Source organism: Curcuma longa, chromosome 11, assembly GCF_044706935.1.
Source record: "Curcuma longa cultivar G26 ecotype Majalengka, Jawa Barat chromosome 11, ITB_CL_G26_1.1, whole genome shotgun sequence".
Taxonomy (NCBI): Eukaryota; Viridiplantae; Streptophyta; class Magnoliopsida; order Zingiberales; family Zingiberaceae; genus Curcuma; species Curcuma longa.
This window is the reverse complement of record NC_133871.1, coordinates 7,277,396-7,349,484: the sequence shown is the minus strand read 5'-3', so window position 1 is coordinate 7,349,484 and position 72,089 is coordinate 7,277,396. Positions and strand designations below refer to the sequence as shown.

General features: G+C 34.5%; 4 protein-coding genes across 4 annotated transcripts in view; 1 reads left to right on the top strand and 3 right to left on the bottom strand.

Annotated features, from left to right (window-relative positions):
- LOC141838479 (sodium/hydrogen exchanger 8-like) overlaps window positions 1-15,461 on the bottom strand; it is a 52,506-nt gene extending 37,045 nt beyond the window's left edge. Inside the window, exons 1-6 of the mRNA XM_074725971.1 lie at window positions 15,226-15,461; window positions 12,303-12,353; window positions 12,136-12,227; window positions 3,687-3,764; window positions 3,425-3,582; window positions 74-175 (exon numbers count right to left, since the gene is read on the bottom strand). Coding sequence (XP_074582072.1) covers window positions 74-175; window positions 3,425-3,582; window positions 3,687-3,764; window positions 12,136-12,227; window positions 12,303-12,353; window positions 15,226-15,424 — 680 coding nt within the window. The 5' untranslated portion in view covers window positions 15,425-15,461. The remainder of the gene's footprint in view (window positions 1-73; window positions 176-3,424; window positions 3,583-3,686; window positions 3,765-12,135; window positions 12,228-12,302; window positions 12,354-15,225) is intronic.
- Window positions 15,462-19,899: 4,438 nt separating this feature from the next.
- On the bottom strand, window positions 19,900-25,567 carry LOC141842268 (RNA demethylase ALKBH10B-like). Its single transcript, XM_074730480.1, has 8 exons — window positions 24,596-25,567; window positions 24,111-24,236; window positions 23,838-23,956; window positions 23,608-23,725; window positions 22,639-22,755; window positions 22,438-22,553; window positions 22,211-22,365; window positions 19,900-20,699 (listed from the first exon to the last, which is right to left on the bottom strand). The coding sequence occupies exons 1-8, from the start codon at window positions 25,173-25,175 to the stop codon at window positions 20,120-20,122; spliced, it is 1,911 nt and encodes a 636-aa protein (XP_074586581.1). The 5' UTR covers window positions 25,176-25,567; the 3' UTR covers window positions 19,900-20,119.
- A 3,941-nt stretch (window positions 25,568-29,508) lies between these two features.
- Window positions 29,509-31,035, top strand: LOC141841833 (U-box domain-containing protein 20-like). Its single transcript, XM_074730029.1, has one exon. The coding sequence runs from the start codon at window positions 29,568-29,570 to the stop codon at window positions 30,900-30,902; it is 1,335 nt and encodes a 444-aa protein (XP_074586130.1). The 5' UTR covers window positions 29,509-29,567; the 3' UTR covers window positions 30,903-31,035.
- A 3,219-nt stretch (window positions 31,036-34,254) lies between these two features.
- LOC141838851 (THO complex subunit 2) lies at window positions 34,255-71,626 on the bottom strand. Its single transcript, XM_074726449.1, has 33 exons — window positions 71,346-71,626; window positions 71,118-71,243; window positions 66,659-66,700; window positions 63,207-63,266; window positions 63,030-63,092; window positions 62,739-62,819; window positions 61,273-61,347; window positions 61,152-61,199; window positions 60,899-60,967; window positions 60,676-60,809; window positions 59,490-59,565; window positions 58,577-58,767; window positions 57,173-57,253; window positions 48,946-49,159; window positions 48,379-48,612; window positions 48,229-48,309; window positions 48,028-48,147; window positions 47,866-47,925; window positions 45,664-45,791; window positions 45,397-45,493; window positions 45,184-45,312; window positions 44,491-44,594; window positions 44,196-44,373; window positions 43,344-43,525; window positions 42,613-43,219; window positions 42,365-42,469; window positions 41,292-41,447; window positions 41,121-41,201; window positions 40,926-41,007; window positions 40,585-40,853; window positions 36,815-37,846; window positions 35,551-35,846; window positions 34,255-34,811 (listed from the first exon to the last, which is right to left on the bottom strand). Exons 1-33 carry the CDS (start codon window positions 71,469-71,471, stop codon window positions 34,745-34,747), a joined length of 5,394 nt encoding a protein of 1,797 aa, XP_074582550.1. The 5' UTR covers window positions 71,472-71,626; the 3' UTR covers window positions 34,255-34,744.
- Window positions 71,627-72,089: the final 463 nt, after the last annotated feature.

The following is a 72,089-nucleotide window of genomic DNA, read 5'->3' as shown; positions in this document are numbered from 1 at the left end:
AAAATTAGAAAATTCATAACCAACATTGCATATTAACTTAAATACACTAAGATGAATAAAGTATATGACTTACGCTCCAAGTGAAACTTTTGATAGAAATTCAATAATTTCACCCACATTGAAGCTCTGACCCATGACTATTTGGTAGAATAATTGGAATACAACAATTGCAGTCCTGAAAAAGAATAGCTTAGTAAATGGAGAAATTTCAGTCAATAAATGTGTTTATTTGAAAAATTGGTGAATAATTGTGTATCCAGATAACAGATTATCAATTGGGTATAGGTGTACTAACACATTCTGGTGCAGTTATCTATGTCAATCGCTTCATTGAGATGATGCATAACAACAGCCTATGCATATCACTCTTGAAGTGAGGGAAGATCCCTCACCTAAGTGACTTGACATTTTGAATTAGATTGGTCTGACACCTGAGCCCATGTTATAAGAGCAAGTTTGGTTGTGTTGGGCCTTAAACCTTAGTATGTTGTGATATGAGATTGTTGACTGGAGATACCCCCACATCGTCAGCATGTGTGTTTGTCTCTCCTAAGTGAGCAAAGGTCTGCATCCTAGGGAGACAGGATTGCGCTTTTTCCCAGGTCTGTTACATCAATTTTCAAGTCTCAAAAGAAATAGATGATCTTCTACTTATTATTTGGAGACAAATGGAATGTTCCAACATAGTATAATGTTTCATTCTCCATACCATATTGGGAGTAGGGCTTAAGTAGAAATGAAAATCTGGGACGAATATAGGACTACATGAATAGGAAAAAGATCACGTCACCATTCAGATTATAGGATAGTAGATGGGATCACACCTTATATTTATTCAATCGATATGTCTTGAATAATAAGGAAAATCATCAAACCATATGTAACCCCCTTTGCCTGCCTACATATGTAATACATTACACAATTACATATTACAACTTGCTCTTTTATACGTAGATATTATAGCAAAGTCCTCAACACTCCCTGCAGGATATTATAAAGTAAAATCCCAATTTGTTAAAAATATCTTCAATTCTAGTATCTCTAAAAGGATCAGTTAGCAAATCCATCAACTTATTATTGAAATTAACAAAAGACAAACTCCTTATATATACTCTTTCTCTACCAAAATTATACTTTTTCTCTATGTGTTTTGTACTCTTGAAAGGCTGGTGACTAGCTTGGAAGCAACATACATTATAGCTCTATTATCAGAATATACATTCATTAGTTCAATAAGAGCAATATGCAACCCAATTATTGTTGCTTGAGTCAAACAAACTCACATATAGAGAGGACTATAGTCTTCTCCAAAAGTACACAACTATCCAATGTAGAACAAGAATCTGTGTGGGAGCTTACCTAATTTCCATGGCTGCATCTTATAGCATGAAAGCAACCTTAATGAAGAGATTATTGGTTCCTCCCTTGTTGATTTCCCTCATGCAAATTGTTATTTATGATTCATCTTTTAAATTTGCTTGAAGTGGACAATTACATAATTTGATGACTTATCATATTAAATATCTTGAGACATGCTTGCTTTTATATATTTATATAACAGGCATGATTGTTAATTGCTATATCTTAGTAGTAGTGAATTCCTAATTACATGTATTTTGGCACATACTTGGCACAAACATGGCACACATTTAGAGCAAGGATCGCCAAGGGGATTGGAAAGCTCATTCAAGGTTTGATGCTTGCTGATTAAGGTTCTCTTGGTAACTTCTCATCTAAATCTAAGTTTTTATCTATCAAATAAGCTAGAAGTTGAACTTTCTCATCTTATACTTATTTCACATTTTAAGAGTGTGATTGCTTCTACATGGAACTAGAAGCAATAGTTATATCTTATATCCTTCACTAGTGAAGGTCTCTAACAACAAGGCCTTGCCTAGTATGACTTAAGAGGATCACAGGCCATTTAAGCAAGGATACTCGATGCCCTGACCGGCTAAGAGGGATCTAGGATGAGGGTATGTCCCGATAAACTAGGGAGAGTTGATAGAGGTTGGACTGTGTAGCTCAGCAGCTTGATCATTGTGAGGAGAATCTAGTGATGTATCTAACTCAATGTAATGGCATACTGCATCATCTCATTTAAAGGAGTATTTAGTGGATATATTTCAAGGAGTGATGTAATGGACGTGTTGTGGGCCATGGATGTAGGAGCAAGTCTCCAAACCATATTACATAATCTTGTAAGTATTTGTTAGTATGCCTATTGTGTATTTATTTTGATGATGTATAGTTCACACTTTGATATCTTAATTGTAAATGCACACATTGTCATCTAACGAACTAACTGAATTAAATTATATTTTACGAGAATTCAGGGCGTCTATTCCCACTACCTCCCTCTCCGATTGATTCCACGATCCTTAACACTATGTAACATTTATTTACCAAATAATTTTGATTCATTATTATTTTTTACACAAAAGAATTTGTGATATGTATGACCGATACAAAAAGAGCAAAGAATTATCAAAAAAAAAATCTAAAACCACATGTTGGTGAAAAATAGAGCACCAATATTCATTTAGGGATAAACGGGGCAAATTAGCTAATGTTAGTGTGTGGTAGTTATCTGATGAAAATTTATGATGGTCAAACCATATTTGTAAATCACCATCTTAAATTTATACTATATTTACAAAATTGCTAATTTGTATTGTTGCCTTGATTCCTTTATAGTAACTTTCTCGATTGCAACTTTCTGGTTTTAATGATCTTGCAAGTTCCTCATCGTTAATCAGCAATGTGATGGTTCTTACACCATGCACAGAGAGTTATTTCTTTCTCCACAAGTTGCCATGGCAACCAGCTTCACAAATTCATGCACAAAGATTTATTTCTCTCTCCACAGAGTTACCATGGCAACCAGACAACCATAGAGAATTGTTTGTAAATCCTTCACATGCAGAAGCATTAATGCCTTAATGGCCTTTCTAATCCTCTGCCTTAACTGAAGATTCAAAGACCAGCTGGGTTTGTGGAATTCTCTATTTTCTGTATCCAGTTTGGGTTTCCAAGGGGGAAAATTAGATATTGAAAAAAAAAAAAGCATAAAAAAATATCCGCTTTTTCACCCTTTCAAGTATTAAATTTTATTTCTTTTACAAATAAACTCTTCACTTTAACAAAAAAAAGAAAGAAAAATACACTAGATAAAATTCTATAAAATGAGGATTTAGAAATGAAAATAGAAAATTCCCATAAATAGAGTAGGGTGGTCTCCATGCCGACACCCTTACTGTATGTTAGTATGACTTGGTGTCATAGAGCATCAATCTGTATGGAATATTTGCCAGTTGGTGCCCAGTTTTAAGCACCATAAAATTGTATTGAAACCCATGTATGGATGTAATTTTTGTAAGAATGCAGCACAATATCTCAAATAAATGGCATGAAACGGTCATACCCATCGTTCATGAGGGATTCTCCTTCAATTATTGTATTCATCTTTTTACTTGCTCCAAGTTCTTTCAGTAATGCGACGACAGCAACAGGATCGGTAGCACTAAGTAGCCCTCCCAGAAGCAATGATGTCTTCCAATCCCAACCATAGGGAAAGGTAACCTGCAGCATTATTATCAAAGCTTGAAGCCCAAGAGAGGTTTATAATTGTAGCGATGATGGTCAAAGATGCCTCAAAGAATGGAGCATAATGGAAGTCAGCACACCTTCACAGCAGCCCCAAGGCAAAAGGTTGATATAAGAACACCTGGTCCAGCAAGCAGCAGCATTTGCATCATGCATTTCTGTACCAATAGAAGATTAGTGTTAATTTTGAGCAACTGCAAGCTAGCTCAAAGCACCATTTCTTTCCTAACAATGAAAGATAATTGTATGATACCATGGTTTAAAATTTCAAACTGTATTGGAGTTTTGGTTTATGACCGAAATGATACGATTTCGATTCTTTATTGTGCCATGCCGATATGATTTTCGTATTAAAATATAAAATATATTAATTAAAAATAATTTTTTATCCTTAATATTAAAAAAATTAAAAATACAAAATAAAATATTGTTTTAAAAAAATGTGGGATCGAGGCGCCCCCACCACCTTGAGTAGATCGCCGTAGGATCATGGCGCCCCTACTACCCTGTGACCCTGCGATCCTGCCAAGGTTGCTGTAGGATCGCGGTGGCCAGCGATGCCGTTGCCAAGAGGAACCGCGAATTCCACTTGTTTCGCACAACATGGTAGGAAATTTTAAACCATGTATGATATACATTATCATATAAATGGCAGCAAACTCATCAATCCTCCAATTGAAATGAGAATAAGATTGTTAATATCCTACCGTGTAAATGAAAGGAACAAGGAACCAAAAATAATACATGATAGGCTTTACAAAATGCATAGTGCATTTTGGTACTTCCAATATCGTGACTTGATCATAAGTGTCATGATTATGTATGAGTTTGGAGAATCAAAGGAACCATGTTATCATTTAATGAGCCTTTTCTTCCATACAAATGCTTGCTCTAAACACCAGGTCAACACTTTAACTAGTCACTTAGAATTAGCCATGAGTTTTTTTTTATGTGTGATTGCATTTCTCATGTAATGCATGTTCCCTAGTATTCTTAACCAATAATTTTTTCTTCTCAAATTCTCTTACTCATATTTAACATTTCAATCCTTTTCAAATGATTCTGGTCATGGCATTTGTTCAAAACAAAAAAAAAAAAGTTTCCCTATAATTATCCGCAAGGAACAATATTGGGCAAAAATCATAAGGATGCCCCTTTTTACCGAATCCTCAAAGGGATGCCCCATTTTAATTTATCATCAAAAGAGCACCCCACTTGTTTTTACCTGCCAAAAAATACTCCTCAATCTACCCACTCAATCCGTTGCACCCTCACCCGCCCACCCCTCCCCAAAAGTTAAAAACGAAAGCCAATTGGAAGACACCTTGCTTGAAATTGTTATATGTAGCCTTGTTCCCACACTTAACTTCCCTTTTCTTTTTAAGTTTTTCTCATCTATGCCTTGTCAATATTCACTGACTCTCTACAAAACTAACCTGCACAAGCTGCATGGAAGAGTTAACCGTGGCACAAAATGCTTAAAAGGTTTCATGGTTCCATATTTTAAGGTTCTATTTCGTCACAAGCAATTATGTTACATGAATGAATTAATATTAAAATTTTCATAAATTGTTGTAATAGAGATGTGAAGTAGCAATCCTAAAAGCATAATCAATTTGGAGGAGGTTAGCAATCCTAAAAGCATGGGTGAACTTCAAATGCCCCGGGGCATAGTTGAGTTGGTTACGACGGGACAGACTTGCTGAAGTGGGCAAGGGTCGAATCTCAGCGAAGCCGAGGCAATGCCCTCCTCCGTTGTGGCCAATTGTAATTTCCCGATTTACCTCCTCACAGATGGCCGTGGGACTGACCGTGTGAGGCCGCTAGGGTAGTGGATTCCATCTTTTGCTGAAATTGGTGAACTACAAAGGCTTCACGAATGCATCTATCCACTCCGGTTCAAAACTAGAGTGGATAATTTTCATATAACAAGTTCCCTGAATCCTTTGAATTTGTATAATATATTTCTTCTTCAATTTTGAACATTTTAGGTTTGGCCAAAACTGTACATGAACCCAAATTGATCTAATTTCACAAACAAACACTCCTCTTTATACCCTATACCTTTGAGTCATATATGCCCTCCTTATCAAATTTAGACCAATACAAGTCCATGTAGCGCAATTTTCGAACTCCTCTACTACAGAAATCTATCCAGGTTTAATTCCATAAACAAGCTCTTCTCTAAGTTCCATACCTTTGAAATCATTCTCTTTCTTTTTCGATTTAGACAAATATAAGTACATGTAGCAATTTTGGCAAATTTGCTATATGTGCTTAAAACGGTCAAATTGCACAAACAAACCTCCTTTTAGTTCCATGGACCTTCAAGACTCATCTGTCATTTCTTTTCAAATTTAGACAAGTATAGGTCCATATAGAGAAATATTTCCAAGATTGCTACATGGACCTAAAATGGTCAAATTTCACCACAATCACTTCTTTGTGTTCCATGGATCCTGTAGAGTTGTTCAATATCTTCTTTTCCAATTTATATCAAGATAAGTCCACATAGATTTTGGCAAAACTACCATATGGCCCTAAAGAAGTCACAAAAGAATAACCTAAGTGAGGGTCAAAAGCTTCAAGATCTACTTATTTAGAGATTTCCACAAGCTTTATAAACAAAAAAGTGTTTCCAAATGTACAACAAACAATAAACTCGAATACATGAAAGCAGAGAAATGAAGAACCATAGTGTAACTTAGGGAAGAAAAGAGAGGAATTCACCGACGGAAGGGAGACAAAGCAATGTGCAGAGAGAACAAGTGGCATTACAAGGATATGAAAAGCTACACTAGTTTGACAAAATTAAAAGGTTGCAATAATATTTAGGCAGGCGTCTTCCCATTTGGGTAGGATGTAGGCTAAAAGAAGACTAGTTCTTTTGGAGAGTGGGTGAGACTATAACTGTTTAGACGACTTCAAAGGGGTTTATTTGCTAGAAAGTACAAAGTGTTGTGTCCTTAGGGTGCCCTTGATGATAAATTACAATAGGGCACCACTCTGATGATTCAATAAAAGGGGTGCCCTTATGATTTTTGCCTAATAATATTAGTCTCTAATTGGACCGAGTATGTAAACCTAGTATAAGTTCAGCACATACAAAATCTTTATAGGCACAATGATTATGCTTAATAAGAATGTCAAAGTTCCAAATGGCTCTGATAGTGGTATTTAGATACCATCTGTTGAATCACATAAATTTAGTTGGCCTTTAGAAGGCATACATCTTTTCATCCCTATATTAATTTGATAGCCTTCCTATCTAAAGCTAACAAGCAAACAAGAATAAATGTCTATACAAAGGGGAAGATTTTGATTGACAAGGTCATCACTAAGTGGTCCCACACCACATATGCAACAAAGTAGATCGACTATCAGAGCATGGTGTCCATCATATAATGTTGTCATCCTAGCATAACACCTCAAACCATACGAAATTGCCAAAAAGTAGAGATGTAACCTTAAATAATAGAAGAAATGGGACTTGTATAGTTGTGATAATACATATTGATACTGCAAAATTCATAATTTAGGTTGTCATTTATAATGGTACAAACATCAAGAATGTTGATGAGATGCTAGAGGGTAATGTTGTTTACATTTAAATTCATAATTTATCATATTCACATAAAATTAAAAATGCATAATGTGGTATTTAGGTTATTATCCCAACTTGACACATCTCAAGGTAATATTTGTTAAGTATTAGAGTTTTATGGTTTATTGATAAGATGCACATTAAACGATAAAACAAAATAAAATATGTTTAAACATAGATGATGATATAGTAGGGGATAGAGCCCAATGCATAGAAGGATACATATAGCCGACCCCACCTAGTGGGATAAACCTTTGATTGTTATTGTTGTTGTTAGAGTTAATAATTTTATTAAGTGTAGTGGGTTTATTCCCTCATTAATATTTCTATGTTTAAGATTATCATGGCTCCTACATATGCATATACACCTAGTTATCTCATTAAGAATGCAATATCAATTTTTTTTTCTCCACATTCAACATGCTATCAAAGCATCGCTTTTAGGGTTAAGGTTTTTCAAAGTAGTATCCCATTAGGAGAGGTTGTTGGCATGCCCTCATCTACCTCTTCTCATCCCGTTCAAACATGATTCTTCTTCAAGTTGATGCTATAGCATGCACATGGATTAATGGCATGCCCTCATTCGCACAATCAATCTCAAAAAACCACAATGCCCATTGTGACACAACATCACCTATTTGTGCATGAACCCTCCACATGATGTTCTCCCCATGTGAGCCTTCCTGCATTGTACCACCTAAAGACCGTTAATGAGCCCTTCTGAATAAAACCATCTGCCTTTTATGGAGTTTAAGTTTTATTAGGAAGCTCCCCATGCAAAACCATATGGTATTATGTGCTCCTATAAGTGAGCAACTCCCTCCTAATGAGTTTGTTGTTGAATTTGAATGGCCCAGCTAGGGATTGAATAAATAATGTTTGGTTATCATTGGTTCTTGCAAACAACACAACTAAAATTCAACGTTAGATAAAAGTGTGCTTGTGTGATTGTTTAAAATGATCAAATTGCAACTGAAATAAATAAAAAAATAACATCATGCACTAGCATGCTTCACATACCTTGCTCTTGATGCATCACCCACAAAGAAATTTACTAATCCACCCATTCACAAGTGGCAATAGGGTAAGCCCTTACAATTCGAGGTTAACACCTCCAACCAATAAGATTTCACAAGCTCAACAATTGACATCCTAACCAAGATTTCACTCACAATATCTCATCTCTTCCTAATAGGGAAAAGATAAATTACTAAGAGCTTGAGGGTTAAAGTCTTTCAATTTTATTCAAGCTTTTAAATTCCTTTGGCCATTTGTTTTTGATAAGCACAACAAATTAGATATTTTACAATCAGTCTCAATGCCTAAAATCTCTCAATAGCTTCTATAGTTTAGGGTCTATTGTTCACTTATTGGACTCATCTAATCAACTAGAAGCAAGGTAAATCAACTATATGACCCAAATTTGAGTAGATTGCTCAACCTTAAGGGGGCGTTTGGTTGGGGGTTATCATTGATAACTTTGGTTATCTGTCCAAAGTTATTAACTATAACCTTGTTTGGTTCAGGTTATGATCGATTCCCAAGTAATACAATATCACCGTCACATCAGCAAACGGGTTAAAACCCGGGAATGTGATTACCTTGCCAGCCTAAGGTTTTCTACGATTCCTGAGGTTAACGAATTTTTTTCCATGATTACCCTTTGATTTTAAAACTCAATTAATTGAAATGTATTATCAAATCTAATTGAAACCGAGTTAATTAATTTAATAAATTTTAATTTAAAATTTTATAAAATTAAAAAAGATAATTTATTTTAAATTTTAAAAAATAAAATTAACTAATTATATTTATTAATTTAATAAATTATTTTATTAAAATAATTATTTTAATGAATTATATTATTAAAAAATATATAAATTTATGTTAAATTTTAAAAAATAAAATTAATAAATGATGTTTATTAATTTTATAAATTATTTTATTAAATAATTATTTTAATAAATTAATTTTATTAAAATAAAATTAATGAATTATATTTATTTTTATTTTAATAAATTATTTTATTAAAGTAATTTTTTAATGAATTATTTTTTAAATATAAATAAATTTATTTTAAATTTTAAAAAATAAAATTAATGAATTATATTTATTAATTTAATAAATTATTTTATTAAAATAATTATTTTAATAAATTATTTTTTAAAAATATATATAAATTTATGTTAAATTTTAAAAAATAAAATTTATAAATGATGTTTATTAATTTAATAAACTATTTTATTAAAATAAAATTAATGAATTATATTTATTAATTTAACAAATTATTTTATTAAAATAATTATTTTAATGAATTATTTTTTAAAATATATATAAATTTATTTTAAATTTAAAAAAATATTAATGAAATATATTTATTAATTTAATGAATTATTTTATTAAAATAATTATTTTAATAAATTATTTTATTAAAAATATATAAATTTATTTTAAATTTTAAAAAATTATAAATAAATTACATTTATTTTTTATATATTTTATTATCAATTTATTATCATTATTAATATTATTAATATTAATATTATTAATTTAATTTAATTTATTTGAATCAAGGATAAAATAGTAAATATTAAATTGGTTATGTTTTATTCCCTTCAAATAAATAAGTTGAACCAAACAATATTAGGTTATATTTTATACCCCATAACCTTGGTTATGTGATTACCAAGTAATCACATAACTAAGGTTATATAAGATAACTTGAACCAAACGCACCCTAAAGGCCACTAATCAACTAGATAGGTCTTCAATCAACTAGAGCTCAAAATATTTTGTTTACCTAAACTTTGTAATTAGGTGGCTGCCAACCTTCTGCGAATCAACTGACTATTTCAGTTGGTCGGTTGTATCAGTTGACTAGATTGGAAACCCTTATCTAATTGGTTGGCACACCAGAACAACCTCTTCTAGTTGGGTCAACAATTTAAGGTTTAACTAAATTACATGGACAAACTTATCTCTAGTTGAGCTTGATAAAACATTAAGCTTGGCTAAAGTTCAATAAGCTTTTTAATAAACAAGCTTGAACATTATTTTAATTTAATAAGATAAGCTTGAAAATAGCCATGCTAGGCTCAACTTGTTATAGCCCTAACAATAGACAATCAAAGATTCAAAGCAACATGCATAGGAAAAATTTTGCAATAACTACAATGACAATAGATAAGAACACAACATCCAATCCTTAGTAAAGGGAAAAATAGTGATTGAATCCGACTCAAGTGAGTGAAAAGCGTGGCAAGAGAGTGAGCTTTACTCGCAAATAATTTGCAAGGGAAGGGCCAATTCTTTAAGGTCAATACTTGGAGACTCACAAGCAACTTATAGATTGACTCTCTTAATGCTATGATGAGGAACTTGTTGGTGTTGGCATCCTCACACTCGCTTTGTCATTCGATAAGAAGTCCAAGATAATGATATAGGTTCAAGTTGATGATAGTAACATCAATTGTTTTGGAATCATAGTCAAAAGGGTGGTGGTCATGATGATGGGACCAATTTGAATGCAAATGAATCTAGAGTCGGGTGTTCTTTGTGATCGTAAAATACCTATAAAGCTTAAAGAAAAGTTCTACAAAATGACGATTAGACCTATTATGTTATATAGAGTTGAATATGTTATATAGATTATTAGAAGCGAGCACACGAGTAGAAAATAAGAGTCAAAAAAATAAGGATGTTAAGGTGGATGGCGAATATATGAGGATGGACAAGATAAAAAATGAGAACATTAGAAAGAAATTCGAAGTTGCATCTATTAAGGGAAAACTCCAAGAGACACATTTAAAATGATAAGACATGTTCTTAGGCCAACCAATAAATACCCTAATTAGGCAATGTGAGACTGTGACAAATACAGATATTAATCGAGGAAAAGGGAGACCAAAGAAGACTTAGTTAGCAACGATAAAACAGGATAAAATTCATTTAAATATAAAAGAAGATATAGTAAAGGATTGAGTCCAATGACGTAGGAGGATTCATATAGCCAACTCCACTTTGTAGGATAAAGGCTTGGTTGTTGTTGTTACGAAGCAGGTGTTCCCCAACCCTCCAATCATGAGTAGTGGAATAGGATTACATGCTTACTACTCATGATAATCACAACTTTAGACCAATTAAGGTCCATTGATAGTGGAGTCAGCAAAAAGAGAGGCAAATCAAACAAAGCTCCAGCCATGCAACCACAGTGTTTGCTTATTCATACAATGAATAAGTTCAATAATATTCTTACAATTTGAAACTTTGGTAAACAACATCATAACAATGTGAAAAAACCTTATAGTCTTACATTTGATCATCCAGCAGATGATACTGCAATAATCTTGTTCACACAAATCAAACTGACTTTTTGTCTAAGTGTCTACCTTAATGATAATACAGAACAACCAACGTTCACTTATCCATATATGGTAAGTTCGGTGATATTGGAAGTTTTAAACCATTTATGCAGTTATGAACTTATAATAGAAATAAGGAAAATTTCTCCAATAGTGTTTTTTTCTTTAAATTCTTTTTAATGGATTCATTGATGTAGAAAATAAGGCATGTGTTATGCACATGCCTTGCACTGTCATTGATGCAGACCTAGAAAAGGTATCTTCAGATTATAATTTCACGAGTATTAAGTCATTTCCTAGTTTCCATAAGGAAGCAATGTAACAGTAATATGTTCTAATTATATATCATTCCATCCACGCAAACAAGGAGAAACACATAAACCTTTGCTACCTTCCAAGAGTGTAGATTCCAAAACAAGAGTAAGTTATTAATCTTTCACACTTCACTAAAGGAAGATTCCAGTCCAAAAATAGAGCTTAAAATATTAATCGACATAATCAACTATATGAAAACATAGAGAACATAACCTTTTAATAATTTTCCATATGAAGATAGAATAATACCTTTATTTGGTGCACTTCCAATAAAAATGAACTCTCAAAAAGAAGAGCAGGAAGGAAAACAGCTAAGAGAAGATTAGGATCAATATTTGCCCCTGGAAACAACCCAGTAAGCCCTATCGCAGTCAGATATATCAATTAGCATTAACTGCCAGTGGGTTAATACTTACAAAGACGGATGCCAGCTCCTAATTTTCCTAAATCAATGTTTGTTCCATATTCTGAAAACAAAGTAATTTGGATAAGAATTGCACAGTGGAGGAAGCAACCATATAAGTTAAGATGGAAAATGAGCTGTATAATACCAAAGCCATTTAAGATTCCATCATAATATTGATTCAAGAATAACAGTCATACAGTGGACTACAGTGCTAAAATTGTCCACACGCACTGCTTCAGTCAATACTATCACTATAATAAAGAAAGTCATTTACATGCTCTAAACTATAAAACAGCTTGGAAGATTGTATGGAATACACAAAGATGACTTAATAAGCTAAGCTAGATTGCATGACGTGGCTAAAATCATTCACTGAAGTGAAAGGACTCATATGGAAGCATAGCCCCCCTTTAACTCCAAACATATGTTAATTCATTAAATGAATATCAGTTAAAAAATTATCCAGATGTTGCCATCATTATAATAGATTAAGTTGTCTACATGTCCTAAAACAACTGCCACATTGAATATACAAAGATGAAAAAATAGGATATGATAGATTGCATAATAGTCACTTGAATCATTAAGTGAAGTGGTGAAAGGGCTTGAATGGAAACATCGCCCCTTTTTCCTTCATCAAACATATTTTTTTTTTCATTGCATGAACATCCAGTGCAAAATTTATCAAGAACTTCTATCTACAGATAACATTTAACATCTCACTGTGTATCAGTAGATTTAGTTGCAAACTGGGATGACCATTGGTCTAGAAAATCCAGAAGCTATAGGTTGTATTACTCCTTAAAATGTCTACAATAAATCAGTCTTTCCTAATAATCTACAGTCTCTTCTAAGAATGGCTATATTAAACTAAAGCAACAATAAACACAACATGAATATCAGGAAGACCACTCAAGTAGCATAATAGCCTCAAAGTTTATCTTGACACTTTGAACAGATCTTCTTATGCATTTAAGAACATTGGTCAATCTCGAGACCTGAGAAGTACTGTACCTATATTCACAGTCACATCCACTTACATTTGTAAATCTTCAATCAAAAGGTATGCAGAACTACCAGCAATACTTTGATAAGTAACCAAGTGAGCAAATATGGTCTATGCACTCATTACGATCCCTTGATTTAACAGTTCATCACCATTTTACAAATTTTTTGACAATTGGTAAGAACGTCAAGTATGCATGTCTTTACAGAATGTGTCTTCCATGATACAACATTAAGAACCAGACAAGAAGAACACCACTACAGATGACATTATATGGATCTACATATCTTGAAATCATCAAATGACCAGAATATAAATTGTTCATAATCAATTGCTAGAAGCCTGCACAAAATACACAATGCAGGAACTCGCCTTCAGTATTTTAAAGTGAAATATTTCAATTTATAACTCTAAGACATTAAACCACACATCAGAGACTAAATGGTTGCTATACCAGAAAAGAATTGATGATTTTCAGACGGAAAATTTTTTTTACCAAATCCTGCTCAACTTCATTAAGAACTTAGCGTGAATGGATGTTAGATCCTTGATTCCATTGTGCACCATTTAGTACAATTGGACATTGAGGCTGACTTTCATGCAAAAATATTCAGTAGGTTAAGTTCTGTAACTGTATTTCTAACATGTGCTACTAGGTCATACAGGTAGACACCAAACATCAAACTATAAATTCTACTCCCTGACAAGATTATCTTCAGAAATAGTAGGGGCAAATTCAAGGATCATCAGAAGTACCTCAAGATGGATGTATCAAAATAAGACTTCACTATTTATAAACGAAAATGGACAAATGATGGTGCAATGTCATTTTCTGTCATTTGCCAAAAGTACCATAAACTAGTTTGTCTGTTTGTAAACTCAATAAGTATGGTGACTTTTATAATAAGTTACGGACTCAAACATATTGATAGAATTTTATTCCACAAAATCTATCAGCAAAAAAAAAAGGTAATCCTTTAGTAGTATTTCATTCTAAAACAACACAAGTTTTGGTAAACTTTAAATAAACCCAGAAACTCAACTTTGAGCGATAGTACGAAAGGATATGATTTCTTGGTCTTTGATATTGTGTACCCTCCAAATTTAATATTTCAGCTAACTATAGAAGCCCTAAAAGCAAGTCTAAGGCTAAATTCCACTTTTCAATTCAAGGTTTAAAATTTCAAGTTGTGCCAAAGTTTTGATTTATGACCATAACGATACGGTTTTGGCATTATATATTTGATATTTTTAAAATATAAATATATTAATTAAAAAATATTTTTATTAATATTTAATTGTTATAGATATTTATTATTGAGTTAGATTTGAGATGTTGAATGTTAAATTCAATTTTTGATATTATCTCATGAAATATTTGATGTTTATTAAGTAAAAGTCAATTTAGGATTAGCTGAAGTCTAACAACTAGGCATGATAAGATCAAGTAGGTTCAAACTGAATCTAATTTGGATTTATTTTGATGAGTTTAAAATTAAATTGAATTTAAATATACAATAATTTAAATCATAGTAGTATATTTTATAAGATTAAAAATTTTATTTTTTTTATATTTTTCTCAGTGATCTAATTCCTCCATCTGAAAAAGATTTTTTTTTCTCTGTTTATCAAATAGGAGGGAAAAATTAACATCCTTTATCTGGAAAAAAATTAACATCCTTAAAAGAGATTTTTTTTTCTCTCTCTCTATTTACTCTCATGGACCGAATGAAGGGGGAAAAAAAACGATTGAAGGAGGAAAAAGATTAAGAGAGGAAAAGAAATTGGAATTAACTTTTTTTAAAAATTAAAAATGAAAATGAAAAAAAAAAAACGCAATGCGGCCTCGCGGCTCCATGCCAATGTTGGTCCGCGGGCGGAATGGTAAAAGGTATGGATCCATCAACACAAGGAAAGTGATACGAACCGATGGATCCAAGGCCGACGCCGAGGACAAGCAGCGCGACAGTGTAGGGGACGCGCGTCCCATTCAGTAGATGCCTCGATGCTATTCCGAGCAAGAGCGATATCCCGAAAAAGATCACGGCGTCATCTGGCGACGGGCCCTTGTTCTGATTGAGATTCCCGGAGCCGCGGGGAGCAGGAACCTCCGCGGCCGGCGCCATTCTTCGCCTTCCCTGATCTCGGCAAGCCAGCGTCACCCCCAAATCCAAAACCTCGCAAAGAGATCGCCACCCCATGCCCGACGAGGAGAAGAGGACAGTGAGTGCTCACAGCTCCCTCCCCGCCCTCCTTCCTCTACTTATGAGATCCAAAGGGTTTGATGTAGCCTGCGACCGTGCCTCATTCTACTTTTGCACAAGACAAAAAAGAAAAATCGGCGAAAGCGGCCAGAATTCGAAGAGGGAAGGGGACGGGACGGGTGACGACCATAATGAAGTTTAAAATCACGTCTCGCCGTTAATTTTTTATTTTTTTTAAAAAAAAATCTAAATTTGCAAATTAATTAATATCGTACAGCTATTTCAGAAAATAGATATTTGAATTCTTTCGAATAATTAAAGCTCTCCCACATTTTAACTTTACTTAAATTTAAGATTTTCAAAATGCCAAATTGGAAAAATAATGAATAACGTGAAAAAAAAATTATTTTAAAAGCTTTTTTTTATATAAGAATTGAATAGGTTGATGATTATCCACTAGGTAAGTTACAAATATAATATTAGGACTAGGAGTGCAGTTATCTTTATCTTGATTTTGACTACTAAAAAATTATAAAAATATTTTTTTATGATTATTCCGTTCATGAGAGTCAAAAGAGTTGTCATTTACGTCTCACTTATAATATTTAATTCTAACTATTAAGGAGTCATTAAAATGAAGTTTATTAAATATTATTTAAAATATCTAATAATTATTATTATTATTTTATATTAAAATCTCAGTCGTACTCTATCCGTTGTGCCCAATCTCAATAAGTGTGCCCAATCTAATCCCCTTGATCTGGTTGTTTGTGGATCCGTCACGTGTGGGGCCCACTCCAATCGCAAGGTTGGATGACGAGGGAAGTTAGACGAACCGATGGATCCACGGCCGATGCCGAGGATGAGCCGCGTGGCAAGTGTCAGGGACGCGTGTCAGAATGAACTCGATGTCGAATTTGATATTCGAAGAATATGAGAAATTTTTTTTTTACTCGAAGAAATAATGTATGAAAATTTTTAGATATAGATATATATAGAGGCGAATCTAATAATATTATACATATTTTAAAAAATTAAATAAATTAAAATTTCTTTTTCATAATTTTATTATTATTATATATGAAATTCATTATTTGCTTAATTTTTTCAATATATTTTTTTTACTTTCATCATTTTGTCAAAATCTTTTAATATGAGATCAATACCTTGTGTTGTACAGAGATCAAAATAAATATAATTTTTTTATTATCAATTTGACACTAACGACCTTATTTGCACCTTAGTTGGTTGTGACCATATGTACAATATTTTTCTCCACAAATTCATGGATAATTTTATTTAATAAAGATAAAATAAAATTAGTTATCTTTGCTTTGTTGGTTCAATGAATTATAAAATATCATATTGCGTGCGATCATAATATATTATAAAATTTATGATTGGAGGCTTGTTGCATGTGCTCAAACCATTACATTATTGTGCATCCTATTTTGCCTATTTTGATTTTAAAGTACTCAAATACTCATTTATCTCATCTACCTCCCCTTGTAAAACAACACCACCAATTTGATATATTGTGGGACACTTTACTAACCCTTATGATTGATAGTATGAACCACTATTTGCTACATTAAATGGAATAATATTATATATGAACCATTTTGATATTATCTTACCCATATCTTTTACTTTTTCAGTACCAAATCAGTTTTTGATACTCTTTTACAAAAAGTGAAATTCACCATCCCAACGGCCCGACACGTAATTTTTCCTGTTATAACTTTTTCATAAAATTTACATCATATTATTTTACGATTATCACTCACCATTTAACTAAATTTCAAACTAATATCAGGATTTAATATCATTCTAAATAAATAAATAAAATAATAATATATAATTTTGACTCATGAACTTTTAAAAAACTCACATAATAAATTATTATTTATTCATAATTAAATTTTTGAATTTATAATTGATGTTTAGAGTGGTAATTCAAGAATCATGATAATGAAAACATATATTGAACATTTAATAATGTACTATCGTGATAATAAGAACACATATTGAACATTTAATGATATACTAAGTGCTCATAGTTTTGAGGATGTGCCTAAAACACTAAGACAATAAAAATAAATAATAAACAATCATATATAAATCATTCACATCAAAAATTACATTACATTTCTATTTAATTAACAACTTAATTATAATTATGCTTATATGATAAAAAATATATAGCTAACCTTTTATTTTTGAATTACATTTTAAAAGAATTTTTAATAATTTAGTAGATTGTTCAACTGATGACAAAAGAAAGAAATTAAACAAAGAAGCATAATTGATGATCGAAGCATATGTTCAAATTTATAGTACATAAGTACTCATGCATTATTTGCAAAAGGCTGAAAAACGAAGAGAGTGATGTGATGCATCACATCAAATAGTCTGTTTTTTTTTTCTTTCAGTACAAACACATTGAATCAGATCAAATTAAATAAAATGGTAGGTAAAACATGGAATCCAAAGCTTTCGTTCCATGCCCGTTCCCTTCTTTTGTCATTATAACGTCCAAAAATGTTGTCCGACATCTTTTTTTATTGAATCATCAAAGGGGTGCTCGTGATTTTTATTGTTCATATCTCGCCAAAATTTTGAACTAGTTGGGCGTGTTATAGCAGCTATGAAATTTTATAGTTACTATAATATGAAAAAAATATAAATTTAAATAATTTTTTTGAGCTTGAAACCTAAACGTTGCAGGTTCTAGCTCGTAATTAATTGTATATCTTTAAATTAGTTTTGATTTAATATATTATGTGTCTTGTAATTCAATCCGAGTCAAAAGTTATGACCTCTTAAAATTTAAGATTTAACATTCAACTATGTAGCAGCTACAAAATCGTAACTATTACAATTACATAACAACTCAGTTGTAGTAACTACGAACTTGTAGTTGTGACATAATTATAGCAGCTACAGTTTCATACCTACTACAATGTAAATGTTAAACTCTAAAATTTAAAAAATAAACTTTTAACTCGAATTAAACTATGTGATGCACAATATATCAAATCAAAATTCGTTGAAATCTATATAAGTAGAACTTATAACAACAAAGTTTTAAGTTAAAAAATCATTTAAAGTCTTTTATGAGGCTCCAAATACTTTTAATCTTAAATTTTTTTTTATTATAACAACTACCACTTCTTAATTAATTATTATAATACACCAGGCCAATTTAAAATGATAGACAAAGATTTACAGTACTGAAGGGCATTTCATAGAGGATGAGATAAGCCGTCCTCTCCACGATTCTATAAAAAATAGCATCATTTTGACTTTTGCCCTTTTTAACTTTACAAAAAATATAAAATAAAGTGCTTATAGGAATTTGAATGTGATTGGATATTATTTTAAAAAAAGAGATAATTTTGTTTTACTCTTCGTTTATTTAGATCTTGTTTAATTTGTGAATATATATATATATATATATATATATATCATTAATAAATAAAATAATAATATCATGCTGATTTATTAATACCCAAAGCCTTAAAAAATTAAAATGTCTTATTACTAATAGTTGATAAGTTCAGAGTGATTAAAATGATTGATTTTATACCATAAGCTAATTTGCCAATCAACTTATTAATATATTTTTATGATGATTTTAAAATGTAAGTATAAAAGTCATGTCAAAAAATAGATAAATTAAAATTAAATTCCTTTAAAAAAATGTTTTACTTTATTTCAAAATCAGCAACCAAGCAAACCTTTTTTTTCCCCTTTCCCAAGATCAGGTTGATCGATAATTTGGCTTGACTAGATCATCCGGCTTGCTACTTATTAGTACAAACCAAATTGAATAATTAGTTCATTTGAGTCGAACGGACTCACCTACTTAAATAAATCGATCCACTTAGATCGACTAGCATGCCTAAACCAACTAGCACACTCAAGCCAACCTTATAACATGACTCAGGCTAACCTACTTAATTACTTGGACTAACTAGCTCTCTTGATCACTTGGATCTCTTAGCCCACCCAAGGCCGCAAGATGGCCTGCTCACTCACCCACTTAGCTCGACTGACCTGATTGACCCACCAGATCATTTGAACCACCCAGATCGCCTGCCCCATCTGTCTTGGACAACTCGCCCATCCCCACTCAAACCGTCTACTCTACTTGGATTGACTATATTTATATTTCTATACTTATAGGAGTTCATTTATATTTTCATAGTAATATTTTACTATAAGAAAATTGGAAGAAAAAAAAATAAGAAAAGAAACACATACACTAAGATGTTTGTTTATCTAAATTTAAAAAAGGGACCAACCTATCGTCTAGAAAATATCCTTCGATTGACAGTCAGAAAAATTGCCCCGTGTGAATAATTATGATCAAGCAGTTGGCGATGCTAAAAGGTAATTCCAGTAGATGCAAGTCACTTTTGCAAGTTCATTCAATATTTAAGATGAAAATATTAATTTTAAGAGATTCTACATACCTGGAAGGTTTTCTCATAACCAATGAAATGCAGAAACTATCAGAAATGATGTGATTCCACTCTCTCTACATTTGCTCCAAAATTTTCCTTGTAGTTTCCGACTATCACATCATTCTCTGTCTCTGTGCCTTCTCTTCTACTAAACATTTTCTGTCAGATTGCTAGCTAGCTTCTTAGCAACAGCAGCTTGCTGCTCTGGACTGAGAGCACTATCACTGTTGCTTGAGCAACCATTGCTTTCCAGCTTGGGTCTAGTCGACTTTGCTGTACTCTTCGGGGATGTCTTCTGCTGGATTTTTGGAGATGCATCGCCATTACAAATTGGTTTGTCAGGCAAAGTAACTACTTGCGAAGCATGGATAGCTTCAGTTGATGTAAGTTTTGGTAGTGTGGGATGAATAGACCCAGGGGGAAGGAAGACTCCAGTGCCGGAAACAGGCTGTCGGTGGCCAGGGTGGATTGGAGGAGCTGATAATGTAGGTGCAGGGAAAGGCGCAGCTGCCAGAGGGTGAATTGGTTGCACAAGTAAGGCACAGCTTGAGGGATGTGTCCTATCGGACAACGGGTCAAAGGTTGGATGTCCGGAAAACAAGCCTTCAGATATGAGAGTCTTCTTTGACATAGACTTCCCCAAAGTTAGAAGGATTCGCTGCTTACGAAAGGAAGGGATAGCGCATTTGGCTAGATCGGCACTTTTCCCTTGCATCACGATAAGAGACCTGAAGGAAAAACAAAGAGAAATGGCTACAGATTAATTCCATCAATTCAATGTGCATACAATGAAGGACTTTTTAAGAAAAAGCTAAAATAGACAATCCAGATTGGAGCAACAAAGCTGAGATAGGACATCTTGCATGGATTTTTCAAAGCTAGCTTCAGTAATAATTACTATGCACATTATTATAGTCATGCATCTTATGATAATATCTAACAGAGGCATTCTAGGAGTTAGTCATCGGCATTGGCATCTTATGTTGTGATATCAACAAAATTCATAATTTCGTTAAGTGTTTACACCTTAAGTCTTGATTGTTGATTTCTAGTCTACCATTCCTACTAACATAGAAAGGAATGCGAATTCTCTAAATTCCATACACCTATGCTTGGCATATCATGGGATTGTGAGATTTTCTGGCAACAGACTCGTATGAAAGAAATCTACTAATTCTTATTACCTAATCAATCATATCATAATTTTTTGATCAACACAATTTTATTTAAATGGAAATGAACCATAAAATAATAAAATTAAAAATTAATTGCAAAAGTTAATATCTTTCAGAATTGTATGTGAACATTTGGAATAAGATTTTATATGGCAATACTATAAAAACCATCGGTCTCAAAAGCCTGGAAGGAATGGTTGAGGATTGTACTTGGGCCTGACAACCAGTGTAAAATAATATCAAAAGCTTTATAGCATGGATCTTAATTTCAATGGATGGATACTTTCCGGTTATCCACATAGCCAACCTCAATTAGTTGGAACTCATGACTTGTTTGTGTTAATTCTTCTCAATTAGTTGAGTGTTTGAGATTTTAATTCACATGGCACATGGATTAAAAAAACTCCAAGCTAAACATTACCTGGCTCCTAAGGAGCTTAAGATTATAAGTGCCTTACTAGCTTCGATAAACAATACAAAACCCAGGGCATACAAATTTTGGAAAACATGCAAAGATCCATTCTAACAAACCAACAAAAATTGTAGACTTCATCTACTATAGCAACTTTCCTTTAAAAATATTTACACAGTTCTAGTTGCTAGTCCAAGGCTATGAGTTCTCAGATACATTCATTGTTGACCATATTTGGTTCCCAACTCATGCTAGATTACATATGACTAAAACCCTTGAAGTTTTCACATGAATTTCCCCCCAACTCTATGAATGAACAAATAACATGGTATTCAACATGCTCCTCAATCATGCTCTCGTTATGATTACCATTTTCTGTCGCTAAAGATTGTTGACAAGAAGCTAGAGGTTTTCACTCGTGTTTTCATATGTTCAAACATAATGGTTAATTGAAGACTTGGCTTTAATACCAAGAACCAAAACACAAAACTGGGCGATAAGCTTAATCACTGGATAACATAAAGATTAGAAAAAGGAAAACGTATCTTAAAGCACAGAAAAAAGAAATTTAATTTTTGAGACTTGAATTTCTCCCATATAACACTAAATAGGAGAAGAATGAAAAAGGGGAAGCTTCAACAAAGGAACATACCCCGCAGTGAGAGAGAGTTTCAGTGAACCATTGTAATCTCCTCTTTGATCTAATCCCATTGTTCGGCCATATACAAAATCACACTCAGTCAATAATAAGTTGCATACAGGTCTACCATACCACGGTGGCAATGAGTGAGGTTGTGAATGATATCCCTTCACATAAGCAGCCAGTGTTAGTTTGCACCTAAACAGGTTCCAGTAGCAAAGCACCAGAATAAGTTTTACCTCATCAAAGAAATCAATAATACAAAAATCAGGTTTCATGGGAAATATTTGCAGCTGAACCAAACGATCAAGCACATCCTTCAGTAAGCTAGGAATTTTGTCTTCCACTTCTCTCTCTGTAAATGTTTGAACTTAAATTAGAGGATTTAATATATGTGGATAAATGATCAAGTTCATTTGAGTAGTAGATTCAGAAATAACCTATGGTAAAACCCGTACTTTCATCTTCTGGAGGTCCCTCAACAACTGGGACACCTAATTGAATCATTTCTCTTCCATGTCCCTTCATCGATCTTTTCAGAACTACCAGTGTTTGCCCTGCTTGTAATCATTCCATGCATGTAAAATGTAGGATTTAATATAGCTGGTTTTATCTTGAAAACCAATTGAAGCTTAAAGTTGTTTCTAAGAAAAAAAGAAAATCCTATAAATTTCTGGGAAAACTGATGAAATACCATTCGTAATTCAATATCCAAGAAATGAATCAATGATTGCCTAACTTCTCTTTATTCTCTACATGGGATCACTATGAAACCTGATTTGTCATAGGTAGAAGTATCCGGTCTAAGGATAAAATAAAGAGTATGCTTTGTGAGAAGAAAACAAGAGTTTCATCCAAGAAATGATTGCCTAACTTCTGTTTATTCTCGACATGGGGTCACTATGAAACCTGATTTGTCATAGGTAAAAGTATCATAGTCTAAGGATTAAATAAAGAGTATGCTTTGCGAGAAGAAAACAAGAGTTTCAGTCAACATCCATATAATTAGATAGCGGAAGCTGATAAAAATCTTCAAAGAATTTAAATGAACGAAATATTACTACAGAATGAAGATAGAAAGAAGACATCAGTATTTCAGGATTAATATAGAATGGGTACTGAAACAAAGTTTAGAAAAGTTGAGTCCATTGCATTGCTAATTCTAGTAAAATGTAAGGTAAGATTAGCTGCAGTATCCACCTTAATGCATATTACAAACTAATAAGATTCTTTCAGTATGTCAGGAGCAAACAACATATAAAAGAAAATTTAATTATCCAGGAAAAACATTGTTTTTTATCACCATAAATTTTGACTATTATATAAACCCACATACTTGTAAACCAAATCAAGATTTTTTTATTGTCAATCATATTGGAGAAAAGGGCAAGGTGATCAGGTTAACTTGCCTTGAAGTTCTCCTTTAAGACCAGCAGTTCTCATTTCATTAGCTAATGAAACTAGTCTATCCACCTCTGATCTATCCAGTAAATCCTCATAGACATTAAGCCCTTCAACAACATTAACCTACACAATATGGTGAAGTAGTTTCATTGCCAATTAAAAAATGTTATGCAATTCCACCAAATATCAGAAACCTGACATGAGAATATGCATGTGTTAGTATATAGCATAATACCATTGTGCCATTATATAATTCATTGGCCAAAAATTCCTTTGGAATTGGAATAACATTCTGATTCTCATTGGGATTTGAAGTCGTCTTTGCTCTGTCCTTAGCAGAATTATTGCAAGACCCTAGAAGTAGAGGATTCTCATTAACCAGGATAGATATGAACTGAAAAAAGAATATATTCTTATGAAAATTACATTTGAAATAAAACATTCTCTTTATCAAAATTTTTCCTGTAATTCAACCAAAAATAAACTAGCATGAAGATGAAAGGCATACCTCTACTAGCTAAGGTTTGGCTATCACCCACAACAGAAGGATCCAATTCATTACACTTATTTTCAACACTCTCACCTCCATCTTCTTGGCCAACATTTGCCTGGGAGCTGGATGAATTGCAAACTCCTGAATGAATTTATTTGCATAAAATGAGCATATAAGGTTATACCATGTAATAAAAAAAGTAACAGCAAAACTTGTATCAAACCTAATTCCTCAAAGAAAAGTGAACATTCTTGTACAATAACATAAAGTGCAGATGTTTTACAGATTTAAAATTAATGATGGGTTCTGATCCATTAAGATGGCGCATGGAAGTCTGAGAAATCACATGGATAGAAAAGCAAACATGATGCATAGAGTCAAAAAATTATTTCATTTCAGTTATGGTTTTGAGGGCAATTTAAGTTCTTCTATAACCATAAAACTGAAAATCCAGAAAAAAATTGAAGGAAAGCAAACTTTGCAATGAACCCAATGCTCACCATCCTTCTCAGCATGAAGAGATGAATACTTTGTCTGTGACGTTAGGGCATCATTCTTCTGGTGTGCATCCTTACCATTTTCTACCTGACCATCTTTTTTCCTCACACTTCCATCATCAGCCACAGCCGTACCAAGAGCAACAGATCCATGTCTTTCAAGAATCCCATCGGATCGATGACCATAACGGTGTCCAGCCCCAGACTTCTTTCCGTCCCTCCCCTTTGGGCCATAGGAATACCTCTGTGGCATTAGTTTCCGCTGACTCCATTCCACCTGCTGCAGAGCGGACGCGACATCCGCCACCGGAAAGTACTGCTGCATATGGAGGATGGGCGTCCAGTAGTACCGCCGCTCGTTGATGGATTCCAAGACGCCTTCATACTCGCCTGGCGAGCCAGAGGCCATAAGATGAAACATAAATAGATCAATGATAGCATTGGCCGCCGCGAATTCTCCCCGCAACCATGAGATAAACCCATCCTTCTCGTCCATAATCCACGGCCGCGGCGCCCCATTCCCGCCCCCTACAGTCGTAAACCGCGTTGGCTCCGGCATCGCAGGTTCTTTACTCGCCTCCATCGCTTTGGCGTCTAGCCCAGCTTCATACCAGGATTATACCCCTCCAACTCAAAAATCCCTCCGAGAATCCGTCAAAGCAACGAAACAGTCAAAAACCACGTACAAAAACCGAACTCGTATGACCGGGAAAATCAGCAACCAAACTCAAAAAAAAAAAAATGCAGCAGAAGGAAAACAAATCTTTGAACGCAATTCACTCAGTAAACGAGAACACGATAAAAACAATTCAACAAACAGAAGACAGATTCGTGCATCCGAGAAGATTAGTAGCAATCAGAAACGATTCATCAACGATCGCGTATGCGAATGGAGATCAGAATCATCGAAGACGTAGGCGATTAGGGTTCTTGTTGGCTTCCGGCACACGCTCACTTGCGCTCTCTCTCTCTCTCTCTCTCTCCGCGCTACTCTCCCGCAGTCCGCACGCTGTAGGGAGAGAAAGTACATTCTAGATCGGGGAGGAAGATTCCCTCGCAGGAACCTGCGACGAAAGGGATCACCCTCCGATAAATGGACGGTGAGGATTGGAGTCGAGTTTCGTTGTGCAAGCTAAGGAAATCAATGTTACCCACAGGTTACCCTGGCCTGGAGAGAGAGTTGGCCCACAAGATATCAAGCCGTTGTTTATGGAGGGAAGCCGGTATTTTGTTGGGCAAGTAGATCACTTTTTCCCTTTTTCTATTGTTTTATAATTTCAGGTCGCGGCGAAGTGACGGCGTTTCGGGAAACGCGATTGTGGATTCGCGCCGATTCCGCGTTGACGTTTCCCAACGTCCAGCGGTTGGCACAATTGCTTTAATTTATTTTTTATTTCAACACCAAATAAATTATTTTGGACTTTAAAAAATCCGTCAAAGTCTTAAAAAATATCTTTCACACGATAGTCCATTATAATTTTTTAATTTAATTTTTCATAAATAATTATGAAATCGATAACGTAGAATCGTTAAATAATGAATTTTATCTTTTATTACAATAAACTTTGAAAAATCAAAATATATCCTCCAACTACTTTATTTTTTTTTTAAGGGAAACCTTAAAAAACTCTCCAAACTTTTTAATGAGATCTCCTTATGAAAAATCTTTTACACTTATTAATCTTTTTGCAATTTTTCTTTTTGCCCACGCTCGATATAAAATTTTAATGAGATCTCCTTATGAAAAATCTTTTACACTCACTAATCTTTTTGCAAATTTTTATTTTTATTTTTTGCCCACACTCAATATCCTCATAATTTATATCTAACTAGGGGTCTAATGGTGATCCATGTCAATCCAAGCGAACATCAATTTAATTTTATCGTAACATTATGTGTCAAATATTCATGATACTAACACTACAAGTGACAATTAAGGATGAAAGTGAATCAAATTTGAATCAATTTCATATCTTTCATTCTCATTCTCATCCTTATATCCATTGAAGAATTAGATATTCATTCCTCATACCCATCGTAGATCGAATATCTATCCTCGTACCTATCATAAGATAGGATAACGGGTGAGTAAAAATTTGATTAAACTGAATTAACCAACCGAACCAATCAAATTTAAAAGTTCGATTTGGTTATTTCAAATTTTTAATTTTTTATAAAAAATATCATTTATTTAAAATAATTCAGTTCAATTTCAATTTAAAATTTTTTTAATTCGATTAAATCGAATAAACCGTTATTATATGATATTAATTTTGAAAACCAACACCAACACCGCACTGTGGTACTAGTTTAGTATAGTGTCGGTTTTCAAAATCAACACTAACACCAACTATGTGGTGTTGATTTTTAAAATACAACAGTTGATCAATATATATATAATATCATTTATAAAATTTATTTATGTTCAGTAATTTAGCTCAATTTTGATTTTAAAATTCCTAATTCGATTAAATCGAATAAATCTATATTACTGTGGTGCTGAATTAGTAGTGTTGGTTTTCAAAACTAACACCAACACCAATGGTGGTATTAATTTTCAAAATACAACAGTTAAGTAATCTATTTATATACTAGACTGTCTAATTCGAAAATTCTTATATTCGAATTCAATTATTTAATTAGGTTTTTAAGTCGGATATCGAATTCTTCACCGAATTCAAAGAAAATTATCATCTCTAACGACAACTCTAACCTAACCGGAGAACAAAATGCAAGAGGAGATCATAAGTAGAGATCTACCATTAGAGATATTGGAAAAATGTTGCGTAAACCATCACTTGACACGATCAATATCAGAGAGAGGTTCACATAAACCCACAAGTCCAACTAAACCACAAAATATAATTGACTTGGACTCTAACTCCGATTTCTAACTTAAACTCAAAATCCAAACTCAATTATTATCAATTTCAAATATGTTTCCTTATTTAAATTTTATAGTTATTACACTTTGACATATCAAACAAATAGAGTTTACTCGATGAAGTCATGCTACACAAAATTGCTCGAATTGAGTCCACACGACACGACAGATCAAGTAACAACAGTAAACAAGGCAACGAATAGAGGACTTGGTATTCAACACCGAAGCAAGGAAAGTTGGAAAGGGAAATGGACAATGAGTTGGATGCATTCTCCTTTGATGCTAATTTTCTCTTGGTTATGTCGTAACGTGCCCATTTAGTCTACCCTGATAATTAAGAGTAAAACAAATTGCAAGAGCCGGTCAATTCAAAAGTTTGATTTTTTTTTTATAATTCAGATATCTGGACTTCGGGGTCAACTAATTCCGGAGGTGGGGCGGCCTTCCTCTGATTCATCTATCGGATAAATTCAAAAGTACCAATGACTCCTCACCCAATAATCGACATCTTAGATTTTTCATCTCGCTAGAGGAAAACATCTCATAGTGTGTCGTAGTTGATATTTGAACCATGGATGCTCGAGTATCATGTTGAGTGTCATGTTGTTGCACTATGGCGAGGGGGGAAGCCCGAATGGTATGTCGCTCCGCAGTCAACGTTCTAAGATTGTGCGTCCTAGCTGAGATTCGAATCATAGATGCCTAGTACCCTATTGAGCATCTTCCCACTGTACCACTGTACCATGCACGAGGGGGGGGGGGGGGGGGGGGGGGGGGAGTTGCATTTTATTTTATAATCCATAATCCAGATCTAGCTCTTCGAATTGATTTATCCTAGTAACCAACTCGACTTCACGTAAAATTCTCATCAATTAGTACGGTAAATTGGGAAATGTGAACAGTGCATCGCTCCGCAACCACCATTCTAAGGTTGTGTTCCCATAGTAGAAAATTAATCTGCAATGCGTCATAATTGAGAATATTCCCACTAGAAGAAACTAATTCGCAGTGCGTTGTAGTTGAAAATTGACTCATGGTTACTTGATTAACTATGAAAGTATTTTGTCGTTGCATCGTAGTCTAAGAGAAAGTTGGATATATTTCATTGTAACAAAAGGTGAAATCTGTCACCCCCAACGATTCCACACGGTCGTTCTCATGACCATTTATAAAATAAGTAAATCAAAAAGTTGTAGTGGTCACAGAAAGAAGGATATTTTCTTAATTTTATTGAGATTTGATCCTTGACTATTCTAGCAATACCGATCTCGATGATCAACTCAATCCTACCACAGGACAAGTTTAATATGAGGTGGTTTATATTGCATGTTAATTGATTTTTGTGACCCCAAAGAAGGATATTAGTACTTCTTGATCCAGACGAAGACTTTTGACCAAAGTCCATTCTTTATAGACCAATAAGTCAAGTCAATTTATTTAAGTCGAGAAAACAAACTAATAATAATAATAACAATGTATTTTATTGAATACGTACCGCTTAAAAAAAAGTTGGGAATAATAGACAACAAATTGACACACGGTTTATATAATTTTACTTTAAAATGAATATGTTAAATTGTAAGGGTTAAAGTAAAAGAATATCTTACTATTTTTTTTCTCACTCTTTACCAACAATTTGGATTTTGATCTCTTGTTTAATTGTTTTCAAAAATTTTAAGCAGGAAACTACTAATATTTTGGTCTTTTAGTGAAATGGTACTTGACGCGGTCGGATATTTCATCTAAAAACTGCACGAGTTTGAAAATATACAAAAGTTTGGGCGGTAAAATGAAAGTTTACCTAAAAAATTAAATTGATTAGGCGGAACAGAAGAAAGAAAGAAGAGGCGTGCCCCTCGTCCAGCGTGGCTCTTACCGTTTCCTCCCGCGTTTTGGATGTTCAAAAATCAACGGTCAACATTCAAATCCAACTCTTTACTCTTTCAACATTTCAAAAAATTCCTCTTCCCTTCAATTACATAACCCACCCCATTCCATCCGCTTCCCTTCCACCGCCAATCCTCCTCCTCTTCTTCTTCTTCTCCATCCTTCTTCCGATCTCAGATCTCCATTCCCAGATCTTCATCTTCCATGGCGTTTCCGTGGAGAACCCGCCGCCGAGGCCCCAAGCGGAAGGAAGACAAGCGGCTGGCCCTCTCCGCCGCCGCGGCATCCGAGGAGTTCTCCGTCCCCGCGCACTTCCAGTGCCCGATATCTCTCGAGATCATGGAGGATCCCGTCACCGCGCCCACCGGCATCACCTACGACCGCCGGAGCATCGAGGCGTGGCTGGATCGGGGCAACGGCACCTGCCCAGTCACCAGCCTCCCGCTTGGCCCCGATGCCGACCTACTCCTCATCCCCAACCACTCTCTCCGCCGCATGATCCAGGAATGGACCGCCGCCCACGGCCCCACCCGCGTCCCCACCCCCAGGGCCCCGCTCACCAGAGCCGACGCCGCGGATCTCGCGTCGGAGATGTCGGCCGCCGCCCGCGACGGCGACTGGCCGCACTGCGAGCGGTTGGCTTCCGCGGGCAAGCGGCTCGCCCGGGAGAGCGAGCGGAACCGGCGGTGCTTCGTGTCGGCCGGCGCCGCTCGGTCGGTCGCATTTGCCTTCCGCGCGTTCGCGGAGGGGATTAGCGTGGATCGCCAAGATCGACCACTCGCGCTGGAGGAAGAGATGATCTCCCTCTTGGCCGCGCTGCCGCGACCGCTCACCGAAGCGGCGGTGGCAGAGGATTTGGGGGCGCCGGCGTCGCTTCGCCGGCTCGCGGCGGTCATGCGCCATGGCCGCGAACCGGCCGCCGCGGCGGTGCTCGTGAGGGAACTAGTGGTGGGTTCCAACGGGATGCAGTCCGGAGCGGTGGCCGCGGCGGAGGGGATGGTGGAGGCGCTGGTAGAGCTCATCAAGAAGCCGGTCTCGTCTCAGGCCACCAAGGCCTCCCTCGTCGCCGTCTTCTACATCATCAAAGACGAGAGCGCGGCGTCGTCGAGGGCGATTGAATTAGGCCTGGTCGGTTCGTTGGTGGAGACGCTGGTGGACGCGGACAGGGGCGCGTGCGAAAAGGCACTGGGCGTTCTGGACGAGCTGGTTGGGCTGGCGCAGGGTCGGGAGGCGGCCCGCGGGCACGCGCTGGCGGTGCCGGCGCTGGTGAAGAAGATGTTCAGGGTGTCGGAGGCTGCGACGGAGATGGCGGTGTCGGCGATGTGGAAGCTGTGCAGCGGGGAGGAAGAGGTAGGGAGGTGCGCGGAGGAGCTGCTGCAGGCGGGGGTGTTCCAGAAGCTTCTGCTGCTGCTGCAGATCGGGTGCAGCGAGGAAGCGAAGGAGAAGGCGACGGATTTGCTGAGGGCGCTGAACGAGTGTAGAGGAAGGGAGGAATGCATCGACACCACCGACTTCAAGGGCCTCAAGAGGATTCAGTAAAATCAAACAATTCTTCTCTTCTTCTTTTTTTTCTTTTCCCTTTCGTTTTATTTTGATTTTGTTAGTAGAAAGGAAGTCTTATCCAACAGTTGCATTACCGTCAAGTTCAAGTTAAACTATAATCCAATATAATTCGATCTTTCTCTGAAATCCATATCGATGAGAATTTTGTGCAAAATTAGAATATATAAAATCTAAAAGAAATTACAAGTGTCCACTGTGCCAAACATAAAATCATTATTGATTGGATAATTGAGCTAATATCTTTGTCTACATTAATTGAATTAATCTTACAATTTTAAATAGTTTCAAAAATTAAATTTTTATTCTTCTAAGAATTTATTTTAAACTAACGTTTAATTAATTATTATTTAAAGTACTCGGTAGCTGATGAGGTTCCAATTGCGTCTGCAAAGTGCCATCAAACTTTGATTGGCAAAAATCAAAAGGATTTATTTTTATTGAAACCAGGGCATTTTTTATATTTGCCCTTGTATAATATTTGAAACTATTTTTATTTTTTATATTATTATAGCAATTATGATTTATAATTATTTAATTTTGATCTATACTAATAATATTATCTCTAGTTATACTGGTATTATATTATAATGGATATGAAATGTAAATGTTACAATTGTATAATTAATGATTTAAGTCATTTGTAGTAATTAATTATGATGGGTAGATACTGTATGATCAGTAATGATAGATAGTACGAAAAATTGTAGCATGAATATAGCATGACACAATGTACATTCACGTTACAATTTTCATACTACCTATCATTACTCATGATCAGTAAATAGTATTTTTAGGAATAAAAAATGGAATGGGGTGAAATGAAATATTGTTTTGATGATAAAAAAAACGTACCTTGTGATTCCATTAAAAAGGAATATCCTTTGGATTTTGACCAACTTTGACAGGATTGTTTTTTGAAATTTCATGAAAGAGGTGGGGGCATTTATGCAAAATACAACGTCGTCGTTGATTTAGTACGAGAAATTTGAGACTTGCCAATTGTATCGTGACTTCCGGTTCAGCGTGGACGTGCGTAATAATACTAAATGGGCCGACTTCAATAAAAGACTTTGACCAATCGCACCCGGGTCAACATCGGAGATTATATTTCAATGTCAAGTGGTATTTTCGAATTGCATTATTATTATTATTATTATTATCATCATCACAATATAAATAAGAATGTAATTTTACTTTAAAATGAATTCCTTAAAAATATTTTAGATGGATATAATACTTTTCAAAATAGAATAACAATAATTAAATCTCATCCCATAGGGTGAAATCGACCATATGAATTTTATACTTAAATAAATTTTATCTTATTTATTATTCTTAATTAAGTCTTTTTTTATATTCTTATTACTTATTTGATATATACTTTTATCAGAGTTTTATATCATCCAATTGGAATATTTATTGATTGTCTACGTATATATTTGTACCATTTAAAACATGTCTCTAATATTTTTTACTTAATAGGTGCAATTTTAATTTTTTTTATCATGTCCATCTTTGTATAACATCATCATTATTATTATCTTTTGTATAATATTTTTCAAAATATGCTAAATTTGGAACTTTCAATTTATATCCATAAAATAATTCGTTAAAATGTTAACGTTTTCTGCTTAATTCCCTCACACCGAATTTTGTTATTTTTTTATTTGTATTGACTCTAATGGGATAAACTTACTGAAAACATTAACTAATTATCGATAATTAACTAAACCATGTAATTGATTAATAATAGTACATAAAAACATCAATTTTTTGAATTATAAAATTAAAATTGTTCATTAGATGATTAACTTATAAAATGAATATGTCGTAGAAGTTTACTTATTAATTTGCCGGCAACCCATAATTCTATTGAAAAAACATGGTGTTGTACTGAACACGCTGTTTAAAAAATAATTCGGCATAATATTTGTTTATTTCTCAAGTTACGTTATGACCCACCAATCGCATGCAAGGTGAGAGAATGAGAAATAAAATGGATGACAGAAAATAAGAGGTGTTTATTCCGAGGTGTGGATTGAAGAGGAAAAAAATTGGAAGTGCAAAAAAACAAAATTTTTAAAGAAAATTAAGAGGAAAAAGGAAAAAAATTAAAAAGACAAAATAGGAAGAAAAATGAAAATAAAAAATACATAGTCGCGTCATGTAGGACTGCACGAGGCAATTGCATAGGGCTACACGAGATATACTTATTTAATATATAATATTAATTAAATAAGTAAATTTAATAATTTATTAAATTAAATAAATAAATTTAAATGCATATATATTTCACTCATTAATATTTACGAACAACATTCATAATAAACGTTCATGAATAATTTTTTATGAACAATATTTATAAACCATATTCATTAATAAATTTCTAATCAACATGTTAAATAAAAAAAATTAAATAAATAAATAAATTTATATTATTAAATTCAATAACCAATTAAATAAATTTAAATTTTAAAAATTTAAATAATCAAACAAACTTAAATTGAAAGTTCAATAATATTTAAATGAACAAAATTCAAATCAAATTCAAACTCATACAAAAAATCAAGTCAAACTTCAACAATCATTTTAAAAATTTAATTCAATTTAAACTTAAATTAACTTGATTATATTATCAACTAAACTTGAACACCATCAAATTTAATTAATTTGACTCAACTTATTTACTGCCTAGTCTAAGCGCAAGAAAAAAAAACAAGGAAAATTAATTCCATCCCATTTGAACTGATAAAAAAATGATCCACGAAAAAATAATTAATTTCACCTATCCATTATTTATAAGAGGTAAAAAGGTTAAAAGATGAGTAGTCCATTCTTTTTCAAGAAATAAATAGGAAAAAGAAAGATGGTAATAGAAGAAAAACAAAGTAATAAAGTGGTTCACAGAATATTGAAGGATGACCATGGTGCTGATAATTATGGACAACATATGACATTTAAATAGTAGAATTTAAAGGTACACACGATTGATTTATTTGTTTCTTTTGGATTATTGAAAAATATCCAGAAAAGGCTATAGATAAAAGATGTCTACCTACTGACAGTCAGAGCATCCAGAAAACCCTATTGAAATAGGGTTTGCCAACTGACATCAGAGCATCACTCGATTTCTATGACCACCAATCACCAAAAACATGTCAAGAATTGCAACATCTACAAAATTACTTTACACCAATTTCTACCAAACATATAGAAAAACAAAATTTACCGGTTGCAAGAAGACGGCATAACGTTTACACACACAAGATGGATCATTAATAATTAAAATCTGTTTACTTCATACTTTGAACCTATAGCAAAAAAACTATGGATGATTGTAAAATCAATTTAAATCTTGTTCCAATCTACACACTGTTGCACGCTGTGCAGATCTCCCGACAATGACCAAATAAATTCTATCACGATCATCATAATTAATATTTTCATGATTGGAGACCACAAATGGCTCGGTAAGGATACTGACACACCATAAACAATGCAGATACAGTAGAATAGTTAATGAGAATTCTGTCATCTCCTGTGCTGTAGAATCCGAAAGTTTAATGGATCTGCTTGTGGCAAGGTCCACAAATGGAGTACTACAAATTCCATCGTTGAATCCATCTTCGAGTTTATTCTGATCCACGACAACACTGGCATGCCAGAGACAGCAGAAACACTAGATGTACTCATCGAGGCAACAGCTGCATAGCTCAACAAAAGTTTGACACCACTAGATGTTATTTTACACCTGGCTAAGCCTGCAATAGCTTGCGATGTTGCTCCTAGAACATCAGCACCTAAATGCTCGTCACTGCCTACTTTCTGTGCTTCCTTTTTGCTTCAGGTCTTCGCTTTTCTTCTTCCCACTCCCTTTCATGCAGTCTGAAGTTACAAGTCAAAGTAACACTTTTGAGGCCAAAAATTGCAAGAGGAAAACAAGACGAGAAGCTTGCTTTACTGTTTTTTTTTTAAAAAAAAAATCATATAAACATCAATTATCTAGATATGGATTTTGGCCTTTTGAAACTTGAAATGTAATTTGTACTGCACAATAATTCATGTACTTAGGCAATCATTCTAAATGGAACATATTTTAAACAAAACCTAGAAAATTTGATCAGCTCTCAATATTGATTAGGAAGAATCATATTAGTCTTAACCTTGGATTAACAAAAACGTTAGATTCATTTTTTAAAAAATGCATATGATCTGCACTTGGGGGGTGCCATCACATAAATTAAACTGCATAATAGTTTTGGATGTTCATTCATAATGAGGAGTCAAAGAACAGAGCCATTTTTCCCTCTTATGTTGGTTATCCTAAAAGTGCCCACCTTTTTTCGTGAACTACAGAAGGAAAAAAAATACTACTCAGAACACTTGGAACAAAATAAAAGGTAGATATATAAGTAGTTGTTAATGAAGAAAAATATTTATCTAAATTGGTCATCTATTTGTCCGACGCATATATGTGCTACCTACAATTTGTGAAAATGATTATTTTCACATATACAAGTAAAAACTGCAAGTCAACTGAAATAACACAAGATTAGATCAAAAAAGGATGTCACAAATTGGTGAAGAAATGTAATTGAAAGTATATAAGTAGGCATAAGGATACTGATCAGATTCCCTTCGGTTAATTTTGCCTGCAGCTTCCTTCCCATGTATTCTTGGTGCTTCCTCTATGTATGCAGCACGTTGCTGCCCCATGACTGCCTTTTTGTCTGCCCTTTCTCTACCATCATATAATTGAGGCATTCCTGGAGCAAGTGAGGGAGGTAGCTGACCAGCTTGTGAATACTCCCCACCTGTTTCAGATGTGTGCTCTCTCTTCAGTTTCCGTCGCTTGGAGCCTGCAATGAGTTCCATATCATCCTTCATCATGGTTACTTTATCTCTCTCCCTGTCATCCATCTGGTGATCATAACACAAAAACATCATTGACTTTTAGCATATTAATGATCTTGACCAAAATTTCACAGTCAACTATCTGGCAAAGGAATTGAAAACCTAACCATCATTATCCATTTGCAAACATGAAGTGAATAGTATGATTTAAGACCTTGTACCCATTAAAAGTTGATGGATGTGAAAGTTGCTATGATAATAATTCAGACATGCATTGGACATTATGAGAGATCAGAGAGGGATCTACTTCAGCTGGAAACTAACTTGAAACATGATGCGAGGATATTACACATCATTAAAAGTGGAGCTGACCAATCAGTTGCCACACATTGCTTGATGATGAAGATTACAAATGAAGCAGAAACCTATTGCCCAATCAAAAGCGATTGACAAACTGAGCGGGTGTATTTGTTGTTATGTAGGTTATTGAATGGATAACAGAAAGCAAGACAAGCATGAAGAGCAAACACTAATTAAATAGTAATGTTGCTGATGACCATATATCTTTTCACATTTGGTATATACTATCTTATCAAAGTAAGATGTTTCCAGTTTCCACTCCAGTACAATGTGCTGCCATACAAATTTGTTGGCAATTTTTGCATATTGGTGCTTAGTTTTCATCCGGATGAGTTTTATCTTCAATTTTCCATAGCTTCTGATAAAATTGTTACTTTGTTTCTTTAGCCAATTATTTCAGATCCATGGCACATTAAGATCAACCTATATATTTAATCATGATCACCTAACAGGTTAAAACGAACTCCCACTAAATAATGAAAGCCAAAGCCTTTTGGACATGCCAATTATGCAAATCCTAAAATAGGATAATAATGATACATAAAAGAAATTTGAAAATTTTAATAGAGCAAAGGACTTTATATAATGTGGATAATTGTGTAGCCTTTTTAAAAGGTGATTTTTATCATTTTGGACAATGATATAAGAAAATTTTACACAGAATTAAGGTCTACCTTTACTGATGGTCCATCCCGTTCATCACGCTTTCTTTCCCGGTAGTCATCCTCTCTTCTACGTTTTGAATCGTCTTGGGAGGTTAAAGTATTCTCTTCTGATCGCCTCCTTTCTTTTTCATCATGTCTAGGAGAAAGTCGCTGGATGTGCCTTGTGTTACTAGCTCTTCTGTCAGTCTCATCATCTCTTCTACTGCTACCCACCGATTGAGGAACAAAACTGGGAGGTAATGGTGGAGGTGGAGGCAAACTTTGTCCATGAAATCGTTCATCGAGATGTGTCTTATCTGTGGAGATCTCAGTATGCCTGGGCTTGGTCCGATCATCTTTACTTCTATCCTCTCTAGCTTTCTCAACTGACCTATCAAGATTTCTATCGGTGCTCCTCTCTTGCATTTTTTCAATAGAACGCTCTCTTCCATGCCTCTCCAGTGACCTATCTCTTGATTTCTCATGAAGGTCTTTGTCAGTGCGATCCGACTTTTCTCTGTGATCCTTTTCATGCCTTTCATTAGTTTTATCCTTTGATTTATCCAGTGATCTATTAGTACTCTGCTCTTCCAAAGAAGGCTTCTCAAGCTCCAGAAAAAGAGGTTTATCCATTGCTCTTACATCATGACCTCTTTCTTTATCAGAAACTCGTACATCTGTACTTTCACCATCTTTAGTATCAGTTTCTCCTTTCTTACGTTTGTATGTTTTTTCTTGTTCTTCACCAGGAAATGTTCTCTTCTGTTGTCTAATGGATGCATCAGAAGTTTCCACATTTTCATGCATTTCATTCATTCTGGTAGACGTAACTGATGTTTTCGCAGAGGCAGGCGCAGAGATACCATTGGATACTGCAGAAGAAGCAACAATAGTTCCACCCTCCCTATTATCAGCTGGATAAACTTGGGCATCTTTGTCTGCAGATATAGAAGACTGTTGACCGGCACTCCTGCTAACTGGTTTTCCAGATTTGTTGTCTTCTTTGGCAACCTCCTGTTTTATCATCTTTGGAATAGAAGCTCGTTTTTGCAGTGCTCTTGTCTGCCAACAAGAATATATCTAGTTCAGAATAAGGTTTACTCCTGTTGCTAGTTTAGAAAATGATTAGGGCAACAAAGCTTGCTCATAAGGAAGATTGCATTCCGCTTTGTTACAAAGAGATCATTCAGTAAATCACAAAAAGCACTAGAGTTTAAAAAGAGCTGATCTTTTAAATTGATATCTTATGATGATAGTGCATCTATAAGTCGGTAACTATGAGCAAATATTGATTCTTGCAGTATCATTCGCTGATTGATCTATAAATTGATGCTCTACGACGAAAGTGCAGCCATAAGTTGTTAGCCTAAGCATGGATTCTTACAGCAAGTTCTCCATTATAGAGACAATTAGCCAAGTCTATTGCTTTTCGTATAATTTCAATCAACACTACATGAAATTATAGTGTCTTCAGAAGCTGCCAATTATTAGAGATTCCACATGGCAAAGGTCATAAAAATTTCAAAATTCAAGAACAATTTCGATATGATGCAAGAGAAGATTTGGTATCTTGTGCCAATATTAATTGTAAAATATTAAAAAGAAGTTTAGGATCTGGTACAATAACACATTTAAGACCCAATACAACAACAATTGCATAAAATGCAAGATGAAGAGTGAAGTTGAAACTTGAAAGTAACCTTACAAGCATCAACCCAATATCTTTAATTATTCTGTCACAAAAATAAAAATATACCTTAGCCTAAAGCTATTCATCATATCTTAACCATAAAAAACTCATTTTTTGTTATGCTCTTGTTCACCCATGCAACTTATATTATGACCATTATCTGTCAATACTCTTATGTGATGAGAAGAAATATCCTCAGTAGTCCATATAATGAGAACTATAGATGATAGGTATGAGAATCTTAAAATATCAAAATGGAAGACAGTTTCTTATTAATAAAGACCTAGATTAGTCAACCTAAACAATTCCCAAAAATTTGTTAATAGGTTATTTGACTTAAAAAAGTAAGAGTGATGTACACCTAACCTAGATTGATTGTAAACGTATATCCTTCAAAATGCCTGGTACACAACTTGCATGTTGACCAACAACTATACCTGTATAAGAACTCTTCCAGCTTTTAGTTTAGAAACTAGATTATAATACTGGTATGGACAATCAGGAAAATAAACCTACAATTTAAAAATATGAAAACAAAAAAGATAATTGATTAAATGAACCACAAAGTTGAAGAAACTAGGAGAAAACCCAGATGCATTTGAACTACCCACGTAGGAAGCACATGGAGGTCAACTCTATATGGTATTTAAGTTGATTGGCTAATTCATTATCCTAGAATTTCGAACATTGAAAAAAGGACCAACCTATAGTTTATATTTCTATCCCTTCCACTTCATGTGTGGATGGGTATATTGATGGCTCAAATCCAACACATGAATAATGAGAGTATTTTTGACACAAGTAGGATATCAACTTAAGACATTCTCCTTTGGTACCATGTTAAGTTGATTGACCAGATATTTATTCTACAAGTTCGATTTGTCAGGAAAGGGGCCAACATATGTATTTATATTTCTTTTATACCATAACAGATATAAATTGTCATAGATGTGAAATTTGCATGAATCAAACTCTAACAAAGTCCATCCTCTGTTATACAAAATTGTATGGGTAGACAAAAATAGTCTCAGATCCAGTTTTGAGCCAGTTGACATGAGCAAAATGTATCAATCAGCTAAGGGATCAAACTCACACTAGGCTGCAGCATACAAAAATAAAGTGTTTTAACTGTGATGTGCAATAACAAACCTTTGTATCATTTGTATTGGGTGATATTCCAGCAATGTCAAGCAATACAAACTCTGACAATGTCTACGAAGAGTGACCCAGCTACTAGGTCCTGTTCCTTTTTTAATTTTTTATCTTCCTTATCCTTTGTTCTCTCAACCTCTCGTTATTTTATTTATATTTTCACTATTTCTATGAAACATAATCTAATTGTATGTTGAGGAATTTATTGTTGTGCCTAAGTAAATTTTAGACTGGGTTGTAAGGCCTATAAAACGGCATCCCCTCATTGTTATATAAAGTTGCTTTGCTCATTATTCATGTTTGAAAGTATGTTGCAGTTAAATAAATGGCACTTGAATGAATAATTAAATAAAGCAAGGTTTAGCTGCTTATTTCATTCCTTGATGTTGACCTATGCTGCATGATATAGATTGGCACAACTCAACTCTATTGATATGGTGTAGTTGGTGGACAGGAGGAAGATTGGAAGAGAGAGAGAGAGAGAGAGAGAGAGGAATCAACAGAAGAGGAAGGATTGGGAATGAAGGAACGTACAGTAGTTATTCCCACATGCGCATTACAGAGAAATTGTTTGCTGGGTCTTGCTTTGTTTGACCTTCATTCTTTCAGGGTCACCTTTGAACACTTGCTGAAGACATGAAATGGTGTGATGTTCCAACATTGTCCCATGGCTCAGTATGGGCTCAAAATAATATCAGGCAAGAAGGTAACATAGCACGAGATTTAAATTGTAAACTAAAATATTTGTTTTCTTTCATTTAGCGAAAAGTATGTTGAAGAATTTAACACCATGATACCAGACCCAAATCAGATATAACATATATTCAGAAAATTATACATAATAGAATCTCACAACTGATAACTACAAAAGGCAATGAGCAATAAAGTCAAGGCTCAAGATAATAATAAAAAAGGTGTGCAACTTAAGGTGCATAGTTGGAGTATGATCATTACTTACATCGGATTCTACAGCACCCTTAGTATAAGCCTTGGCACTCACATCATCTGATCTCATGGATTCATCCATGTTTTTCACAAGACCAGAATTCTTATTCATTGTAGCAGATATAGAGAAATTTGTTTCCTGCCCATTTGCCAGAAGGCCAGTTTTCACTTTCGGTTGTGTAGAATCAGGCTTCAAAACACTTCCGCCATCTGCTCTATCAGTAGATTTTGTGTGTTGGATATGCTCCTTACCTGTGCTCAAAGGGTCTACTATCTGATTTCCTGTAGAAGAATTTGGTCCTCTTTACATCCTTTGGAGTAAAGTTGCCATTGATAAAGACGTTGAAAAATTACCAGGTACTGATTTTGGAGCTGATGCTGTTGATTTCAACTCTACAATGCCCATGCCAAATTCTTCTTCAGAAACCCATAAGCTCTGTGTCAGTAGATAAATGAATGAGCAAGACATTAACCAGAAAATTGATCATGGATAAAATTTGTTGCAAATTAAAATCATTATAAAACAAGATTATCCAATTTATGACCAACCTTACGAGCAGCCAATGCTGCAGCTACTCCAGTGGCCAAAACCTTCAAATCCTCTCTTTCATCTCCTTTAATCTTGGTCACCTATAAAGAATAGTCCGACCAAAATGGGAATTGAGAATTCTGAATTCTTTAGATGACGTCTGAAAAAAAGGGTCAAGATATGATTATTACCCTTTTCTCAAGATTAAGTCCAGACTTTCGGGTAACAGGGAACACATTAGATATTTTGGTTAAAACAATAAGTGCATTTCTTATTTCCATGTATTCACTAGATTCCAAGCACTGTACAAGTAATCGTGTTATTCTTGTGTTCCATTTGAAGTGTACCTTCACAAAACAAAAAAAAAATCAGGAAAATACAGTAACAAATTTCGCGGAAATAATTATAAAACTGAGTTTGCTAAAATAATCTCCAATTATATATATGTAAAGTGTGATCTATTTCCAAAGATCAAGAACGCTAGCCATAAACCGAGAATAATTTTTTTCTAATACCCAGCAGATGGCCATTGCAGAACTTTGCAAATCTCATAGGAGTATTAAGTTAATCTATTGAATAAATAGAGATGGGGGTGTAGGAAACATGCATTAGTGATATATTTCAATCATCTATTTAGAGCAGATCTTTAAAGCCTGGCACTTTCAAAGAGGATGCAGACTAGTAGCAAAATGTCATCGAAAGACAATACATCCATGGCAGGATTAAAAAATTGGGCAGACATAATAAAAAGGAAACAGAAAGGATTAGAAAAACAGAGGTAGAATAAGTCAAGGAAGAGGATGCCCTAGCTGAAGAATAATGCAAAACAAGTTCAGATGAGAATACACAAGAGATATAAGAAAAATATAATGCAAATAAAACAAGATAACATGCTGATTGGTGCATAAAACATTTGGGTAAAGATATAACAAAAAAAGAGCAGCCCGGTGCATGATAAAGGATACATTGGGTAAAGATATAACAATATGATAAAAATAAATAATAATCGATACATGAGAGAAAACAATCAGAAACAACTTCTAGCATAGATTTTTGAACCTATAAACTGTGTGTGTGCATCTGAAATTAAGCAAGTTATTTTTTGTTCCTTCTGTTATCGAAAGTGTTATGAAGATTTACAAGCCGCATGTCTAAAATGTCTAGTCAAGGCTAAGCAACAATGCTGCATCTATGGAACTTCTAAACTTCAAACAATCTAGGAATTTAATGCTACACAAAAGTAAAAACATGAAAAAGTGCATACTCGAACAAACTGGCTGTAAGTGACACGCTGACTGTTTGGAAATCTGTAATAAACGGCAAATCCAGGCATGTTTCCGCATTCATTTTCATAAATAGACTCATCACTCTGTGAGAGGAAAAAAAAGATCTTATGGCATGAATTTGAAGCAAACTGATGAATCATCATCCGATAAGACAATTTTGATAAGATAATTTTCCAATACCAACATAAAAGGACAATGTAGCACAACTGAAACAATTCCCATTTACCTTCCAGTGGTATGCCATTTTTAATGTCTCATACAAAAACCTTCCAAGTCTTCCAGCTTCATATTCAGTGCAGCAGCAGATCATAGGTTGCAGGGTTTTACAGATAAGAACATCTATATGGTTGACTGTGTTAAAATAAGGTGTTCCAAGAGAGTGCAAGGTAAACACAAAATTAGCACAATATACAGCATCTGGCATGCTGAAGGTGCAACGAGGGAAAATGCATCGCTGAAGAAACTCCATGTTGATCTTTAAAGTGTCAGGGCAAGAACTTAGCCATTTATCCTTTTCACGAGCAAGCCGTTGGCGCACCGATGAGACATGCTGCTCATGCTTTTGAAATTCACTAGTCAATCTATCTAAAACCTCTTGAATCTTTTCCTTGTCCTTTTTACGTTTTGTGATTGCAATACTTGAGTTGTCAGAAATCTCTTCCAAGGCTTTCATGGCAGAATGTTGCTTGGCAATCTCTGCCTCATATCTGTTTCTGGGAACATGAAGATCATAAAGAGTTAACCCCCAAAATGTGGCATACAGATCTGGAGAAAGGCTATTCCAAGCTTTTGAGGGAAGCATTGACTGGACTGTAGCAAGAAGATCTGACCACCTGAAAAATTATAAGTGAAACATGAATATGTTAAATATTAAGGACAGGCCACATACAGCTAAACTTTGTAAGAGAGATATTGGATCAAAGCTAAGAAACACAGCTTAAATCCAACAGATCTTACATTATAGATCTCCTTGGTGAACCAAGATCCAATATAACATCATTTGATGAATTTGAAGGTTCTATTTCATTTTCTTCAGTTTCATTGTTTGAGTGGTCGATGGTGTCAAGGGGCCAGCAAGAATCAGATCCATGCATTCTTTTGAAGAGTCTCATCACAGGCCGGTATACCAGAAAAGCAACCTGAGTCAAATGAGAATTTAGATTCTAAATCTACATATGACAAAACAAAAATCATATTCTACCATACAGCTCAGTTTTATCTAGGTACTAAAAGAAGCAACAATTCATATGTAAGCTCACGTCAAAGAGTAAAAGCAGAAAATTCTTATGCTATTTCCAATAAAGTCCATTCAATGCAATCTGAAGATAAGCTTTCATGTTTTCCCAAAACCACCCACAAGTCTCGTGGCTACAGTTTGATAGCTAAACTATCTAAACAATTTCAACTTCATCCAATTGTCCACATGAGATCTTCGATTCTAATAATTATTGATTCCTGCTATTTGATTTTAATTATTCTTACTAACAAAAAATATCATTATTATTTTAAAATGATTTTTCTTTGAATGAAGAAAGTATTTCAAGTTAAAAAACACAATGTTACTAATGAAAAATATCTTATTTTTTTGAAGGAAAAAGAGTTTTAACAAAAAAAAGAGTTTATAAGATTGCTTTATAAATTGAAATAGAACATATATTATTAAGAATATGATAATATTAAAATAGCTTAAACAGTTTAGCTATGAATTGGAAGCAAGTGAAATTTTTAGATAGATTTAAAAAAACACTTGAAAGTTTGAGACGCTTATATTAATTAACCAAAAGAGAGAATAAAAGGGGGGCATATCACCTCTGGATCCAGATGGTACTTTTGCACAAGTTCATCTAAAGAAGGAATTAATTGAGCATATGTTGCAGGAGCCAGTGCGTTGCATAGAAAATCTACATATTGCAGGAGTGTGCCGTGACACCTGTCAAACTGTTCACTAACCATTTTGATGTATGACGCATCTGCATTCATGACAACCCTGTACACGAAGCAACGAACTCAGAACTGGAGTTATAATTACATTATAAATCAGAATTCAAAATGAACTAGTATAAGTTGAATCATTTTGAATAAATGGAGAAGCAAAACACATTACATGGAACGGTGGTGGGCAATGAGTATTAAAAGTGGAATAGCCAACTTTGGTTCTTCCTTGGGTAGCAATGCATCCCTCAGCCTGTTGGTGGATTTACTCAGTACCTACAAGAAAAAACAAGATATGATTACATGACCAAAGAATTTGGGAGTTTTATAAAGAACTGCAAAGACTCCAGTAGACTAACTCAGTCCCAACAAGAAAAAACAAGATATGATATACGATTAAACAACTTGGGAGTTTTATAAAGAACTGTAAGACCAGCATAATAATCAGAAAAAGTGCTTGCCAACTAAGGTAAAAAAATTGCTAAGATATGAGCTATACGATTAAACAACTTGGGAGTTTTATAAAGAACTGTAAGACCAGCATAATAATCAGAAAAAGTGCTTGCACGTGTTATCTCTCTCACTATCTACAATACACAGGTACACAAATAATTGCTATGGCAGAAAGTACACGATTAAATTGAGCTAGAGCAAGCAGAGAGAGTGAGAGGACAGGAGAGATGAGTTTTTATTTTGAACATGCACTATCCTTCCTCTTTCTATAGTGAAAAGTAATAGAAATGCATATGATAAATGTGGGAAACATATACAAGTATACTAAAAAAACCAAATCATCACAAATGTTGAAAGATGATCTGATTAATAGTCTCACATGATGACTTATAGCGGCCCAATGTGAATTTACCTTATTATTTTTAGTCATTCCAAACAGAGTAGCCTGATACCGCAAAGTCTCACTTCCAGACATAGCATCAAGTTGTTCTTCAGTCATATTTTCAGTGTATTGCATATTCGCCATTTGCTGAATAAGTTCCTGCACTCAAACCAAAATGTGTAGGTTCAAAATTCTTAGCAAGACCACAAACAAAAGATAAAGCCTTTGAAGCCATTGAGGTACCTGTAAAAGAACAAGCTCAATACCAGTGCCCTTCTTCAACTGATTAACAAGATACTGAAAAAGACCTCTCAACTCCATGGAAGGATACTTCTTACAACTGAAAATAAACAAATAAGTGATATTTGTGATAGTACCAAAAAAGCAGATTTTGTAGGCCGAATTTAATGAAACAGAGTTTGACAAATAAACACATTCAGATCATAATAAATTATCATGAGCAAACATTGTGGAGGTTAAAAGCATTTATTTGAAGAAATATATACGTACAGATGACCCCAGAAGGATGCAAGAGATTGAAGCCAATCTGACAGATTAAGGCCATCATCTTTGAGCTTAGATCGCCCTCCATATACTAGACGCTCAATCACCACATATTCCAGCATGTCATACTCCAACTGTCATGGAAAATGGAAATATACACATGAAAAAAACTTGAAACTGCAAATAATTGATAATTATATAAGAGATGGCAAACCAAATTCAATAGATCAAAAGGGCAGCCCGGTGCACGAAGCTCCCGCCATGCGGGGTCCGGGGAAAGGATCCATTGTACGCAGCCTTACCTTGCCTTTGGCAAGAGGCTGTTTCCAGGATTTGAACCCGTGACCTCTAGGTCACATGGCAGCAACCTTACCGTTGCGCCAAGAAAATTCAATAGATCAACCAACAGATAAATTGCTCAGTGCAAGAACTCTGTAAAAGAACACAATCTACACATGACAATAAAAAAATATTTTTAGCATAACAAATTTACCTCAAGAAGAAACATACACATGAACCTGGTGATGGTCTCTTAAAATGCATGGAAGAAAAAGTACTGAAGAAATGAGCAGAAATCATTTTAAAAAATAAAACTATGTCTCCAATTCCTCTAAACAATGAAAAAGAAGAAAAATAAAGAGACATGACTTATCCTATGATTGGCCAAATGAACATTCTGAAGGTAGGATACTAGCTGTATCATGAAGTTCTGATAACACAATAATATTTGGTACTTAACATGTAAATATGGACCAGAGCATTCAAGCAGATGACAAGAGACACTCAGATGTCAGTTAATTCAAACAAAATCAAGATTTTGGTGCTACAAACATGTAAAAGTAATTGACAGTTGTCTAAATAGAAAGTGCAACATGCCATAGCATGTTGAGAAATAATACATGGAAGAATCCTACAACATGAAACATCCAACGAGAGCTTTACTCTTTGAATGAAAGAAAATGTTATTAGTATGTTATGGATGAACTTCTTCTCAACTGGCCACCTAATCTCCTCCTTGAGGAGAAAGACTACTGCCATTGCAGCTTCCCCTTTGTCATGTTACAGCACCACCACCCCTCTAGTGTCAGACCCCTCCTTTCCCGCCTCTCATCCCACTAACCCTCTTGATGTCTCTTCCCTTATTCTTTTGTATTGTCTTGAACATACCCACTAAACCTTCCTACCATATCCATTACCCCTTATTAGTTTGATGATTAGGTCATCTATTTTCTGAGTCAGAAAAACAATTTTATCTTTAGACTATGATTTTATTTTCATCTGTGAACACGTAAACCATCTCTTATTGTTAGATTTGCTTTTGTTTTTCAATGCAAGGCTTTTGAATTAGGCATGTACCATTCAAAATCTTGAGCCATGCAGGAATTTCGGATTTTGCCTAGAACCATATTGTTGTTATTCTTTCAACATATGGTGCCAGTGGAGATGAAAAAGAAGAATAAAAATAGAACACATCCTTATTATTATCTCTTATACATAATCATACAATTTGAACATTGTATTGCATGAACATAAGCTAAAAAAATAACAAGCATCACTTTATCTTCATGTTGTTTGTAACATGTCAAAGGGTGTTGAATGTTAATATGACACTATACTCATCGACAAATTAAGCTAACAACACAAGATAAATTCTAGTAGTTTCGAGTTTTGATAATTTATCAAAATGATATATTTCGGCTATGCTGCACAACATGGTGCGAGATTTCAAACAATGTATCATGTTTCTTTTACTTTTTGGCTATGCATCATGTTTCAAACAATGCATCATGGTGCGAGATTTCGGCTATGCTGCACAACATGGTGTTGCTTTGTGCATAGAGTACAAGTACAATGATAAAGCAATGATCCATATCTTGATCCACCATATAACAAACCTCAAAAGCACATAAGTTTGAATCGAGATTCTGTAGCAAATCTACCCGGCAACATGGTCATATAAGTACAATGTGATAAAAGATAGTTATCAAGGTAGAAAAACTATAGTCAGCAAGATAAGCTAAAAGTGAATGTTAATATAAACTTGGCATTTACAAATGTATGTTGGTTCAGTATGATAAAATAAGAATGTGCATAGATAAAGATAGTGTCCGAACAACATCATGATTATAGTTAGTAATGCTACAAGAGAACCAATAGAACCATTTATCAGAAGCACAATAGGCATAAAAGATCAAATAAAAATGGTACCTGTGTTAAGTACTTGAATGCATCCACAACAGGTGTTATCATATCTTTATATGCTTCAATCTGCAATTTATGGTCTTTCCATAGTTCTTTATCTCCAATAGGGATGGAGGCATGATATACCCAAAAAAAATAATAGGATAGTCATTCTTGGGAAATGTGAACCTGCTGAACTATTGTGCGGAGAACAGTCATCGGATTAGAATGAGCAAGCTTGGCTACCATGCGACTCAGTTGTTTCAAGTTTTCCTTTGCAAGCCTTTTCAAAATTCTCCTTGTGTCCAACTAATTTGCCAAATACTGGAACTAAGTTCTGTGCATATAAAATATACATAGATGATATGAAAGCAATTAAAAGATATGGACCTTTGCAAGCTGCCTTGCTGCCAGAAGAATTGGATTTTGTTCATCCTCCTTCTCCCATTCACCATATAGACGATAACGAGCCTACAATGCAAAATTGACAGGATAGAACCAATAATGACTCATTACAAAGAATAACAATACCAAGCAAACCTCATAAGGAAGCATAGACAGAATGTTCCATATCTCCTGGCCAACTGCAGGATTTGCAGGTACCATTTGCAGCGAGGGAAGTAAACATGTTCCTAAAGCTTCCTCGACTCTATGTCTAGCTTCTTTAGCTCGAAAACGAGGATCTCGGTTCTTTGCATCATTCAAATCAGCACATGAGACACTACTGGAAAGATCTTGTGCAGATACATAATATGCCCTTAACAATATGCACACCTGCACATGCAAATATCACTAAATATGCAACCAGATTAAGGAGCGTATTGATATTTACAGGGTATAAGTTACATTTTGGTATAGGTAGACATAGTATCTTCATTATATTCAACATTGGAAGTTAGCCTGTAATTTTAGTCTATGGCTTAAATATTGTACCAAAGATGCACCATGGAATCCTATGGTATTGACCAAATCATGCATAGGAATCGGGAAAGAAAACATAAGAAAGACATCATGTGGTTAACATATGTACAAAAAAAAAGCCCTTAGATTAAGAAACAGTTTTAAAAAGCATTGTCACCGTGATTAAGCAATAAAACAACTTTTCACCTTCTGAAGCAGAATTGTATCACGGTAGAGGTATGGTCCAGCAGCAGCAATCATTTGAAAAAATTCCTGGGGAAGATCATCATAAATATTCAGCTTGGAAGTCGCAACTGTTGCATCCAAGGGATCAGAGCAAGGATAACTAAGGCTTCCAAGGCTTCTAAAGCTTGTTTGACTGATTAAATCATAAGCTCTTGACATAGTCTCCTTAATGAGCCTACAGCCAGATAAAAGATAGTTGATATCGAAGATTTATTGAGGTCAAAATCGAACGGACAGAATAAATGATGACTTAACAAGGAAGACAATTGTACCCATCACAATACCACTGCTAGACTGTTATACCCACCGCCACCAGAGAAGAAAATAAATAAATAAACACTCGAACACTGAAGGTAGGAAGAAGAAAACGGCAGAAGAAAGGACTTAATAGGTAAACTATACTGTAATTTTTCAATATTGAAATTGTGCAGCTTGCAACTGTAGATAGTTAAACATCTTCTATATTGATTTATTTATCCTTTTTTTGTAAACCAGCAACCATCACACAGCTGCATTACTTATGTGTCTGTCTCTAACCTCATCACTTATATTCTAGTGATCCTTTGTCCTCTATGTTGAACCTCTACAGCTAAACCACAACTATGAGTTCTATCTTCCTCTTAAATCACTTTTTAATATGTTAGTTAATGCTTAAGAAAAAAATCAAAATCCTAGGTATCTCCTTACACTTACAAATATTAGACTTGATGAGATAATTCCAGATAGGTACCTTAGCACAGGTAGTTACAAGAGGATCCAAACACTCCCCCTCAAATTGGTCCAAAGATTTAGTATAAACTCAACTTGTTCCATGTATATTCAACTCTAGGTTTATCATAGATGTTAGGTCATTAGAACTAACAACATACATAATGATCTCTTAATATCGCTTTCTATCTGACACAAAAAAAAAATCTTCATGTTTTGTCCTGCAATGGAAAACTATATTAGAGGAAATGCAAATGATGACTTGATTATCATAATATAATTTAATTGGTTTAGTTGAAAGACACCCAACTGTTTGGACCATCCTGAAGGCGACATGATCATGATATAGGCGATTAACTAGGGAAGCCTTGGGATATCAAAGAATTCTTGAACCTGTAAACTAATGACCCAGGACAATGAGACTCAAGAAAGGGGCTACCACAATCACAAAACTAGATGTCATATCAATTTAGTGATTGCATGATATTTCAATAAGGCAACCAATTTATGATATTTCCCTAGACAAGATAATGGCATCTATGCCCTGGTATTAGTTAACATTTGGATCCACAAGAGTGTCAAAGAATCTAGTACATATAAAACCAGCTTCTTCAAGAATATCACATATTTACTTTGAAATGTGAATGCATCCCTGACAGAGCATTCCAATGCTTAGGAATTACCTCAAGTTGCCTAATCCTAAATTTGAAATTGCTAATAGAGATGGAACTTCAACCTTATAATTCATGTAGTGTCAATCCAATATAATATACCTATCAGTAACATAAACACGGAGAAGAACACTTCCCAATCTGAGGAAACGTGAAACTAGGAGTGGTCTTATACACTCTTGATCATGCTTGGTTAGATAAGAGAAAGATTTTACCAAATCATGCTATAGGAGATTGCTTCCCCATATAAAATTATTGTTTTCAATTTAGATAGAAGGTCATATTCCCTTTAAACAACAAAAGATTGTCTCATATATAGCTCTTAATTGAGACCATTGAGGAAGAAAGCAATCTTGATATCCATATATGTAATAATTATTGAGAACTGTCAAAAGTAAGAAAAATACAAATTCAAGAAATCTTAGCCACATGAGAATATACCTATATTGTCAATACTATATATACTGTATACCTTTTTGCCACCAATCAAGTTTTTCGAATGTCAACTAAACCATTAGAGAATGCTTTAACAGTAAATATAACTTGCACACAGTAATAGACTTCCACGAAGCAAGAGAACTAAATTTCCATGTACGATATGCCATCATATCACAATTTATCTCCAATTGAGATTAGATAGTGATGAGCCTTAACTGAACACTACAAAGAAAAGAAGAAAATCATGGTAACATCAAAGTGAACTCGAGAGTCAGTCGAGGAAAGGCTTTGGCAGCTTGAAGCATCAACGAAGAGAATTACCACCATGTGGTGGAGAGAGGAGTGGTGTGCAGCCATGTGAGTGGAGAATTCAAAGTTATTCTTAAGAATTTTCTCAAGGAGAAGCACTAAGCAACTTCCCCGCAACTCTAGGGTGTTCAAAAGTTCTCGAGGAGGAGATGGTGCAACATTGGGAAGTCAACATAAGGAAATTCTAATAAGGTAATTTATTATATGCAATTTAATCAATTATACTAATTAATTTAACTAATTTAATTATTATAAATTATAGATTAATTTAATTTAATTAAAAAAATTAGTGCAAAAATGATTAAATTGACAATATTATAGATTTTAGACCATATTTTAAATTAGAATTAACTCATTTCGGTTTTATATCAATTAAATTAATTTAATTAATCACATTTGAAACATATATTAAACTAATTAAATTGAATCATATTTTAATCTATATGATCTAATTACAATTTAATTATTTTCATCATATTTCAAATCTAATATAATTAACAAAAATTAATTTTAATCATATTTTAAAATTTATTTGATTGAAACTAACTAGAATTTAAATTATTAAAAATAAAATTAAAGCTACTCAATTTAATTAACCTTAATTTAGAATTAAATTAACTTCAAACTTTTATCAATTTAATTTAATTAAGACTTTGATTAGATTGATTTTGTTAACATAAGATTGATGGCTAGTGGAAAAGGAAAAGCACTAATCAAAGACATACATAGTAAAGATTAAACAAAGTTCATTTTTAGATTTTTAAAATATCTATTGTTGGATTATTCATTAAATACTAATTATTGTTCGTTTATTCTTTCAAATTTTTTTACTTTTCTGATTTTAAAAATCTATTTTACTGATTTTCTCACTAATATGATATTGCCCATACCTGAGTCTTTGAAACGTTTGATGCTGAGACATACACCAATATTGACAACAATAATAGATAGCACAATTCAAGATCTCATACCACATTCGGCAGCACAATCAAAATGTATTTTTTAAGTAAATTGTAACAAATAATCTCTTCTATGCTACCTGTACCAAACATGATGAAAATCGTATTGTCTCAACATCAGTACGCCTTGGCATGTCACATAATATGTGTCAATATGCATGTAAGTAATCTTTTATTATTTTCATGTACCTTATTTCTTTAAAAATTCTAATAATTCAACTAATAATTTAATTCCTATAGTTTTGTTTTTATAAGTAAATAAGTTAAGTGGGAAATAAAAGTATTCATCTGTACAACCATTAAGTAAATACTGAATAAAATTATTTGTATTTGTTTACAAATTAATAGAGCCATATTAAAAGTAGAAAATATAAGTAAAAAATGGAATAAATAAGTAAAGAATAAATGAGTAAAACCCTAAATGAATTTATCCCGACATGCTTTAATATGTAGGGCGTTGGTGCAATACAATGCGTGAAACTTTAATTGAATGGTTATTTAATAGCTACAGTCATATTTTTATAAATAATTAAACTAAGTGAACGAGTATTAAAGAATGAACTGTCATTGAAATTGATTTAGATATGCCAAAGCATTCCAAGTCAGCGCAATACAATGTCAAGACTACCATTCTAATTGATATCAAAACTCCAATATGGAGTGGTACTTTCAACCTTACCCATGGGTTTGTAGTTACGTTCTTCTCTTCTTTTTATTCTACTTATCTTCTTCCATTCTCCATCTCCAATTTACCACCGGCACTCACAACACTTCAGTAGTACAAATAGAGTACACCATTCCGGCAAAAAACTGAATCTTCAACATGTATTAAGATTTTAAATTTTGTTAGGTAGTACAAAAGAAAATATGTGGTGGTGCACTATGAGTATATAGAAACAAAAGTGGTAAAGATTGAAGATACAAGGGATCAAAACGATCTATTAAGATGAAATTTTTAGGTACACCTGTAACAAGTTCAAATTTTGTCTATTGTAGGATCTAACTTGTTTGTTGTAGATCCTTAGTGACTGAATTTGTTGTAATAATAGTTCCCCAACTGAAAATGGTTGGCAAGATAACAAAGCAAGAAAAGGAATTAGCTTAACATTAGACTCAGGAATGAAGAAAAATTCCTATTCTTTGATTTTACAGTATTTTATTGTTATGATGTATGAGAACAAGATCAATAATGGAGAATACTGACACGTGATAAAGAGTGAAAAAAGCTAAGAAGTACGCTAAGAATTGTCCATTGCTCATATGAAAACACCAACCAGTATTATTATCTCAACATAAAAGGATTAACGTCCTTTCATTAAAAAAAAATTGTCATACAAAAATACTCATTGAATAAAACCGAACATGTTTTCCCAATTGACAAGCAAACACAATACACCTAAGACTGAACTACAAAGCATCTTTTGTATACTTTGCATGCTTGAATGTCCCAATAAACTACATTTCTAATGAGGAGTGAACTCAACCACTAGAGTGGAAGTTGGAGCCACGACTAACTTACACAATTATTGAGACTCATGTCTTAGATTCTTCTAATCCATGAATCCAGTATTAAACAGAGTAAACAGCAAAAGTGAAAAAGTAATTATTGGCTTAGTTTCTATATGTATAGTGAACTAAACAAAAAAAAGGCATAAAAGTGAAACAAAGTAAGAATTACCTGGCCAATGCCTTTTACTAATGAGGAAAGGTAGGGAGGAAAGGTAGGCAAGAATGACACTAGTAGGATTGGAATCCATTGTGAGGCTAAAGGAACAGGAAATATACTATGAGACAACTCAGAAGCACTTGAATCTAGAATCAATGGGTTTAATTCAAAGATGCATGTGGAGCCATGATCCCCTCCTAGAGTGATAAGCAAATGCGGCTGAACCATAGAAGCAAATCAATCTTGTGCTAGTTTAGGAGGAATTAGTAGTGGAAGCATACAACATCCATTGCTAGATCATGGATAGATGTGTCTCCTAGAATATGAGTTTTGATTGGCCCAATTCAGATCACACAGTGGAAAGGAAAAGAATAGTGAGTAGCTTATCATTACCACCATGCATGATTCAATAACTAATGTGACCTTGAGTAGGTTTCTAAAAGTGGCAGCAAATGTCTGGAACCAACTGATATATGCACACATCAAACTGTTGAAGTTGAAAGAGATCCTCAACCACTTTCATAACAACCTAAGAAGCATTTTTTCCATGTTTCATTGAAATGATGGTTATGGAGTCAGAAAGATTTAGAGGTGTTGTAAAATAGAAGGTGAAATAACCAAAGAACTTGGCATTCTCCTGGAACAAAGGAATCCCTTGAAGTGAGAAGCAGATAAGATAAGATCAGTTGGCAACAACAAGAAGATAGACGGTGAGTGGTCGATGTAGGAAAGATTTGAAATAGATCTTCAGAATTCAGGTGCACTGACTGATATAAACAAGATGGTTGGCGATCAGTAAATCAAACATGTCAGCATATCATCCTGGAAGAAACTAGCATATCTGATTACGAGAATAGAAACCAGCATCAGAATAGTAACTCAGATTCTGTGACAATATGGTCTGAGGCTGAAGATCCAGTTCAGCAGGCAAAGCAGATCTCGGCTGAAACAGAGGCATCAAAAAGATCAGAACTTGAAACATTCAATGCTGAAGGGAGGTTATAGAGAGGATTGCAAGGCAGAAGGATCTGGTGTTGTTGCAATATTTTGAAGGATCAGTAGGAGCCCACAATCTAGTAAGGAGCACAGCATCTCTTAAATAGGAAGACAACAGTCAAAAGCAGTGTTTTTTAACCCAAGCCAACGGCTAGAGCAACTGGTTAAACCAGGGACCAACAGTCAACCTCCAGTCCTATTGATGGAGAGCGCCCTGGTTGAACTAGATTTTGAATTGGTACGACTATAAAAGAGAACCAGTAATGCCACAGTTCCTGTCAGTTCCAATTTTAGAAACAGTGAAACACTATCTAAACCCCATCCTTATCCCCAATGGAGCACACTATGGCAGACATTAAGGATGTCATGGATGTGGGGGCAGCGAGCTCCTAGCTACAATGAGTGGCAATTTGGGTTGATAGGTCAAAAATAGGTCTTCTCTCACTGACTCGTGGTACATTTAATCTAAACCCAGACCCAACCCATTTAAGGGACAAAATCTTAAAGCCACAATGACCCATTGACTAGTTTATGACCCGTTTGATAAAATGAGTTAGACATGTTATGTGACACAATCTGTATAATTAAAAAGGTTAGACAGGTTATAACCGAGTCACATGACATTAGTCATGCTACAGTTCATACCATGTGAATTCATGAGGAAGAATCAAATCAAAAGCCAAGGTAGCCACATTTTAACTATATGTATATTAGATTGAATGAGATAATTATAAATAGGTCCTTGTACAATATGCAGGTTTATCCCTTACTTTTCCTATGTGTGCCTGCACCTTTTCCATAGGCCCGTGAAGTCTTAGAGATTAGTTGTGTCTAAGCCTTTAAAACACTAGTGTGAATGTCATGTTAGCATATCCAATATGGTCCCGCTCTTAATTTGCTAGGCACAGTGTCATCCATTTTAGTGTCAGCCAAAACACTACTAACAAGATATTAGAAAGTGACACTGACATGATCAATCTTTAGTATGTCACACAACCTAATCAGAACAAGAATATAATGGATATTCACATTGACAGTTACTGTTTAATCTAGATATGAAACTTTATAAATATTAAGGTAAAATAGGTATTTTGGAACTATGGGACAGCTAAGAATCACCCGAGACCAGACAAAATGATGCAACGCATACAGGACCATATCATGAGTCAATATTTTAACACACTTGATCAAACTAGGACCAGTGCTTCTATCAGATTAAAATTTAAAATTTTAATCCTTAGAAACTGATGCCAGTATCTATAGCAGATCTATGCTAAAGCAAACGGATCACAAGTGAGCAGGAGAATCATGAGGCAGAAAGACATGATGCTGTTGTGATCTTGTAAGGTAGGAGATCACAATCTAGTAAGGATCACAGATGGTGCAATCCTCTCTAAATCTACAGTCAACTGCCACAAACCACAACCATTGAAGCAAGGAAAGAATTCACCAGCAAGGGTGCACACTCTCAATACACAGACTTTGGGGCAGCAAGATCCTGCCTATAGCTGATACCATGTGAATTTATGGGAAGAATCAAAGTCATAACCCTAAGCAACAACTTCCATCTATATGCATATTAGATTAAATGAGATATTTGAGTAAGCCCTTGAACAGTTAAATAGAATCCCATTGGTCCTAGACAGAACAAAGGTGTGTCTATGCCTTCATAAAACTGATGTGAGAGTTGTGTTTATATATCAGTGATATCCAGCACAGGATTTGCTAGGTTAGTAAAACTCTACAAACAGTGTATTAGAGAGTGCTAGTAACAAGATACACCTCCTAGTCGACCTATACAAGCTAATAAGAGTCAAAAATCAGGATGGAAGGTTTCATTTATTTTTTTTCGTTGATATATGTAATCTAGATCTTTATGCTTTGACATTGGCTGTGGTCTTGGTTGATTGCTATCGCCCTCTTCATCCCAAAACAATTTGTAATAACTCAATGTAGCATACATTCAAATTACAAAAATCAACAAAGGACCAGAATCTATAATGGATCAAGATTTCAATGCTTGGGTATAACTATAAAAGGTGACATATTTTGGAATCACCTCATCCTAAGCAAGTCCATTATATATGGATTAGATTTTCAAAATGTAGAACTGTACAAATGCAAGATAAATTAATTCTCAGCCATAAATTTTTAGCTTTATCCACATGTGAAAAAAAAACGGTCATAAATGAGAACCGACTCTGTTACCATCTAAATATCTCTCTAATCCATCTTTTGGAGAAAGATCTAGGCAAAGATACTCATATTTGGTCCGACAGTAGGATAATTTCACAAGGAAACTACCAAAATAAATGCTCAGTGGAGTGTTATTCCTGAAGTGGCTGATCAAAATCAGACATCATACACTTCAATATAATAAGGAAAAGGAATGAAGTGACAAAAAATAACAATAAAAGAAGAATACCAAAAATCAAGCATACCTGAATAAGCCATCACAAATCTCAACATGCTCAACTGGATTTAGCCGAGAAAGCCGATCAAGGAGAATTTGGGCATGGTACCTGAAATCCAAGGTTCCATTTCCATGAGAACAAGTAGGGAATTCCAGCCAGAATATAAAAGAATAGCATGAAATTATTACAGAACAGTTAAGGCAACAATTCAAACACCTTCAGAAACAAGAATTCAGATAAATGAAAGTAATAATAGGTGAATAAGGATTGAAATCAAATTCTTGATTCTACAATCACAATGATTTCAACAAAAAGACACTAGGAAGCTTAATGCTCATTGTTAGTTGAAACCTGTCCCATGCTCTCCCATAACTTACAGAAGGAAGCCTTCGTTGAGATTTTAGGAAGTATCTCAGATCATACTGGTGTAGCCAACCAGCAAACCAAATGGTCATTTCTGCGAGCTTATGCAAGAACTTGTTTCTATATGGAAACCAACCATCCAAAATAGTTATTCTTACGTCTATCAAATTTGTGTCTAGTTTGTATCCAGTTTATTTGAGCCAAATGAAGTTAATATATTGGAGTAATCTTTAGATTGTAAGTTATTTGATAGTGCTGTTGTAAGAAGTTCAGTTGTTGCAGTTGATTACTTGTGTGGTAGTGAAGAGATGATCATGTTTTAAGGAAGTCCATGTTTGAGGAGAGAAAGTATCAATTTATATGGCTTAGTTGCAGCTTTGTAAACAATTATATACATGATAATAGATGAATAAAACATGCAAACAATTGCACAAATAAGAACAGATGAAGACAAACAGGCTACAACACCCTCTAATGACTTTGCATATCCTCTCAATCAATGGAAGATTGGCTTCACTTCTCTCAACAGATCCAAGGATACTTGAAATCCTCACATCAGTAAACTCCATCCCATTCAGCTCCTGCGGCCGATAATATTGTGCCACACTCACATTTTTAGAAGATTAATAGATGAAAATGGGAAGTTCGTGTCATGAAACAAAATGAAGATTATGTGAAATAAACCTAAGTTAAGACTAATTTAAATAAGTCGAATACAGGCATTGAAATAAAGGTAGACATTATAACTATTTCCAGAGGTTAACCCCAGCACAAAGTACAAGAAAACCAATCTTCAATGCCGGTGTTGCCTAATGCCTATAGTGCTAAACACCAGTATTGTCAAAATTTTACCAAATCAGCATAAAAGAAGTCCAATAAAATGCATCTTTGACAGACAAAAGAAAATACTAAAGAGCATGTGCTCATACAACAACAACAACAACAACAATTTATCTCACTAAGTGGTGTCAGAAAGAACATGTGCTTATATCCATATAAAATATCAATTTAGGAAGAAAAAAAAGTAAAATTATCAAGAAATCCATCTTCTATGCACAACATATTTACCAATCATCAACAGAAAGGAAGCCGATTAATAAACCAAGTTTTTGGTTATTTCCAACTTCTGGCACCCGATCTTTGATTGCTTCACTCTCCATATCTAAAGAAGCAAATAGATCGATAGCAACATCTTGCTTTTCATCATCCATTAGATCTTTGCCAGTTGCAGCGAGATTAATTTTGCCAATCTTGTTAACCTGTATAAAACAATAATTTCACCTAAAATATTTTGTGGGCATCTAAATTTTCTATGTGCAATTTGAATATCTTAAAGGAACAGCCAAAATATAGCAAAAAACCAACAGACAGAAAAAAAGTGTGGAACAAAAAAGGAATGTTGCTTTTTGACCAACAGATTAACAAGTGATAGACTAAAAAATTTCATTGACTAACTAAATAAAAGGAGGTATTATATGTGGAAAAACTGCTAACATGTAAGAAGATATGTTTTTTGTACTTTAAAAGATTTTAGGTGTAATAGAGGATAATGTTTAAATGAATGCATGAGGATGTTAATGATCATAGAATCAAAAATGGACATATTCAAAGTGTAGCATCAACAGATTGGTAAAATGAAAGAACATAGATAAAGATGGGCATATTCAAAGTGAACCAATAAAATACCATCAATCTGAATTAGTTAGAGTTGAAGGTCAGAAGGGCAAAGAGAGGACAAAGAAGACTCTCTTTGCAATAACAACAACCAAGCCTTATCCCACTAGGTGGGATAATAGAGAACAAAATACCCTTAATAGTGGATATTAATAGTGGCATAGCCTTATAGAATTCAATACCAAACAAAATACCATTTAGCCAACTCCAAGTACTTGGGAATCATTGATTATTGTTGTTTAATAGATTCACATGGTCAGCACTCAACATCAGGCTTATATAAAAGATATGTAACAATAAAATGCACCTCATCCAAACGTCTTGCTACAAATCCATCATAGAGTTCAAATGCCTCATCATCCTTCGGAAGCAAATGTGAGCATCTGAAAGAGACAAATTAAAATGCCAGTAGTGTTGAATTCAAGATAACAAACAGATGTAAACACGTACAAAAAGCAATTATGGTGAGCATTCGAATGCATGTCAAATAAGACAAAAAAAAAAGTCATTTGACCATGTTTAACATTGGAACATTAACCAACTAAAACATTATAAATATCAATAGGTTGCATGCTAAGTCGTGTCAATATCACCAAGACATTACTATCATCCCAATTCCATCCAACTTAAGCATAGAATCATGGCATCAAATTCTCTCATAGCCTAGCACTATCAGATAACAATTATTGTAACAAGATATCAAGAAATAACCCAAAATAAAAGGTGCTCTACTGTACTGCATGCAAATTACAGTCACCAAGCACACAATTACAACTAATATGAACTTTCAATTAAACAGTAAGCTAAAATGTATAATAACCCAAGTAGTTTATGAAAAAATATTCTTTTGAAATTTATAACACTGCACTGTTACATAATGTAGTGTTATGTGAAAAAAAAAAAGAAATATGATTGTTAATAACTTGGACAAATTCACAAATGAGAAGGTATACAAAAAAAAACCCCAAAGAACTCGCAGAGTAGAAAATAACTGTGCAGAAGCAAAAAAGTAGCTAAGAACTATCAAAATTCTCATAGAATTACACATGCACAACGCTCACAGGATCCCATGTAGGAAAGAAGCAACCTTAAGAAATAATGCTAAAGAAAGTAACAGACACAAGAGTGCCAACTCCATTGCACATTTTATCCTCAGATATATAATAAATCATGAGTGATGCTAGGGTGCTGTCAAAGTACCAAAATGACATAATACAAAAGGAAACAATGTGTCTGCTTCTTGTCAAGAAAAAAATGAAAATTGATGGTTCACATAGTATCATGTTAGAATCTTGCTCTAACACCAAGTTTAAAAAAGACGAATGGCTAAACGTGTTGAATAATATCAAGATGAGGCAACAAACAAAATACCACATGAACAACTTAAAATATGGGTTACTTGTCATTTGTGATCAAAATAAGGCCAACATAAGCAGAGACAAGGTAAAAAAATACAATGTTAGATGCTAAGAAACTAGTTATAGAGAACTTACATACTATCCAGATCTATGAACTCAGCTTTGACAAGCAAAGCTGTTAACCGGAAAAGCCCAGGTGGAGCGGGACTGTTTACTTCTAACCGTTGATAATATTGGAACTTAAACCCCAGAATTTGAGCAGCATGTGACTGTAAACAGAAATTTTCAAAGAAATTAAGAGGCGGAAACTGGCAAAAAGTTCAGCAAAGAAGAAATTAAAGTAGGCATTAATGCATACCTTCGGAAAAATAGGTATCAGATCATAGAAAGTGTGGTTGTCAGGATAGAGTTCAAAGCATTCCAAAACCTTAGAAACAGCAGCACAAGAAAAACAAAATCATAAATTGTCTTTCATCATAAAATTGCATTCAATTTTTGAACATGGTAACAAAGCAGTTATTTCAATCATAAGCAAAAATATTTAAAAAATACTAATATGCGAAAATTGTGAGCATATGAAAAATGTGCATACTCATTAATAGCCAACTTACAATATCAAAGACACGATTGGGGTCCAGATCAAAATGTCCAATCAATGACTGCATAATAAATTACAATAAGAACCAGCTTACTGAAGTTCTGAATGAAAACATAAAGCAGTAATATTAAAACCTTTATTGTGCTGATTGTCACTGTAGAAGTGTTTGCAGACATCCCTTCCAATACACCTTGGCAAAGAAGTGTTACCTACAAAATCAATTCAATAATTATTTGGAAATGTAGCATGTAGCAGTACAATTATTTGAAAATATTCAAACAAAACTAAACCAATTCTCTCCCTATTTGAGGCTAACCCTTCTAGATCTGGCACTATTAAAACAAAATATCTAACTCAACCAAAATATTGATTGCTTGAGATGATATTTAGCTAACAAAGACATGCAGATGCTTATTTGAGCTCCATAATCAACAAAAAAATTATCTGGTATTTCAGGTATTAGAATTCAGCAGTTTTGGAAAAACTAAAGTAGTAGTGCTTCCTGAAGAATCTTAACAAATTCAACCACATGGAATACATGTGCCAAAATAAATAAACTACATGAAATTTCAAGCCATTCCAAAATTTCAATTTATGAGCAGAATGATATGGTTTAGGTACCATCTCATGTTGTGTCATGCTGTTAAAATTTCTGTACTTTTTAAAATATAAAAATATTTTTATCAATATTTAATTGTTATAGATGCTTTTTATTGGAGGAAAAGGAATTAATTGTAAAAAAATAAAAGGAAAAGAAATTAACTATCCTAAACCCTAAACCCCCTAAACCTAAACAGATGAAAATATAGCCTAAACCCTAAACTAAGATGTACTAAATTCTAAACGAGGAAAGAAGAAAGGAAAAATAAACTAAACTAATTGGCAGCCTACCCTTGACCGCCGCGAGGTCACAGTGGCCTCGCAACCATGCAAAAGCCTCTGTGTGGTTGTCATGAGGTCGTGGTGGCCTCACAACCTCATAGAAGCCTCTGCGTGATCATAGCGAGGTTGTTATGACCTCACATCTCCGCACAATGTCAGTGTTGGTGTCGATCAATGAGTGGAATGGTAAATTCCACCTGTTTCGAACAACACGATTTGGTATTGTGAACCATGGTCATATATTGATGTTGAATAGGTGTTTAAGGTATTTACATGCAAAATCATGGTTATGCAGTTATGTTACCTTTCCTACAAGATTACCCACATACCCTCACATTGTATTAGCACCAAGGCATATATAAATCATAATCTACGTATGTATTGACAATTATGACCAATTAAATTTGCTTGTTTGGTACGCCCATATCATGTCACTGCACAACTCATCTTAGAGTCAATGCCCATTACCACAAAAGGTTTGTTAATAGAATTGTTGGCTCCATGCTAATGGAACATTAGCCCAAAGTAAAGTGCTTAAAGATTGAAAGTAACTGGTGCAAATCATTATATATGTACTTTGTGAAGAACAGCTTTAGGAAGCACATGCTTTGAACCATGATAGTTACAAGGGCAATTATATATACTGGAAATCAATTAACCTTTGGGTGAATTACTACTATAAGTCAAAAACAATTCAGATATCAAATAGATTCTTTACCAGCTTGGCATATCCCTCGCTCTCTTCTCTTAGAAGATTGAACTTAGTTTGTTGATAAAGAAGGCGAGTGTTTACTCTGACCTGCAACAAAAAGTGATGATTCAGATACTCAGTTCCCCTCATCAATCAACTCAAATACCTTTCCTTGACTCTCCAATGTGTGAAAATAAAGAATGGTACATATAAAGCAAAGAAACTACCTAAGAATGAATGTCTATAGAGAATTACAAGCAGCAAATATATCACAAGGATTAAAATTCCAGAATAAAACATTTTAACTAAATCAATTACCTCCTTCATTTTCAAATCTGGACCTTTAATCTTACTCAAGTCAGATTCCCACAAAAAGTCTTCCTAGAAGAAGGATTAATGAAGTATTGGAATGAAAGAAATCAGTCAGAAAAATGAAATTAAATAATCCATGAAATAGTCGACACATAATTCAACTAAACAATTAAACAGATTCACCTCGCATCGCTCCTGCAAAAGCCTAGATGGAACCAGTGATGAGTCAACTAGCCATTTAGTCTGCATAACAAATGTCAAAAACTAAATTTAAAACTGGCACAAAGAAATCCAAATTTTGGAAGTAGCAAAGATTTTAAAATGAATATTTAGACAATTTCCATAAGTCCATACTAATTTTAAATATGAATTTAGAACATCTAAATCTTTTCCCTTAAAAAGAGAGGGGGGAGCAGGTATAGGATGCACCAATTTATCAATTGGTCGAACAACCACGACCAAGACATCTGAACATGTAAAAGGCATACACTCTTTTTATATCCCGATCACCGGCTTTCAAATTCAGCGCCACCAAAATAAAAATCCATTAGTTGGTGGTTTTTTCACAAATTAGCAATTACAGCATTACACCCTTCTTCTTCACTAGCAAATAAATATACATTTAACTTCTCTACACTCCAAAAGAATATTATATTAAGGCATTGCCAGAGAAGATTGAACACACAAAAAGGAAAATTATACAAAATTGTAATTTCAAAACCTTTGGATTGTAACAGGCCTCTTGCATCTCTATTAACAGTTTAATGAAGTTGGAAATCAATTATTGGTTACATTTGTAATGACAGGGAACTGAAACTGAAACTAATTAATTTCCAAAGGTTCTTCCTTCCAGATGTTCTTACTTTGTTTTCTACATTCACTCATTTTTCATATTCTGATATGATCTCAGAAAAAAAAATAGGCACAAATTTACCCAAATAACTAGTTATCAAACTAAAGTTAACACCAAGATTTCCACAATTTACTGGTATTTAGGAATTGGATCCCATACCTAATGCTCCCTCCTTCAAAAACATGGTTGTCATTGAGCGCATGTTTTGCACCTCTCTTGACATAGTTCTAAGTGTTCATAATATTTCCACATGGTCATTCCTATGGTTGGTTTCTGCAAATGATCATTTCCCCACATAAGATCAGGGAAATGACCATTTAGACCATCAGTTTGCTATGTCATTATGATCCAAGCGGAAGTATCAACAGAGGCTGCCCATCAAAGATTAGCAGAGTATGTAACCCTTGTTGTGACTGGTGACCAGTGGATCCGTGTAGGATATTGAAGTGCAGTTATATACTAGACTGGCTAATATAAGGGTCAGATGAAATCACAGATACACCATGCAACAGTGGTTGGCAAAGGGGCCAACATCATAGCAGAATGAGAGTTGATGGCTTCTCACATCAACCTAATGGAGAAGTTTTGACTCTACCATTGAAGATAAGTTTGATGTGAATGGAGATGGTGAGAGTGATAAAGTGATAACACCACAATAAATGCAGTAGTTGGCAAACACAACAGCAGGGAAAGTGGTGTGGTGCACCAGCTATGTGGAGGGGCATTTGGTGCAACCTAGGTCAGAGTCTATCAGGATATCTCAAGGATGAAAGAGAGTCAATCATTGAGATGACATTGTATAGCACCATATTAGTTTCAGCTAGTTCATAGAATTGCTCAGAGATCTCCATCTGCTTGCTGATTACTGATTTGATTTTTATTTCATTGTATTTTTATTTTGTTCATATGATATTTTACATGTATAGTTTTCATTGTACTTGTAGGGAAAAAATATATGAATATATAAAGTTCATTGAATTTATTAATTATTTTGAGTTAGTATATAGTTGTTTGGCTTTTGGTTCCCTTTTGTCACATTGTCACTAAGTGAGGTACCTCCTCGTGAGTGGGTATTAGACCCCGGGGCATGACACAATAGGAAATAAATTATAAATTCATGAAACAGTTGGCCATCAATATCAAAATCAAGCCACTGTTGACTAGCATCTTGGATCGATATGTTACATTGTAGGTTGGGACCACAATCAATACCAATGCCACAATTTGAAATCATGAACTCCACTTTTTAACCATCTATTCTCATATGTAAAATGTTTACAAACCTCAAACTAAGCCACACGACTAAATATTTACTCTATTAGAACATAGATGCAGACTCCCACTATCGCACTTCCCAAGTCATTTACAATACCAAAGCCTCCTACAACTCCACTACCAAATAGAAACTCACAGTTATACCATAAATAACTCCACTTAACCAAAATAAACTAAACACAAACTCAATCTGAATAACCAGTTAACAAACTCCACCTGCTAACACCAAGACGATCAAAGTTCATTATTGAGTTGGAGTTCGGCTGGGTATATAACAGATTCTTTGCTTGAGAAATGATGTAGAAGACTGGAGTATTTCTTTCTTTCAATAGCGATTGATTTTGCTTCTCCATATAATCTCCACTTTCCTCTATTTATTTTAGTATGTTTCCTGATCTTATTAAACTGAACAATAATTAACCTTCTTCACTAGCTTGAAGCTTCTTAAAGTATATCAATTAGCACAAGAGATTCACAATCACGTGGCACAAGGACATCATAGCACATAGTATCACAGTGTGTCTGGGAAGGAAAGGCAACAATATGCCATGCCAAGAGAAGGAAACATGAACTTGTTTGATTCATGAAAATTTTCAGTTTTAAATTAATGTTTTCCATAAAAAATTACATTAATCATTAATTTCTTGACAACTTTATTAGCCTTCCCAAGCCAATTTGCTAAGCATTACCTTCATGGACCACAAAAGAATGTGACAGTACCTTTTCCTATCACAGTTACCAGCACATACTAATTGGTGTCAATGGTGGTCAATTCAGCTTACAAACACAAAAAATCGCAAAACAGAAGGACTACCCAAATCGGGACAATTATGCATATATAATAGGATGAGTATCATAAAACCTATTGTAAAAAATCACAGTAAACAACATAATAAGAGCAGCAACAGAGATGACAAACAAGCATGAGTTACAACATCTAAAACACTGTATTTATGAAATCACCAAGCCGGTTTTACTTTGGAGAGAGATAAAATGCAAGAAATATGAATGCAAGAAAAGAGAAGGAAAAAGGCAGCTGTGTTTCCTTAAAGGAATTGGTATTTGAATATGAAAGGAAAAAATTAATAAATTTTTCATTATATCTTTATTTTTTTTAAAGTTAAATAACAAATAATTTCCTGAAATGTAGCAACTGGAGTCATAGTCGGGGGCAATGAGCAAGCAAAGTAGCTCAAGTGATACTTTGTGCCCAATTTGGATGGAAAATTTTTGAGAAAAAGAAGATTTCCCCTCACTTTTTTTTCCTACCAACTTTCCCTCCAAAGAAATGTTTATTTTTCTTTCACCTCTTATTCTTTGTCTTCCTTTCTTTCTCTCAAAGGAAATACAACATGAAGAGAAATGCTAAAGGCAAAATTCATGTCCAATGAGAAATATGTAATGAAAAATTGTAAACGTGATAAAAATTTAGAAATGCTCATTCCACACTGTAGAAAATCAACAAATTTTAGTGTCTATGATTGGCATAATTCAAAAATGCACTTACCAATTTGATAAGACGAGCCCGATTCTCCCCAGGCATTGTAATCTGAAAAGATAAAGAGAAGGTGATGGTAAATAAATTGCAACGGATGTGTTATATAGTACCAGAGAGAAAGAGAACCGACACAAATTAGATAGAAGTGATTTGATGTAACAAAAGATATGATATATGCCTATAAATATTTACAAAATGTTGTGGATCAACCAAGATAAACCAAATTGATTTCCTTTACCACAACATATCTTGATGCAAACCATTAAGGAGATTACCTTTTCCAAGAGTAAGGTACAATTAGATTAGCTTTCTAGAAAGGTAAGTTCACAACAGACATGGATGCATGGACTCAAGTGAACCATAAACGTAATTCATCACCCAGCAATTATCTTTGGAAGGTGAGAATCCAACTGAACCTTTGGGATAAGACTAAGTGTATCAAATCAAAAGTCAAATCATTCTAGTTACCTGGTTACATTTCAACATAAGACAAGAGTCACCAGAAATACACACAGATAGTATTAGAGTAGGGAAAGTCAGAAAGATAAAGTAAATCTCATCTAGGATTTTGGTCTTTGGGCAAATGCTAGCATAGTTATATAAAAGCAAAGTGATATGTGCCATGCTCAGAGTTTGGATGCATCCGGTCTGCCTGCTCTCCTCTCTTCCCTCTCGCCATTTTACTTCCTTTCCACATGCAATTGTCACTGCAGTTCTTAATCTAATGAACATGACAATTAAGTTTCAAAATTTGAGTAACCCCCCCCCCCCCCCAAAAAAAAAAAAAAAAAAGTTTATAGATTCAAATTTGTCACACGAGGTTAAAATGCCTATAGTGATGCTTTTGGCAATGGAGGATGAACATGGACTACCACAAAACTGAACCATAATATAAAATAATGCAAGGGTTAGAGCCATGTATTGGTGTTGTAATCCTTCTGTTGGAATAAAATTTGTGTAATCTAATGTGTACTTTCTATTACAATATTGTAAAGATATACCCTTAAAAAGGAGAAATAATTGAAAGTAAAGAAGACATTAACTCTTTTAACAAGCTTTCAAAGAAGGTCAAAGAGGATAGATCAAAGAAATGAAAGAAAGATGAACATGAAAGAATTAGACTGATAAAAATGGGAAGGACAAAAGAAGAAAATTAGTGTTTTCATAAGATATTCAGTGCAAATGTTATATTATCTATCTATTTATTTCCTTTATTTATCCTGTGTGTCAGTCGTGACCTCACCAACACCCTCTCTTCCCCCACCCCCTCCTTGCAAAATCACATGACCAACACCACAACTCCTCGAGGGCATCACACGAAACCCTCATCACCACAATGCTTTCATGAAACCCTTGACGAAACTCCCTATCTCTGTGCGCCACCTTGTCCCACAACACTATCCACCTTGGGGCCAAATCCTATAAGCTCAAGCTTAGCAATACTATCCCAAAAATCCTAACAACCATCATCACTACTGAGCCCCTTCCCCTCTTTAGTGTTTTCATTCTTAAAGTCACCCTCACCTATCGACCTCAATCACCTTCTCCTTCTTGATTACCGAGTCAGTGGATGCCAAAGGGAGCCCTGAACCGTTTTGCATATCAGCCACAATTGTCATAGAGTAGCAGACAAAAGTTTTCTATGAGTTACAAAATTGTCTGATCTTGGCCTAGTTTCCTCTTCCTTGTTATTTGATTGTACAAGAAACTATCAACCTCCTTGGGATCGCGAGCACCCTCATAGACAGCTATAATTGCCATTGTGATAGAGTTGAGATGGTTGGCACTTGAACAAACTGAGCTAGTCTCACATGTGTATCAATGACACTCCGCATATGTGCATGCTTCCATTTCTGCCCGTAAGTTCCACAACTCTCACTCCACGAATGCCCTAAGTCCGGCAAGCTCTCAAGTAATGGTTTGTAACACGACATGGTAAGCATTCTTGTAATCAAGGATGGCCTTCTTGGTGACATCGCCTAGCTCACCACAATCCATCTCTACCCTGTTTGAACAGTTGACGGATAGTGAGCTCCTTAATGATGGGTTTTACCCCTGAGATATCTTCATCCAATCTATCAGCACTAATCACCTTTATGGTGGACTACACCTTGGAGATAGCTTACTCCAAGGTAGCAATGTGTGCTTCAGTAGCATCCACCTCCATTGCCTTAGCCTTGCTGCGTCAACCTTGTGTGCGCTACTCCTTTAGTGCACAAAATTGATTTGTCAAGGCCATAGCGTCCGACATCATTACTTTTAAGCACAATATTTAGATGCAAAATAATGGGAACCTAGCTCTGATATGATTTGCCACGAGCTTAATTTCAATATCACTCACCCATATGACACATGGATAATTTATCCCTGCAAAGTTACTAAGTTTAACTCAATAAAGACCCACACAAGAGAAGCTAAGAGAGGTTGAGAGGGCTTGAGAAATTATTAAGGAGAGTATACCATTATTGACGAGGATGTTCTAGGTTCCTACAAAGTATCTAGATGCTTTCATGATGAAGAGAATTCTAGAGAAACATCTAGAATGAGCCAAGGAAAGACCTAGCATAAAGACCGTACGCCAAAAAGTAGGCTAAAGAGTGGATTAAGAACTTTCTTAGGCTTAACATTGGATGGTGGGTTGTGACATCACGTTTGCTTCCTTTGATCTCCAAGTTCGTAGACTTGAGCGGATCACTTAAGGTTCAATTTTCAATCTCAATTCTAGGTCATGCTTAAAGAAACCCAACAAACAGTTTGAGTGGCATTCTATTGTTTTATGTTGCATGATGTCTATAGTGATTCATTTTCTTTGCGAACTTTCCTTTTTGGTCTATTTTTCTATTGTCATTAAGAGTCCAATATATATTGAAGCAATTTATTTCAGATTATTAGATATTTAACATTTACTATCAGTTCATCTTTGAGTATTGGCTTAGTTTGTTTTTTGGTGATTATGATATTGCAACGAGTGAGGAGTTTAACCTTTAAATAGGAATAGAGCCCTTCGAATTCTGACAGTGATATTACAAATTCAGAAAGAATGTACAACTGAACTCAAATTGGTTGGGGTATTTAGCAAGAATCCTCACACTGTCAAATGACTAAATTAGGCCTTACAAGAAATTTTACGGATCAAAGTCAACAAAGGTATGGAATAATTGGCTCAAGCATCAGTTAACATGCTTCAATAGCTAATTGAACTAGAGACATTACTGAAATCCATCTTCCTTCTAAACATAATATCATTAGGTGCAAGCCCACCATACTACAGCGCCTTACTTTTAAAAATGGGTGAATGAAGTTAAATCATAATTATTTATAATTATAAATCCAAACTGAATTCAACAAGAAAAACACAATATGAAGTAGGAACAAGCATGGAAGTGACAGAGGTACACTTATGGAAGTGACAGTATTGCATTACTACAATATTAACTGACAGATTTATTGAAAGAAAATGATTCATTAAAAGTACCAAATCCTATGTCACATATTATCTTTTGAAGAACTCTTAGCTAATTTTGCATAATTTAGATAGGTTTCCTGGGAAGTTTCAACTAGCATTTTAACATTCTACATCCTCTGATATCAACACAAAATGGCATGACACCATGTCATGATAACATGAATTGTTAGCACTTTAAATAGATAAGTAAATGTTGTGTGATATCAACTTTAAGAAAACTTTTGCAGCATACATACTACTCTTAACTTCTAAATTTTGTTAAACTGAAGAATGGAACTACTCTTCAAAAATGACCAAAAATATGTCAACAAACTGTCCGATAAAAAAGGAAATTGTTTGGGGAACATAGAGTAGTCTAGAAAACCTGTTCATGGATTTCAATAAATCACTAGAAGACCATCAGGTCATGTTATCTTGGAATGATTACTTTATTGTACATTAACTAGGACTTCCCTTATTATGCAGCTAAATTGATATTTTTTTCTGTGCTGAAGTCAAATTCCATCGAATGGCTGAATCAAACTTGAAATATTGCTCCAGTTAGCATAAAATTAGATAATTTCCATAATTCAAAGCCATTTACCTAGAACCTATTCAAATTCAATCAAATGGCTGAATCCACAACTATGCCCTGCTAGGAATTCTTTCATTGTCCACTGTTTCTTCATAGAGTAAAGAAAAAACTACACATACTAGGATGACACCTCGTTGCATATACTAACCCGCATTCATAGCAACAGAACAATCAACTTAATTTTCAGGAGAGGTTTAATATGCTTTCAGTGAACCCAATGAACTGACTAACTGTCCTAATGTGTTCTGAGACTTTAGCCGCCATTACTCTAAAGAGAAACAAATTTAAAATACCTAAATAGCTTAACCAGGAAAGTTTCTCTTAGTTCACGAATCCAACTCAAAAGCAGAAGATCATGAGCTAGTAATAAGTTCCATGAATAAGATAGAACGAATCTTTATAGGAATTGCAAAAAAAGTAACACTGACATCTTGCCCCATATGAGCGATGGTATCAGCCAAGACAGAACTCATATCCTCCAGCTGCTGCTCCTCCACGAACACGACTGAGTCCAGCGCCGCCTTGCACTTTGGGGTCGGCAAATCTCCACGAACCTGAGCCCAGTCCAATCAAGAAAACAAAAACATCAGACCTCGCTCCATCTTCGGCGGAGGCGATGCAAGCTAAAAACCCTACAACTCTCGAGAAGCACGGACCACGGCACAGCAAAGCTCGTAGAGGAACCGGCCCATGGGGACCGGATCGGCGACCTTGAACCCGGCGTTCGAACCCTTCCACTCCTGGAGGCATTCCTCGTTGACGTACTTGGATTCTATCGTCATCGAAGCGGAGACGCAAGGAGAGCCCTAGGGTTTCAGGTGGAAGTTCTATCCAAAGGTTACGGCCCCTCGGGGAGGAGGAGGTGGGGAGTTTAGGGGACGGCGGAGTGGTGGCGGAGGGACGGTGGCGGTGGCGATAGAAGGGTTGACGACGTCGCGATGCTTCTCCGCCGCAGTGAGCCACCGTGGGTAGCGCCTGCAGTGTCTTCGAGGACGGACGAGCAATGCAGCGAACAACTTTTATTGGGCCGAGATTCTTCCAGAGAGCCCGCTGCCTTTAATCTGGTGGCTCGATTGCTAGCATGGATTTTAGGCGAATGTGGAATTAATGGTACATATTCGTTAAAATATTTAAATTATATTTTTATTATTTAAAGGATAAATAATATTTTAATATAAAATTTTAGCCGCGTTAAATTTTTTGAGGAATTTTAGAAAATATTTTTTAGATTTAAAAAAAAATTGAAAACAAATAAGTTTGATTTCATTAAAAAAATCAAGACCATCCAATTTGTTTATTTCTATGTTTAACTTAATTGGTTTGAATTTGGTCCGTAATAATGCTTGACTTACTTCAAGTTATATTATCAGTCAATTCCATCTAATCATTTTATAATTTAT

Excerpts from the sequence above, each read along its gene's own strand:
- LOC141842268 (XM_074730480.1), bottom strand. The coding sequence starts at position 25,175 with ATGGAGGCGAGTAAAGAACCTGCGATGCCGGAGCCAACGCGGTTTACG. Across the intron at positions 24,237-24,595 it reads TCTTCATGCTGAGAAGGATG|GAGTTTGCAATTCATCCAGC; the intron begins GTGAGCATTGGG and ends AAATTCATTCAG. Across the intron at positions 23,726-23,837 it reads AATTATATAATGGCACAATG|GTTAATGTTGTTGAAGGGCT; the intron begins GTATTATGCTAT and ends CATATTGTGTAG.
- LOC141841833 (XM_074730029.1), top strand. The coding sequence starts at position 29,568 with ATGGCGTTTCCGTGGAGAACCCGCCGCCGAGGCCCCAAGCGGAAGGAA.
- LOC141838851 (XM_074726449.1), bottom strand. The coding sequence starts at position 71,471 with ATGACGATAGAATCCAAGTACGTCAACGAGGAATGCCTCCAGGAGTGG. Across the intron at positions 66,701-71,117 it reads TCGCTCATATGGGGCAAGAT|ATTACAATGCCTGGGGAGAA; the intron begins GTCAGTGTTACT and ends TTATCTTTTCAG. Across the intron at positions 48,613-48,945 it reads ATACAATTCTGCTTCAGAAG|GTGTGCATATTGTTAAGGGC; the intron begins GTGAAAAGTTGT and ends TTGCATGTGCAG.